The sequence below is a fragment of the Leiobunum rupestre genome, chromosome 1, assembly GCF_980474605.1.
Source record: "Leiobunum rupestre chromosome 1, qqLeiRupe1.1.hap1, whole genome shotgun sequence".
NCBI classification, from domain to species: Eukaryota; Metazoa; Arthropoda; class Arachnida; order Opiliones; family Sclerosomatidae; genus Leiobunum; species Leiobunum rupestre.
The window spans coordinates 47471242-47543330 of NC_143384.1; the positions used below are offsets into that span (position 1 = coordinate 47471242).

General features: G+C 38.4%; 2 protein-coding genes across 2 annotated transcripts; one reads left to right on the forward strand and one right to left on the reverse strand.

Moving 5' to 3' along the window:
- The first annotated feature begins 3117 nt into the window (after nucleotides 1-3117).
- LOC149963109 (uncharacterized) lies at nucleotides 3118-22540 on the forward strand. The gene is made up of 12 exons (XM_090164536.1): nucleotides 3118-3543; nucleotides 4500-4638; nucleotides 4692-4935; nucleotides 5069-5169; nucleotides 5225-5533; nucleotides 5587-5796; nucleotides 5849-5959; nucleotides 6063-6167; nucleotides 6536-6641; nucleotides 6703-6983; nucleotides 7044-7216; nucleotides 22430-22540. Exons 1-12 carry the CDS (start codon nucleotides 3118-3120, stop codon nucleotides 22538-22540), a joined length of 2316 nt encoding a protein of 771 aa, XP_090020662.1.
- Nucleotides 22541-22885: 345 nt separating this feature from the next.
- On the reverse strand, nucleotides 22886-31218 carry LOC149963110 (uncharacterized). Its single transcript, XM_090164540.1, has 7 exons — nucleotides 31135-31218; nucleotides 30635-30741; nucleotides 30052-30160; nucleotides 29180-29489; nucleotides 28624-28841; nucleotides 23702-23982; nucleotides 22886-23159 (listed from the first exon to the last, which is right to left on the reverse strand). Exons 1-7 carry the CDS (start codon nucleotides 31216-31218, stop codon nucleotides 22913-22915), a joined length of 1356 nt encoding a protein of 451 aa, XP_090020666.1. The 3' UTR covers nucleotides 22886-22912.
- Between the last annotated feature and the right edge of the window lie 40871 nt (nucleotides 31219-72089).

A 72089-nucleotide genomic window follows, 5' to 3' on the forward strand; every position in this document is an offset into this window, starting at 1 on the left:
AGTTTTTTGTAATTTATTTAGTTTTTTCAGTCTTTTTTTGTTTTCAAGGGTAATAGTTCATTTATGAAGAAAATATCGAGTTGTTTACATAGTGGTCTGGGTTTTTAACTGGGTCGTAACTACTTCGTAATTTATTTTAAACGTTTTTGCGACCGATTAAGATGTTTAATGCAGTTCATCAATTGGGTTCGATTGCTTTATTTATAAAGAACCCTAACTATTTGGTCTACGGGCATTTATTATTTAGTCAAGGGGCTTTCTTTGCTTTGCGAATGGTAAGTTTTTCGCTTCTTGTTAATTCATTTTTTATTGGTGTGGATATTTGAACATCTACGATGCAGTCATTGATTTCCTGGGTGTGCGAGTCATTATATGATATTGGAAATTGGACGTTATTGGTCTTTTCATGCGGCATGTGTTAATATAATTTATAAATATTTTATTAAATATAAGATTAATATAATTTATAAATATTTTATTAAATATAAGATTAATATAATTTATAAATATTTTATTAAATATAAGATTAATATAATTTATAAATATTTTATTAAATATAAGATTAATATAATTTATAAATATTTCATTAAATATAAGATTAATATAATTTATAAATATTTAAATAAATATAAGATTAATATAATTTATAAATATTTTATTAAATATAAGATTAATATAATTTATAAATATTTCATTAAATATAAGATTAATATAATTTATAAATATTTAAATAAATATAAGATTAATATAATTTATAAATATTTAATTAAATATAAGATTAATATAATTTATAAATATTTTATTAAATATAAGATTAATATAATTTTCAAATATTTAAAATGATGTAGAATAAATTATAGTACCTAACGTTATAACTTTGTAAAGGACATTCACCAAAGCTGTTTTTTAGAAAAACACCGTAACTTAACAAGCGTTGGTGGCTGAGTGGTTAGAGTAAATCCGGGTTCGATTCCCGGCCGGCGCCAATAAATCGCAAGTTGATACTAAGACGAATACCGTGTACAATTGGTGGAAACCCTAACATTGGACGTTGAGGGGTTGCATAACACTCAGCACTCAGCACTTGGTCCGTCCCAAAGTCATTAAGAAGAAGTTGGAGAGAAAACGCCCGTACAAAGACAACAGACTCAACATCCACAACCATCATCACACGAAATCAACATCCTCAACCATCGTAACACAAGCACAACAAACTCAACACCCACAACCGTCATAACACGTACTCAACATTCACAACCTACACATAAACATTACAATAACGAAATATCCAATCAAACTGAATTAAAACTGTCGCGACGGTGAACGTTGACGAACAAAATACCAACCAAACCAAACCCAACCGTAAATCAATCCGTTAACTTTCACCGTCACACGATGGTTTTGCCAACCTTTAAACTGCTCAAACGGTTATTCGACTGCGTACGCAGTTATTACCTTTTGCCCCGAAAATGCGAACGCGTTCGCAGGCCTGACAGACAGACAGACCCACAGACAGACAGACAGACACGGTGGTTGTATAACCCCTCCTAGGGTACAAAGTCCCCTCGGAGAGGTAATGAGTGTTAAATATGCGGCAACTATGTCGTAAGCGATAAAATTACAAATACCCTCTGTAGATATGTCTTTCATTAAAATTATATTTAAATGATAAACTTGTTCTGTAAATAGGGTTAAATTCAATTGTGCATGGTTATAGTACGTCCAACTCGCTGAACATTGTAACTACTTAATTTATATTATTCTGAATAAATTAACTCGGTTGTTTCGTCTCAATTATTTTAATTAAAATTAAACTTTTATACCGGGCGGGATTGAACTGGGATTACGTTTTTACTAAATAACTCTGAATTGCGGAGATTTCTTTAAGGGTTATCTCGAGAAATTATTACCACTAGGGACAATTCTTCCGAGGAGAGGTATATTTTGGCTTGCCAACTTTTTTGATATTACCAAACCATTGTCAGACATAATCCATAAGAGTCACAGTAAAGACGAACGGGTTGAAGCAGAAAATATTAAAACAAATGTTCAATTTCGAATTTAAGTTACCCTGCGAATTCATGCACCGTGTTCAAAAATGTGAAATCGATTTGGACGAGGCATGTAGAGCTTTAGAAGACGCTCGAAATAAATTGAAAAGTAACAGAATTGACTTCGAATCATTTAAATGCAAGGCCACTAAAACTTCAGCAAAATTTTATATTTAACCCCAATTTCAAGTAAAACGGCAGATAAAATTTAAAAATATTTTGACGAATTAGCTTTTGACCAATGATTCGAAAAAAGGGAAGATATTTTTAAAGTGACCATAGTAGAAGGAAAGTAAGGGCGAGGCTCCGAACCCGGGTTCGGGTTTGGGTTCGGGATCGAGATCCGGGATTTATGGGATGAAATGGGGGTAAAATAGTCAAAAAGTCAATGTATTTATGATATTTCTCGCGACGATTTGTTTTTTCGTATATCAACATATTGTGTCCAGGCCAGCTTGTTCATTTATCAACGCTTATCTCGAAAGATACTTGAACGTATATCTTATCGCGTTTTATCGTACGGAATAAGTTAAAATGATGTAAAAATTGATAACCTAGGCGGCGCGTGCGCGGATTCCCCGGGAGGCGCGGTTAATTTGAATTTAAGAGTGTTTTGACGTCATGGAATATTCGTTGTTAAAGTAGAATGGAAATATTTTAAACTTCATTTTAATAGCATTAACGCGTAAGTAGTACTTAAATATGATTGACACTTGAACCTATCTCACGAGTATTTCAAACGAATATTTCAAGTTTAAGTATGAGAAACGTATCGTTCTCAAATGATACTTGAATATACTATAAAAGGGGTTGTATAGGGTTGTCGGAGATCATTCCACGGTTAACTGCGATAGCTAAATTCAAGATGTCTAAAGCTCAACATATTTGCCCTACGTGCGCGAAAAGTTTCGCTACCAAGTCCTCCTTAAATCGGCATGTTAGAGAAGTACACGGTGATAGACATACGTTTGTCTGTGAAGTATGTGGTAAAAATGTTGCTAGATTGGAACATTTCAAGAGTCATCAACGAACTCATGACTTGAATGTACCCGGTCCTTCTGAACCCATGGACCTGTCTCGCACACCGTCACCAATACAACTTTCATCAGCATCTTCCCGTACACCATCGCCATACCGTCCACCTTCACCTAGTCTGCTTCAAGACATTCAACTAGAATCCCTCCGTACACAACCATCTGCAACGGATTTACCCGACAACCCAACACCATCACCTGCTCCCGCCTCATCAATACTTGATGAAACACCACCAGCATCCCCAAGTATGGTCCTGGCCTTGAATGATACGCTAGCGTCTATTCGTTATAATGCCGAAGACTATGATATTGATGCAGGGATGTTTATTGGACGTTACCGAGCTGCTTTCCGTAAATTTCTAATGGAAAGACTTGCCAGTAAACGCGGAATAAAATGGTTCTTACTCGTAAGATCTGTTTATATGAGACCTTTAGGAGGGGTGGAACAAAGAGCGGAAGTACGACCCTATTTCCGGAGCACTATGCAAACAACATTAACGCTCGACGTCATTGAAAGCCAGCTGAATGACTGCATTGAAACAATACAGTCAGCAGCGGAAAACTTTGAAGCGACAGGTATGTACTAAAATTTATAAGTTATATTTTGAACTAAAACATTATATTTTTGATAGGATCGGGTTGGGTAATTGATCGTATTCTGCATGTAGAATTAAATGTAGCATCTTACCAACCGTTGCGGGGGTCATCGTATATGGAACTACCTGAAAAACTATCTCGACGTCACGCGATTCTTAATATTAGAAACGAAAATGATGAGAAATGTTTTCTCTGGTCAATTCTAGCTAAACTTCACCCAGTTTCTAAGCTTCATCACCCTAACAGTGTTTCCAAATATAGACCTTATGAAAATGAACTTGATACCAGTGATATATCTTTTCCTTTCAAATTAAACGCTACAGAACTTAAAAAATTTGAATTAATGAATAATTTATCAATATCTGTGTTCGGCTTCTCGGGAGATATATTCCCTCTTTACGTAAGCGCTAACAAGTGTGGTAAGGAAAGGGAGGTTGATTTGCTATACATCACCGATGAAACTCAAGATATTGACGATGGGAATAGACATTACTGTCTTATACGAGACCTAGGAAAACTGTTACAGCATCTAACAAAAAACAGAAGCACAAGTTATTACTGCAGGTAATTTAGTTTCCAATATATTAGTTTGCAATCTACTAATTATTTTCTGTAATAGAATGTGTCTTCACCGATTCAGTGGAAACAACGCGGAACAGCGACGTGATGCACATATCGAAGAATGCGCCACCCACGGCGTCCAAAAAACAGTTTTCCCTACCAAGAAGAAGACGCTTTATTTTGATAAATATGAGTGGACGGAAAAATTAAAAATAAAAATTATTTAATTTAACTCTTAATGAAATGATATTATTAGGTGCAGTATGTATTTTACGCCGATTTTGAAGCAATCCTACCGAGAGTTCAAGGATGTGATCTAGATCCCGATTTAAATACCAGCAAAGTAAACATGCACATCAGCTGCGCGTATTCGTGGGTGCTTGTTGGGCCTAACGGTAAGTTATTTGACAAAATTCCCTTTAGATATATTACAATAGGATACTTATAGGTGTACCTGTTCGAACCGATTGCTATCGAGGACAAGATGCAACTCGAAGATTTCTGGAGTCTATTCTGGAATTAGAGAAGGAGTTGATGGAACTCATTGAGACAAATGTACCAATGATTATTACCCCGGAGGAGGAGGAACAGTTTCAAGCTGCTACGCATTGCTACATTTGTCAGAAACAGCTAAATCAGGGAAATATGCCCGCTGTTCGAGATCATTGTCATTTCAGCGGAAAATATAGGGGGCCAGCGCATAACGTCTGTAATCTTCAAAAGAAAGTTCCAGAATTTATCCCTATTTTCCTTCATAACCTTAGCAGGTGAATTTATTAAGTTAATTAACCAGGAAATATACCTAATAATAATAAATCTTCATAGGTACGATTTACATCTTATATGTCAGGAGATTGGTCATTTTAAGGAACAGACACTTGACTGTATTCCTTCCACTAGCGAAAATTATATTTCGCTGAAACTAGGTAAAATATATTTAATTATGAATTTAACCTTAACATTAATTTTATTGTTTTTTAGGGAGATTTCGGTTTTTAGACTCTTATCGATTTCTAAGTGATAGCCTCGATGCTCTAGTATCTAATCTCGTTTTGGAAGGAGCCAGTAAATTCCAGATTGTTAAGAAATATTTTGAAAGTGAGAAAGTTCAACTGCTTTTGCGGAAGGGGGTCTACCCGTACGAGTATATGGACGATGAAAAGAAATTTGACGAGACGATGCTGCCACCTAGAGAAGCGTTTTTCAGTTCATTGAAAAATCAAAATATTTTAGAATCTGATTATTTACACGCCCAAAATGTTTGGACAGCGTTTAATATTCAAACATTAGGTAAAATTACAATAGTAAAAATATTTCAAATCTCTTAAACTCGGTTTTCGTAGGAGAATACACCGACCTCTATGTGAAAAGCGATGCGTTGCTCTTAGCCGACGTTTTTGAAAATTTTAGAACATTATCTATAACTCATTATAAACTAGATCCCGCTCACGCTTACACCGCACCAGGTTTAGCCTGGCAAGCAGCTTTGAAGATGACCGATGTTCGCCTCGATCTCATACTTGATATAGATCAACACTTATTTATTGAAAAGGGTAACGCTTTTGTGATATTTTAAATATTATTGTATTTACATTGAATTTTTAGGGATTCGAGGCGGTGTTTCAATGATCTCAACTCGTTATTCTGAAGCGAATAACAAATATATGGCCGACACATATGATTCGTCTAAAGAGAGCAGTTATATATGCTATTTAGGTAATTTACATTTAAAAAAAAAATATATTTTTTTTTATTTTTTTTTTATTTTAATTATTTTAATTTTAATTATATTAATTAACTTAATTTAACTTAATTGAAGATGCTAATAATTTGTACGGTGCTGTTATGTGTGAACCACTACCGCTAGGCGACTTCCAGTGGGTTCAGGAGGATGATTTGCAAACACTCTGTGAAAATATTCTAAGTATTCCCAATAACGTTGAAAACGGATACATTTTAGAGGTAAATAACAAGTGTTATAATTATTGAATTATATTTTTAAAGAATTGTTTCCTTTGCAGGTGGATCTTGAATATCCTCCAGAGTTGCATGACTTACATAACGATCTCCCAGTAGCGGCGGAATCTAAAGTTATTACACATGATATGCTATCTCCATACTCCAAAGATCTCTTAGGAAAATTAAATATTAAGGAGAATCAAAGTCTACCAAAACTTCTTCCTAATTTAAATAATAAAGAGAAATACATAGTACATTACCGCAATTTAAAATATTATGTAGAATTAGGTTTGAAAATAACCAAGGTTCATCGAGCTCTAACCTTCACTCAAGGAAAATGGTTAGAAAAATATGTTAGATTCAACACTGAACAGAGGAAATTATCCAAGAGTTCATTTGAAAAGAATTTCTGGAAACTAATGGTTAACTCTGTTTTCGGGTAAATCAATTTAAATAATTTATTGCTGTTTTTTTTTCCCTTACTTCATTTAATTCTTTAGAAAAACAATGGAAAATTTACGGAAGCATATAAATTTCGAGTTGATTCATAAACCAGAAAGAATGTTAAAAGTTACAAGTTCCCCGCAGTTTGAACACTTTACCATCTTTAATGAAGAGTTAGCCGGCGCTCATAAGAAGAGAGCTAAAATTGTTCTTAACCGGCCTATATTTACCGGATTCACCATTCTAGATTTATCCAAGGAGCTCATGTATCGGTTCCATTATGGATTCATAAAAAATACGTACGGGGACAAAGCATCACTATTATTTACAGACACTGGTAATTTAATTTAATATGCATTTTTTATTTAAATAGTACTAATATATAAAATATTTACAGACAGTCTAACGTACAACATTAAGACGGATGATGTTTATAAAGACTTTGAAGTTCATAAAAACCGCTTTGACTTCTCTGATTATCCACCTTCGCATTTCCTTCATTCTAATCAGAATAAAAAAGCTCTCGGTTATTTTAAAGACGAGACAAATTCGCAGTTAATTCAAAGCTTTGTAGGACTTCGTCCAAAGCTTTATTCTATTAAATTGTACGGGGAGTCTAAGACCGCTGAAGAGATAGAAAAGGAGTTGCGATTGGGGAAATCTTTAGAGTCAATTTTAAACCATAAAAAGGTTTGTAAGGGCGTTGCCATGAACGTTATTAGAAACGTCATCCGCCACGAAGACTATGAACGTTGTCTTTTTAATCAAGAAACCATGTCAGCCGAGATGATGCGTATAGCTAGTTTCAAGCATGAACTATTTACTTTAAATACTAGAAAACTTTGTTTATCACCAAATGATGATAAGAGATACATTCTACCCTGCGGGGTTCGTACATTAGCGCACGGTCATAAAGATATTGAAAAATTATAATGAATGCTTGTATTTATGTATATATAAAAAAAAACTGCTATTGCTATAAATTGTAAAAAAAATTATTTTATTGGATACATTTTACACATAAACTCTTTAATCATTTTATCGTTTACATATTTATCTTTCTTAAACCTAGACACAATGTTATACATTTCTATTCCTTTACACCTGTTTATAGCAAAATAGATACAGAATGCTCCACACGTATTACTAGAATTACTCTGTAATTGATTAGAATTAAAAGTTACAGTTTTACTGTTTCGTTCAATAAAGTCATTAAATTTAAAATAATCTGGCGGGTTTCCAAAGGAATCCATGAATTCACAATTTTTATGTTTAGAAAAATATATTAGAACCCAGTGTTCTCCAGGTTCAGCACTCGTATCGGTATTTACAATAAATAGAGAAGGGAATATTTTTACGTATTTAGGTAGCTTGTCAGCCGCGAACACGCCTTGAAATATACTTTTAGTACTTAAATCTTTTTCAAGAATTTTAGTTATCTGTAGCGAATCCATTAATTACTGTAATCGAAAATCACGGTTCGATTTTTATCAATTTCAATCAAATTTTGAAACTCGGCGTAAATTAGAATGGAAATCGTCTCCGGTAACGGTTTTGCAAATTTTAATTCTAATCTCAGGTTACTGTTTTTTACAAGATGCAAGTGATTAGCGTTGTTATTAAGATCCGAGGTTAAATTGTACGCGAATAAACAATTTCCGTTAGGGTAATCTTCCCGACTTATCTGATTCCCTTCATCTACGTTCCACTGATTAGTTTGAATGAAAAGATTGCAATACGCTTGAATATATAGATTTTCCTCAAAGTTTAGAGATAACGCCTTATGAGGGACGCTGCTACCGTCAATGTACAATCCAATGCTTGATAAATCGAAATGTTGAAAGTTGTACGGGGATTTTTTCAAATCTCCTAGAAACGCTTTTTGTTCCACAAACCCGATAACAACTTTCTTGGGTGCTTGTCCGGTAAATAAATGATCTTGCACACTAGCCATAAGACCAGCAGGTATAGAAAATGAGGTGCACTCCGAACGAGTTACAGGATATTTAGCGGTTCCATATTGTAGCGCCTTGGCTTGAGCGAGCGATAGTTCCGGTATCACTTTAACTTTCCTCAGATAAAGGGAAGCTGATAAAATCTCCACTTTACATTTTACGTCGGAATGAACGCAAAAAGCTGCTCTATTTTTATCGAATTTAAATTTCAAATCAACCATATTTAATAAAAAGCGTGGTTGTTGACATAAATCAGTATGGACTACGCCTAACAAGTCAATCGCCCCTTTTTGCGCTAAACTCGCTCGTTTAGAGAAACCATCGTTATCGAAAAATGAATCGAACTTTCCAGGCGTATCCCGATAGAAAAGTGAACTCGTTAAATAACTTTTTTTCGCAGAATCTCCGAACGTTAATAAAGTTTGTATCATACTTTTATAAGCGTAATTTTGACTGGAAGGTGTTACTGATCTTTCATTAAGAAATACGTGGACGTCGCTAAAAAGCGAATGAAGAAACAAATTCTCGGGGGCGATATTGTCGGCTGGAGTTCCGGCGGCCCCACCCGCAACACCTGGAACCGCGGGTTGCGGTAGTTGACCATTATCTTTAGTTACCTTAACTCGAACGTGCAGCAAAGTTTGTGAAAGGTCTATATACGTTTCAGAGTTACCGTTGATAGAAAATGTAATTGATGCGTTATCAACTATATTTGATATTGGATTATACTCAACCCATTCTCCACCAATAATCGAAGATTGTGTCATAGGTACTTGAAACAAATCTAGCTCGGAATTTATACACTCAACTGAGTGTGGGTGTAAAAGGGACATTATGAGAATATATCGGAACGTTTAGGGAACCGTCCTTTCGCTATCCTGCCTGCTGTTGAAATGGCGCTTTTCGACTGAGTTCGTTTCCTTTTATTTCCGGAACCCGTCATTCTTTTAATATGATCCGTAGCTGAAGATGTTAGTCTCATGGCTTCATCAGCTGCTGAAGCTAAAGTTTCCCTTCCAGCGTTAATAGAATTCGATTTAAGCGCTGTTTTAATTGGGACTCCGCTAACAACATCGGTCGCTACTTTCGCTCCGGTACTTAAAAGTTTTTTCCCCAAGTAAGAAGCGCCTTTCTTCAGTAAAGGTACCGCGAATCTAAACGCTGAAGATAATATATTTCCTAGTCCATGTCCTCTTTGCACGGCTAAACCTCTATATACAGGTATTCCACCGAAACCAACCTGGTTTAAATAGTAACTTTCATAATCAGTTCTTGAAGGTGAATATTCAGACCTCATGATGTTAACTGTTCGCTCTCTTAAGCTAGAATGAGGGTGTGTCCTGAATGATTAAAGGTTTATAGTGAAGTCCACATTTTACGGGGTTTAAAATGTAATACAACGTGAGCTTTTCCACTATGAAACTGTATTGGCTCACCTAAATCATCTGTTATATTAATCTCTATAGTCTTAATATTATTACACACGACTGGTAGGTAATGAGGTTGTGAAAATATTTTTGTAGTTGTTTTCCCATTAGACTCGGCTTTCTCTTCGACGCTTATGATTCTTAATAGAGGTGCTAAACTATCCCCAACAACGCTATTTTCAACCAGATCAGAATAAACGAATAAGGAATGTAACCCAGCGTTCATATCAACTGGGTAGGGGGTTATCATTGAATTTAAAATGGTGAAATCATTATCTCTTCTATCCTTAAAACCTAGTAAAATCGATAGATCGGGGCCAATTACAGCTCTGATTTTCGGTTGCAATTTAACTTTAATTCGATTAGAATAATTTAAATAAGCGAATGTAACTTGTTCTTCTTGGTTGTGGACGTTCATAACATGTAATAGTTCTTCCGGAGTTTTATAAAAACCCGCGGGAACTTCAATTATTTTATCATATTCGAGAGGGTCTTTAACTAGAGGGTTATCAGTCATTTTATCATATTCGAGAGGGTCTTTAATAACCAATAGATTAGGTTTTCGAACGTTATGCCATGTCCGAGGATAGCTTATTTCCGCTAACCCAACTTCGTACTGTTCCTCAAATCTTAACGGTTCAGCTAAATACGTTCGAAATTTACCAACGCTATTATCTTGGTAATATAATGACGAGGAATCTGAAGGTAGCGTTACGTAAAAACTCATTTTAAATCCACTTCTTGTATCCAAGAATTAAATGTAGGGTCGTAATCTTGCCACTTGACATACAGTTCTACGCGGCCGTCCGATTTTTTCCTCTTTTTTATTACTTTTTCGATTATGAAGTAACAGTCTTTTAAATCTCGACCAACAATCTGAACCTCCTCTCGATAGAATACTCCTAAAATTTTGGTTAGAATTTAAAACCATCAGCTTATATACAGGTGGGTCACGTGGTAGTCTCTCAGCTATTTTAAACAATTCTGTAGTAAAATTCGGGTTATATTTCTTATCGAAAATTGATAAATTTCTACTTATTCTACAAATATCTCCAATTTCAAACGCGTATGTTAACGGAGGAGAAAAATTTACCGAACCGTAAAGATTTTTCCATATTTTAGCAGAGTTATCTAGAGTAACTTCTGCGGGTTTACATTTAATTGATCTGTGATAACTATTGTTATAAGCGTTTATAATATCATCTAAAACGTCGATATATTTAAGGGTGTTATTCTGCGTGAAATAGCGATATAAACGAGATTTAAAACTTCTAATGAATCTTTCAATAATGGACGCTTTCATTTCCGATCGGGTAGCGAAAAATTTAATGTTCCTTCGTTGTAATTCACTCTGCACTTCTTGACAGACAAATTCGTTTCCATGATCACTTTGAATTCTTTTCGGTTGACGGCCTTTTTCAAAAACGTTACGTAACGCTTCTAAAATTGTTACACCTTTCTTATTTTTAACCGCTACAGTCATAGCGTATTTGCTAAATATGTCGATAATACATAATACGTAGCGAGATCCTGAATTATATTTAGACAGCTTCTGAAAATCTGCCAAGTCCGCTTGCCACTGTTCGTCAATTCCATAAACAATAGTTCGATTTCGTTTGAATCGTCTTCTAGCAGGTTTATGCAGCGTATATGTATCCTGCTTTATTAGAAATTGTTTTACTTTTTCCAATGAAACCTTTAAACCTTTAAGTCGAGCTGAATTATAGAGCGCTCGAACTCCAGCGAATGACCCTGGGTCTGCGGGGTTAGTATAGATCTGCTCAAGTTCTTTCTCCATATTGGGTAATATTTTGATGTAATGGTATGTAACGCCAAAAAAGGAAATTAAATAATTCTAATATTATAATAACTATGATAATTAATACAGCTGTGATAATTTTCGGTGATTTTGAAAATGATTGTGATAAATAGGCTAAAAGTCCTAAAGAGACCGTTTCTGTACAACCTTCCATTGTAGGCTTATACTATGAAATGAGAACAAAATTATCAGGTTAATATATTTTATTTAGTATGTATCCAAGGTCTTAGAGGACTAGGTGAAGATGATGATAACATTGAACTACTTGGTGGTGTATGAAATACAGCGAATGTTTTTAACAGTGTCAATCTTACAGGATTTTTAATTAAACGTTTTGAAATATTTGACTTATGAATACCCTCGTAAAACTCAGTAACTCCTATAGGATCAATCGCTGTTCCAGGCGTTTTTCTCACAGCGTCATACAAAAGATCGATTATATTAGATCCTCCAATCATTTGTCCTCGAATAGAAAGCTCTCCTGAGTTAGTCCATCTAATATATCTCGGATCTTCCGTAGTCGCTCGGTATAATGAAATCGCATCACTAACATAAGTTGCAGGTAGAGAATAAGATATTTGCGCGAACCAAGTTTTAGGTCGTTCAGAGTTTTCAATAACGGGAGAGATTTGCTCTTTACGTACGTAAGTTAACCGTCGTTGGAGAGTTTGATTGTATAATGCTAATTTCTCTGATTCGTTTAAATCTGGATTATCTAGAATAGATTTCATTTCATCATCGAGTGTCTTCTCTTTTTGAAGTTCAGGTGTTTCTTCTGTTTTGGAAGGTGTATTGTTTTTTAATCTCTCCATTACATCTTCAGGTACTAGAAGCATTTTTCGAGCCATCATCGGTTTATAGCTCGGCTTATTGCACTTCCGGCGACTGAGCTAACGATAGATAGCAGTGGCGCTAATAAAAATGGAAGAAAACCACCTTTTTGTACCAGTATCTTTCGTCGTTTTGATATCGGGTTCTTCTTCGACACGTTTCGTATAACCGCGCTATGTTTCTTTAACCGCTTACGATGACGTTCTGACAGTTCAATTGTTCCGTGCAATACATTTATACAACATTCAACGAGAGCCAATATAGCTTCCTTGCTAGCGTATTTAATAGCTGTCTTTCTTTGATTTAGATTACAGGATGTTAGGAAACGTAGAAAGTCTAGGTTTTCCTTTACTCGTTTTGAGACATCCATTTAGAGATTTTCTTGGCCTTTCTTAAAGCGCAATGAACAGTTTCGGAATGAAAAGGGCAGTTTAATTCAACGTCTTCTAGTTCTGATAATTTAGGACAGCCGATATCTTCGATGTTAGTTACTGGAACACCGAGGAGTGTCGATAATACTGCAGCTTTTTCTAAACCTTTAGTGAAAAACGAAGTAGCTTTTTCCGCTATCTGATTGCAAATGTCACGTCTCGTTCTGTAAGGACGTTCGCCGTCATTCCATCGAAGATGACAAATGTTATGAGATATCCATCTGCATTGTCTTTTATCTTCGTTTGAAAGCTCTTTGAAAGGGTATGGAGATTTGAAAGTAAACACTTCCGATTCTTCAGTTTCTAATACTACGTAAGCTAATTCTTTAATAATCCACTCTCGATTAACCCTAAAAAAATTCCCTTCTATAATACACTTCATTTTGGAATAAAGACAGCCGATTCTTCACCCGGTATTAAACCTGTTCGTAGTAAATACTGATCTGGGGTGTGAGGTTTCAAGTCAACTAATAAATACCCAAATTTCCGTGACGTAGCTTGTTGAAACGCATCAATAACGTATTTGCTATTGGTTGGAGATATCTGTCTCGCGAGATGATAAATTGTTGATTTATCTCGTGGTGATTTAAAAATAAATAGATAATGAGCATTTAAATTCAAAGTTCTTATTTCTTTTCCGGGGTAATAAAGGTTTTGCATTAAAATTAGTACGGAGGTGTTTCTGTGATGAGATCCACGAATAAATAAATTAGTTACATCTTTATTATTAGATATCTCGCATAACAAATCGTCTAAAATAACTAAATTCCTAATTTGCGGGTTTAATATATTAACATCGAGTAACCCTTCGTGAAACTCGACTGAAGGTGTGTGTTCTAATATTGATTGAAATAGTTTCGGCTGATACTCGGTATAACACCATATTATCCTCTCCGGAGGAGGGGATATGCATGTCTTCTTATGTTGAATCAACCGTCCCACCAGGAATGACTTTCCGCATTGGGTGGACCCGGCTACAAGCCCATTCATTGGATGTTGTAAGCTTAAATCCATAATGGTTAATGAGAATCGGAACATTAGTGCAATCAATTTTATTAGTTTTTTAACAAGTTTTTAGCATTGCATATTATTAGTGACATTATATTATTTAAAATTTCTTTCGACAATTCACAGCGAATAGTAAACATTTCAATAATATTTTCACAATCTACCGACATAATTATTTCATAAAAATGCAAATCTACGCGCTTAGAATAATCCGTCATGATACAATCATGCTGGAGTTGAGATGGATGATCAATTTGGCAGCCATTGCACGCTTTCTTCAGAGCTTCGTGTAATTGTTTAATTACAACGTTAGTCATCGCCTCCTTTATTTCCTTGATTTTCTTTAAACACTTCTGAATCGACTCGTACTGGTCGAGGAAATTCAACCAAGAAGATTGAGCGAAAGCTACCCCTTCTTTAGTCGGTAACAGTTTTCCATAGTTTACGCCATAACCATGGTACATTTGTCTAACATCTAAAACCTTTTGTTGGGCAAATCTATGAACCGAAAACCGTTTGGTTTCAGAACCTGTGAAAACCCACGAAGTTTCAGCTTCGTTATTGAAATAAGCTTCAATGGCATCTTTCTTTGTCCATAGCTCTTGCAGTTCCGCTTCTGTTAGTTTGATACCCTTTGTTAAATCTAATAGACCGCAGTAGATGGTTTCATCTGCATAAACGATTAACCCTTTGTCAGCAGACACAGGAAATGAACAATTCCTATAAAATAAATACATTAAGACAAAGTTAAGAATTATCACTGAGTATTCCTACTTACATTTTAAGGTTCCTCGGAGTCACTTCCAATACAATTCAGATGGTGAACTTTCTAAATATGGTCTTACTATTATACGGTTTTCCCTTTTTATACTCTGAAATTATTTATCTTCGATATCTTATTTTTTAAAATGGAGTTTAAAATTAATTCCATTCTACGTATACGCATTTTGAAGTGTATCGCGTTACGTATATAGGAATTTACCCGGTCCTCATACGGAATCACGTGTACAATTACAATACTTGAGAACGATACGTTTCTCATACTTAAAATATTCGTTTGAAATACTCGTGAGAAAGGTTCAAGTGTCAAGCATATTTAAGGACTACAATGATATTAAAATGAAGTTTAAAAATATTTCCATTCTACGTCATTTTAACAACGAATATTCCATGACGTCAAAACACTCAAATCCATGTTTTAAATTCAAATTAACCGCGCCCCAATCCGCGCACGTTAACCGCGTCCCATATTCCATGACGTCAAAAAACTCTTAAATTCAAATTAACCGCGCCTCCCGGGGAATCCGCGCACGCGCCGCCTAGGTTATCAATTTTTACATCATTTTAACTTATTCCGTACGATAAAACGCGATAAGATATACGTTCAAGTATCTTTCGAGATAAGCGTTGATAAATGAACAAGCTGGCCTGGACACAATATGTTGATATACGAAAAAACAAATCGTCGCGAGAAATATCATAAATACATTGACTTTTTGACTATTTTACCCCCATTTCATCCCATAAATCCCGGATCTCGATCCCGAACCCAAACCCGAACCCGGGTTCGGAGCCTCGCCCTTACTTTCCTTCTACTGACCATTTTCAATAATGTGTTAGACATTTTGATATCTCAAGTAAAGCGGCGTTAGTATGAGATAAATATGTTATATGTAACACGTTGATTTTCTAACGCCAACGGAGCAGTTTTATTACATTAATGTGATTAATTTCCGTTAAAATAATGTGATATAATATACGACCAAATTTTTCGCTATGGGAAAGGGCTTTCGGCCCATTTTTATGAAATTTGGATTTGTTGTCCTCTGGATCATGCTGAACAAAAGTGTCAATAGGCCCAAAGTCGCCAAATCAATATCGCAGCCGCTACTAACCCTCAAAGATCGAAATAACCAAAGTAATTATCTATTGTTTTTCTTATTAACTTTTTGTCAAAAGTGTATGAGTTGAAGTATGTAAGCTCATATAGTAACAACGATATTGATGTTATTGTACGATCTACGCAAGGTGCTGGTAATAGAGCCCTTCCAAATAACAATGAACAACAAATACAAAACTAAATACTAACACGGTTGCGAAGAGAATATCAATTAGGCGACTGGCAACGGATTCCACGAACGGTAGGGCCAGTCGTATTTCGACTGTAGAACCCTACCCGCATGAAACACGCGAATGGCAACTTATACCTGATTTCTAGTAAAGAAGAGGTGACGGGCAGCTAATGAATCTGGCTAGCAATCAGAGTACAATAACATCAATATCGTTGTTACTTTATGAGCCTACATACTTCAAATCATACATTTCTGACTAAAAGTTAATTAGAACAAGTTGGCAAACCAAAATATACCTCTCCTCGGAAGAATGGTCCCTAGTGGTATTAATTTCTCGACACGACCCCCAAAGATAACGTATTCTCGGTTCAAACCCTGCCCGGTATAAAATTTTAATTTTAAAAATTGAGACGAAACAATCGAGTTTAATTTATTCAGAATATTATAAATTAAGTAGTTACAACAGCGAGTTAGACTTACTAAAACAATGCACAATTGAATTTAACCCTTTTTACAGTACATGTTTATCAGTTGAATATAATACTAAGCAAATTTTAATGAAAGAAATATCTACAGATGGTATTTGTATTTTTCTCGCTTACGAAATACTTGCCGTATCTTTAACGCTCATTTTATTTCAACGCTCGTAGACTTCCAGTTGACGTTGTGACACATACCGCATGAAAAAAACCAATGCCGTCCAACTTCCAATATCATATAATGACTCGCACACCCAGGAAATCATTGACTGCGTTAGAAATCGTAGATATCCAAATATCAACACCAAATATATTTACAAGAAGCAAAAACCTTACCATCAACAAAGCACAGAGAGCCACTTGACTAACCGCCAGCTCTTAAAGCAATTAACGTTAAATTATCTCCTTTGAATTAACACAACTATATATAGGTCGTTAAAAATACCCGTAAATAAATAACAAAAAAACTAACAAAGTGGACCACCCACAGGGTCTACCCTTTAACCCTCTTATCTCGGCTGACTGCGCTAAAACAAGATTTAACCTTTAAAAAAACCAGATTAGGCCTTCATAAATTCATTAATAAAAAAGACTATATTACCTATTATGCTTACGATGCGTGTCTTAATTTCAGTGAACCTAAGGAGCTATCGGTGGTTCTGTGGTAGAGCGCTCGACTGCCAAGTCGAATGGTCTGGGTTCGAAACCTGGGTGGCGCATTTGTTTTTAATCAATAGAGAAACGCTAAATTAGAATTTCTTCGATGCAATAATTTCAATTTCAATTCTATTTCAATTAAACCAAAATTTCGTACTCTATTAAATACGCTTCCGATAAAGCTGAAGGTCTAATTTTCAATAAAGCGTAACAAGTGTCGGTGGTTCTGTGGTAGAACGTCCGCTTGTCAAGCAGGAGGTCTCGGGTTCAAATCCCGCCCGATGCGATCGCAAATTGATACTAAGACGAATACCGTGTACAACTGGTGGAAACCCTGCCATTGGACGTTGAGAGGTAGCATTACACTCAGCACTCGGTCCGTCCCAAAGTCATTAAGAAGAAGTTGGAGATAAAACGCCCATATAAACACAACAGACTCAACATGCACAACCATAAGAACACAAACACAACAAATTCAACACTCACAACCTACGCATAAACACTACAAAAACGTAAAACACCAAACCGTCACGACGGTGAGCGAAAAAACACCATCCAAACCAAACCGCAAACGAATCCGCTAACACTCACCGTCACACGGTGGTTTTGCCAACCCTTCGAGAAACTGCGAACGCAGTGATTACACTTTGCACCGAAAATGCGAACGCGTTCGCAGGCCTGACAGACCCACAGACTCACAGACAGACACGATGATTGTATAACCCCTCCTAGGGGACTTTGTCCCCTCGGAGGTAAAAACAATAGAGAAGCACTTTGGTTATTTCGATCTTTGAGGGTCAGTAGCGGCCACGATATTGATTTGGCGACTTTGGGCCTATTGACACTTTTGTTCAGCATGATCAGGAGGACAACATATCCAAATTTCATAAAAATTGGCCGAAAGGCATTTTCCCGTAGACGGTGTGGGGTCCTTTCGGTCGGCATCGTGACTAAGAAAAGTCGGAAAAACTTACATTTTTACCTCTCCGAGGAGACAAAGTCCCCTAGGAGGGGTTATACAACGACCGTGTCTGTCTGTGGGTCTGTGGGTGGGTCTGTCTGTCTGTCAGGCCTGCGAACGCGTTCGCATTTTCGGTGCAAAGTGTAATCATTGCGTACGCAGTTTCTCAAAGGGTTGGCAAAACCACCGTGTGACGGTGAGCGTTAACGGATGCATTTGCGGTTTGGTTTGGATGGTGTTTTTTCGCTCACCGTCGTGACGGTTTGGTGTATTACGTTTTTGTAATGTTATTGCGTAGGTTGTGAGTGTTGAATTTGTTGTGTTTGTGTTCTGATGGTTGTGCACGTTGAGTCTGTTGTGTTTATATGGGCGTTTTCTCTCCAACTTCTTCTTAATGACTTTGGGACGGACCGAGTGCTGAGTGTAATGCTACCTCTCAACGTCCAATGGCAGGGTTTCTACCAGTTGTACACGGTATTCGTCTTAGTATCAATTTGCGATCGCATCGGGCGGGATTTGAACCCGAGACCTCCTGATTGACAGGCGGACGTTCTACCACAGAACCACCGACACTTGTTACGCCTTATTGAAAATTAGACCTTCAGCTTTATCGGAAGCGTATTTAATAGAGTACGAAATTTTGGTTTAATTGAAATAGAATTGAAATTGAAATTATTGCATCGAAGAAATTCTAATTTAGCGTTTCTCTATTGATTAAAAGCAAATGCGCCACCCAGGTTTCGAACCCAGACCATTCGGCTTGGCAGTCGAGCGCTCTACCACAGAACCACCGATAGCTGCTTAGATTCACTGAAATTAAGACAGCCATCGTAAGCATAATAGGTAATAAAGTCTTTTTTTATTAATTAATTTATGAAGGCCTAATCTGGTATTTTTTAAAGGTTAAATCTTGTTTTAGCGCAGTCAGCCGAGATTAGAGGGTTAAAGGGTAGACCCTGTGGGTGGTCCACTTTCTTAACGACCTATATATAGTTCTGTTAATTCAAAGGAGATAATTTAACGTTAATTGCTTTAAGAGCTGGCGGTTAGTCAAGTGGCTCTCTGTGCTTTGTTGATGGTAAGGTTTTTGCTTCTTGTAAATACATTTGGTGTGGATATTTGGATATCTACGATTTCTAACGCAGTCAATGATTTCTTGGGTGTGCGAGTCATTATATGATATTGGAAATTGGACGGCATTGGTCTTTTTCATGTGGTATGTGTCACAACGTCAACAGGAAGTGAACGAGTCGTCCACTACCAGATATCTACGGTATCTTCATCAAGGGCGAGTGTTGAAATAAAATGAGCGTTAAAGATGCGGCAAGTATTTCGTAAGCGAGTAATTCCAAAAAGCCTCTGTAGATATTTCTTTCATTAAAATTTGCTTCGTATTATATTTAACTGATAAATTTGTTCTGTAAAAGGGTTTAATTCAATTGTGCATTGTTATAGTACGTCTAACTTACTGTTGTAACTACTTAACTTATGATATTCTGAATAAATTAAAATTGGTCGTTTCGTCTCAATTATTTTAATTATAATTAAAATTTTATACCGGGCGGGATAGAAATGGGTTAATATTTTTAACAAATAACTCTAAATTGCGGAGATATATCTTTTAGGGTTATCTCGAGAAATTAATACCACTAGGGACAATTCTTCCGAGGAGAGGTATATTTTGGCTTGCCAACTTGTTTTTTGTTAAGATTAATACTTTTGGGGTCGGATTTGGTCATGAACCCAAAACGACTTTTCGACCAAAGACCGACCCGTAACCGACTCCCGGATGTTACAGGGGTATATATATATATGTTATAATTAAAATTAAAATTTAAAATTGTAACGCCCGCTCAAACAAAATGTAAATTCTAAAATACCCCGTTGCTGAGCAATAAAAATAAATATGACTAAATGTTATATTCCGAAAAAACTTTTGACATTCTATTGTAAAGAGAAAACACTGGCGACGAGCAGTCGGGAAAAGGGATCGTTTGTTGGACGCATCATCCCCACGCCCAGGGCTGGATTACCCATTAAACGAGATAAGCAATTGCTTATGGAAACAAGAGAATGGGGGGCAACTAAAACGTTTCTATTAGACACAATTCCCAAATTTACATAGCCAAACTTAAAGAAAATAGAGAAAATTTATACTCTCAAACATTGGCAACACTGTCTTCGAGGTTGAAGATCAAGCAGTGGAGAGTAATCACCGTATCCCGTCGCTCGTTTTCGCTGGTAGTCCCGGGCTCACGATTGGACCCATAGTCACCATAGAGCCGGCGTCAGTGTGTATCGCGTGCCGCAACGGCAGTATCTATCATTTTTAGCCTCTTCCTCTTGTATAGTGGAAATAGGCTGTTATTTTCGCTCTTGATGTATGCGGTGGCGGTAAATAATACAGTGGAAGCTATAGGTCCGTGTAGTCTATAGCTCCGTATAGGTTCCCGGAATCGACGGATTATCTTCAACGGCACTTGATATAAATTTAATTCAGGCGTCATTATATTGGTAATAGTTCTCTCTATCTACCTATGCCAATGCTGAGCCATGGTTTTCAATCAAAGAGGGATATTTCGCCTCCCGATTGGAAGTTACGTCGTATAGGTCCCGGGAATCAACGAATTATCTTCAACGACACTCGATATAAGTTTAATTCAGGCGTCATTCTTTTGGAACTAGTTTTCTCTATCTACCTATGCCAGTGCTGAGTCGCGGTTTTTAATCAAAGGCGTAAAATCAAGAGTGCTAGGATGAAACGGTAATGGGCCAATTGCGCAGTTCCCATTAGAGCAGTTCCCATTTCCGCAAATGCAATTTCGCGGTTTTCCATTTGCGCAGTTTTCATTTGCGCAGTATCCCAATTCCGCAGTTTTCCATTAGCGCGTTTTTCATTTGCGCTTTTTCCGTAAGCGCAGTTTTCCACTTGCGCAGATATTTTCCATTTTCGCGGTTTATCATTTGCGCGGTTTTTCATTTGCGCAGGTTTGTCATATAGAGGTAGTTATATCAAGGCTAGCGCGCGAAGCGCGCAACGGTTAGGTTAGCCGGGCGCGCCGCAGGCGCGTAGGCACCGTTTTCATATAGGTGTTCTACTACAGAGGACGTATATTGTCCTACGACAGAAGCCATTTTAAAACCGGACATTAAACAAACACTAGCAGCGCAGCTGGATGGTAAACAAGGTAATGTTAAAATTTACCTGCCAGAAATAACCCTTTTTCTAGGAAAAAGGATTAATAGTGAATATTTAAGTCATAAAAATCCCCGCAAATGGGAAAACCGTTCAAATAACAAATCTGCGCAACAGGAAAATCGCGCAAACGGGAAACTGCGCAAACGGGGAAACCGCGCAAACGGGAAACTGCGCAAACGAGAAAACCGCGCAAGCGGGAAACTGCGCAATCGGGAAAAAGCGCGCAAATGGTAAATTGCGCAAATGACAAACTGCGCAAATGGGGAGCTGCGCAAGTAGCAATTCCGCAAATGGGAAACGCGCAATTGGGAACGTGTGCAAACGAAAACTGCGGAAGTGGGAAGTCCGCAAATGGAAACTGCGCAAGTGGACCCAAACCGGATGAAACAGCTACTATTGTGGCTTTGACATCTTGTTTCTTCTATTTATGGTGGTTTCAGCGGAGTTGGGATCTCACTCAGAATACATTTCCTTTGTTCAGATAGTACTGAATATGTATTGTATACCCTGTTTCTTTTGATCGTTATTTTGGCTAAAACATACTTTGGTAATTTGTAAGTAACTTTTCTTTCCTTTGTTTAAATATTTTATGATTTAGTTATCAACTTTAGCGAGTGACTGACAATAATTCAATATAGGGACCGTGAGGGACTAATTTAGTAATTTTATCAATTTCCTAATATTTGACGCACCGCTATAGCAGAAGTCATAAGGTTTTTTTGGTTAGACAATACTTAAGTAATGGATTTTTTTTATATTATTTTTGATAATGAATCAGGTTCGGGGTACATCAAATGCAGATTTGAAATTAGTTGAACTAGAAGTCTGTTATGACCGGTTATGACAAATGTCTGCATGTATTTTGTTTTCCCCGAGTGTTATCTAGTTATTTTCAAAAATAAAATACAATTGAACTGTTTATTATTGTTTTCATTATTCCATAGGGGCCCAGGGGCATTAAAATGTTAAAAGTGCTTAGGGCAGCCAAATGGGTTAATCCGCCCCAGCCCATACCGGACCGTCCATTGCTAGCGTTTGCTCTGGAAATTTTGTAAAAATGTAAAATTTGGCAACGAGGGCAGTGATTGGTCATTCTTTTCACTACCTTGTGAAATTTGTATTTTGAAGAGGGGCCATTGTGGTTTTTCTCTTCAGTTGATTTTATGGCTCCGCAGACAAACGTTCCCAGGAACGACTCATAAAATAAAAGAAGTTTTCCGAGCAAATAGTCTCACCTTTTCAGTCGGTGCTGTAGATAAAAATAAGGTCGCTCCCTAAGAGCGCGATTCTTAAAACATAAAATTAAAATAAATTAAAAAGTAAATTAAATTGAAAATAAATTAAAAAGAAAAAGAAATGTAGGCGGGTTTCTTCACGAAACCACAAATTGGGCTTTTGCACGACACGTATCATCAAGACGTTTCGTGTTAATATTTCTTGTGTCCCTTTATGTGACAATCAAAAATGTAACAGATGGCCTCCTGAAGGGCAACTAACAGCGAAAGCGACAGTCCGAATATCCAAGATTTAAAGACCGGAAGCAAAAAGGTCAAGTACATGATATCTGCCTCCTGTTTAATGGTATCTTCGTGCGTGTCCAGCACTCCTTTCAGCGTCCAGGCGTCCAAACGTTTTCTGTTTCTAATCTGCTCTGTTTCAACAAATCTCAACAACCTTTCGTGAAAAAGTAAAGTATACGTAAGTTTGTCTTCAACCCAAGAAAGACCTAAGACATAAAATACTCGAAATCACTGTTACCTTTCAGCATGACCAAAGGATGGGATTTTTCGATTTGCGTCGGAAATATAGTCCGCTTAAGAATGTATTTTACTAAGGCGGAATGACTAGTGTATATTTGGACAATTCGCGAGTATCACTTTTAAATTTCCACGAGATGAAGGATAAAAAAAACGTTACCAGCGGGTGCTTCCATGGCGTCGGAAGAAGTTATGTTAGGTAACCGATGAGATACCGAGCTGATTTGGTTTTGTTAGGGAAAGGAACTTTTATTCCAGGTGAGATATGAGGGGAATTGGGAACAACGCTAAAATTATTATCAACATTGTCATGGTCCCGAAGTATAAAAATATGTTTCACGATGGAAGATGACTAAACCCATGAAAATATGGCGATGTTCATTAAATTTTAATACCGACCACTCGAGAAGCCTCAGGTAACACTGATGTCGAATACAGAAGTCTTCTTGTTACACTTACTGGTAATTGACGCTGTTAATTACTTCGGCGGGCATGTGTTTGTTCAGATACAGATGCGTCGTTTCCCATTCGTATTTGTCTTTGCCAACGTATATGGTCCTCTGGGAGCTTTGGAGATCCTTGGCGTAGAGCGCAAATGTCTGCTGAAGCACTTCCGTGTCGGTGAAAATAGCAATGTCTCCTCTCAAGAACCGGTCCTTGCACTCTTGGACGCTGTCCACGAACTCCCCCGTGTCGTCCATTCTGGCCGCTAGAGCCCTGTAACGATTCCCTGTAGCCTGCTGGAATTTAGAAAAGTCACCATGTTACTAATTTCTAAATAAAGGTTGTGCCACGTCGTTCTAGCTCGTATTTTGTTATTCTTGCTTACTCATAGATACATTAGTAGGAAGGTGTACTTTTCGAGCGGAATCTGACATTAGACAAATTAAGCGTAAATTTCCAAAGCTCCATATTTCGAAGGCCAGGATTAGCATTTCCCAGGTCAAGATCGACGGGTACACAGCAGTTGTTTTTTATTATAATAATTTATCGATCTAAAGATGGTCTACAGCAGTATCAAAGAGCTGCCAGGTGGATGTCGTCCTCAGTGGAGGCCACTAATTTTGCCTAAGCTGTCTCAATCGCGCGGAGATGACTAACGAGGAGACGACCCGAGGTGGTTCTCACCGATTTGGTTCAAAGTTGGGGGATTGTTAGACCTAGATGTAACATGAAACCCGTTAAAGGGAAAAGTTACGCTGGGCTTCCGTTTTGCCATGGCAACCAAAAATGTTTTTGACAACATAATATAAGAAAAAGTCTATGTAAAATAACATGCGAAAATGACAAATTCTAAGGGTCCCCCCTGTGGAAAACTTCAATAAATCAAAAATAAAATTATTTAAAAAAAATATATTTTTTTTAGTAAATTTAACATTTTTGGATTACTTTGGACAAATAGGGGGGAATAAAAACCATTTGGGGTGAACTCGAGCTAATTCGAATAAATAGGTCGAAATTTTAGGTATAATACAAAATATTTGTAAAACTTATGCCGTGATAACTGTCATATATTTTTGCCAATAAATCTTAAAATTTCTACATTACATTATCTGAACGATGTAAACAGATTTTTTGATTTCGATAGAAAAACGACCCCATTTTATAAAATGGCGGATACAAATATAAATCATGGTGCAATAAGTTAGGTAATTTGTATCCGATTAACCTAACATTTTCTACGTTACATTATCTGCGCGAATGAATTCGTACTATAGATTTTTATAGAAATTCGACACCATTTTGGAAAATGGCGGATATCAATAAAACTCATGGTGCGATAAGTTCCGTAAATATTCGTCGATTAATCAGAAATTTTCTACGTTTCATTATCTGCCCGAGTTAATTAGACCTATGGGTTTTCCAATAATAATCCGACGCCATTTTGAAATATGGTGGATATAAATATAACTTATGATGCGATAACTGCCGAAATTATTGGTCGATTTACGTGAAATTTTCTACATTACATTATCTGACCGAATAAATAAGCCCCTTACACTGCGATAGAAATATGACGCCATTTTACAAAATGGCAGATATCAATATCTCATAATGCGATAACTGCCGAAATTATTTGTCCATTAATTTGAAATATGCCGTATGCGAAATAGCGCATAACAATATATCTCTTGATTGTTATTAGAAAAATTATCGATTATCAATAATTTCCCGAGTTATCAATAACTTCCCAAGTTATCAATAATTTCCCGAGTTATCAATAATTTCCCGAGTTATCAATAATTTCCCGAGTTATCAATAATTTCCCGAGTTATCAATAATTTCCCGAGTTATCAATAATTTCCCGAGTTATCAATAATTTCCCGAGTTACCAATAATTTCCCGAGTTACCAATAATTTCCCGAGTTACCAATAATTTCCCGAGTTACCAATAATTTCCCGAGTTACCAATAATTTCCCGAGTTACCAATAATTTCCCGAGTTACCAATAATTTCCCGAGTAACCAATAATTGCAATAATTACCATTAGTATCAAGAATTACCATTAGTTTCAAGAATAATAAATTATTTCCCAAATTACCAATTATTTCCCAAATTACTAATAATTTTCCAAATTACCAAAATTTTCTGAATTACCAATAATTTCCCGAATTACCAATAATTCTACAATGCCAATTGAACTAATTTAATAATATTTCAATTTCCTAAATTATGCTTAAATGATAAATTTAACCATAATTATTTTCTATTAATCCAATGATATAAGAACTTACCCAATATTATTGGATTTTGTCGAAATGTATTAAAATTTATCCATTTTATATGAATTTTCCTATAATTTTTTTTTAATAATAACAATACAGAATTTATCCCACCAAGGGATACATTGATGTGCGTTATTTTAAAAAACGGCGTATTTCTCTCAAAAGAAATAGGACTAATTTACTCGGTCAGAAATAGCCAATTTCAGAATAGTTGACGAATAATTACGGAACTTCTCAGACATGCGCCTTTTTGCAAAATTGCTTCGGAATTCTTTCAAAATAGAAAGGACTTATTTATTCGATCATTTAATGAAACAGAAAAATTCAGATTTATCGTCGAATAATTATGGAACTTATATGACATCCGCCATTTTCCAAAATGGCCTTGAATCTCATTAAAATTAATAGGATTTATTATCTTTAATAGGTAATGTAAAGTAGAGAATTTCAAGTAATTGGACAAATAATTTCGGCAGTTATCGCATTATGAGATATTGATATCTGCCATTTTGTAAAATGGCGTCATATTTCTATCACAGTGTAACGGGCTTATTTATTCGGTCAGATAATGTAATGTAGAAAATTTCACGTAAATCGACATATAATTTCGGCAGTTATCGCATCATAAGTTATATTTATATCCACCATATTTCAAAATGGCGTCGGATTATTATGGGAAAACCCATAGGTCTAATTAACTCGGGCAGATAATGAAACGTAGAAAATTTCTGATTAATCGACGAATATTTACGGAACTTATCGCACGATGAGTTTTATTGATATCCGCCATTTTCCAAAATGGTGTCGAATTTCTATAAAAATCTATAGTACGAATTCATTCGCGCAGATAATGTAACGTAGAAAATGTTAGGTTAATCGGATACAAATTACCTAACTTATTGCACCATGATTTATATTTGTATCCGCCATTTTATAAAATGGCGTCGTTTTTCTATCGAAATCTAAAAATCTGTTGACATCGTTCAGATAATGTAATGTAGAAATTTTAAGATTTATCGGCGAAAATATATGGCAGTTATCACGGCATAAGTTTTACAAATATTTTGTATTGTACCTAAAATTTCGACCTATTTATTCAAATTAGCTCGAGTTCACCCCAAATGGTTTTATTCCCCCCTATTTGTCCAAAGTAATCCAAAAATGTTAAATTTACAAAAAAAAATTAAATAATTTTATTTTTGATTTATTGAAGTTTTCCAATTGTCATTTTCGCATGTTATTTTACATAGACTTTTTCTTATATTATGTTGTCAAAAACATTTTTGGTTGCCATGGCAAAACGGAAGCCCAGCGTAACTTTTCCCTTTAACGGGTTTCATGTTACATCTAGGTCTAACAATCCCCCAACTTTGAACCAAATCGGTGAGAACCACCTCGGGTCGTCTCCTCGTAAGTGGAGTAAGTGCCTTTTAAGAGGTCCTCTGGCGGGCAGGGGCATCAGCTACCAGATAGCCACTAAGCAATTTCTAACTTATCAAAGTTTAAACATATCTCGCCAAGCTAACCATAAAAATTGGACGTGTCTATTCTTTGAACTTAAGACACCGCGTTTATTCTTTTAAATGGGTGGATCCAGAAGGGACATATATTTAAAAAGTCAAGCTAAACTTCTATAAAATCCGAAAAATCAAATTTGAACATTAATATTCATAAAAAAAAACCCCAAAAATCATATTCTTTGCCTTTAACCAAGAACTAATTAATGTAATAAGAACATTGAGGGAGACGAATTCTCTAACCATCATCGCATACTTGAAATTGAAACATCGTCTGCTTATTGGTCGTAGTCGTGTGACTTACAATATGGTCTCGCCATCTAACGGCTTTTATACTACTTTTATTTTTGTGAGGTTAAATATGGAGGCCGTCAAAATGGGTCTGATAAGAAAAAGAATATTGATTAAGAAAAAATTTAAAGCATTGTGATTTTTCTTCAAGAAATTACCAACGAAGATTTCTTAAGTCAGTTAATATTTTTAGTTAATTAAAACCACCTATGGCATAAAATGTAGTTTAAATACTCGAAAATGTAGAAATTTCAATAATAAAAAGTGGGCAAACTTTAACTTTAACTTATGATCAATTTTATTATCCACCAATATCCCCCTGTTCGGCTTTCCGTTGCTACGCAAGGCGTTTTAAAATTTTAAATGTTTAGGCTAAGTTTCTGTTTTCGGTTTAGTCGCAAGCCAGATTTCCTGCGCGGTTCTGATGAGCTCCAATAAGGGCAAAACCGGTCTACCGCTGGAAATTCAAGCTATTTTAATTCATTTTAATTTATCAGTGTCTTCAAGTTAAGTCATTACTTTATTATTTTCAGGGTTTAGCTTTTTTAATATGGGCGTTTCTATCTTTTCGCGTATTAAAAATATATTTCTGTGAGGATGGCAGCCATGTCTTCACAGAAAGTTTCCTCATTTTCTGCCACCAACTTCAAAAACACACCCGAGGCCGGGAAACCGTTGGCAATTATTTGATTATAACGAATATGAACTGCCGTAGTTAGAATTGATTAACGAATTTTCATCATTTACAAACAGGTCTAACAGAAACTGGTGGTGATTGACCCTAGTATGGTTTAAATCAAGTAGTCGCGCGAGTAAGATCTAGTTACTATTTCCTAAAAGTACTCACTCCAATCTTAGCGAAGAAGGATGTCGGTATGAGGATGACCGGGACAATGTTTGGAGTGTCCAGGAGGTCTTCAATGCTGTCGATCAATTTATTTTTCGTCACCATTAGTTCGCTCTTCATGTGTCCGCAGTAGGATTTGCTCAATATTAAGCAAGCCAACGTCGAGCAAGACAGTACGATCCTCACGTCGTTCCGGTTCTTCACCCGCTTTGTCGTGGCTGAAAAACAACATGAAGAAGAACAATAGTAACTTAATAACCGTAAGTGTGACAGTTGTATCCTTGTCCGTTGCCAACAATACGACTAACAACACAACATAATTTGAGGGAAGTGGGAGTTAACCAACGAAGCTCTTAGGCTCACCTTAAAATTGTCATATATTATATTTATGAACTACATAAAGTTAACCCCTTTTCTGAAAAAATTGTTCGTTACCTCTGAAAACATTTCATAATTTGAGAACAACTGCTGCAGAATATTAAAAACCTCCCATTTAGTATAGATTATATTAAATTTTATAGAAAAATTATGAAACAATTTTCTAAGGACCACTTACGATTTTGGAGAATTTCGGCCACAAAGAACCAAATGACTTCTGCAAAAGCGGAAATGCGTCGTTTCCGTCCGTGGTACAATCCTTTGAAGACGACCAGGAACAGAGACAGCAGGAGAATGGAACAGGCGATGACGAGCCAGACGACACTGTCTAGCACCGTCATCCCGAGAGTCTGCCCTTCCACGATGACGCTTTTCCGTTTGGCGGGAAAGGTCACTATCACGGTGGACGCGGAACCAACGCTCGAGGACAGAGTGGTTGACGCCCTGTGCCCGGCTGTTCCCATCAGAACCAAAATCGAATCGATAAACTGAAATGGGACACTAGGATTGAGTTCGATCTATAATTCTAGTATTCGGCCGTGAGAGTATTTCTAGATTTAAATTTAAAAGTGGGCGTGTCGAGGTATGTTAAACATCTGATGCGAAAAGATACTACACTTTGATCTTAGACAAACGACGAAAAATATTACTATTAAATTTATTTTTATTACTTTAAGTTCGCTGCCAGTTTTGGTTGCCTCCAATTATTGGAAAACATGACAATTATGGTAGTTTTAAGGTCAGCACTATTTTTATACGCCTAGTAACATCATTAAAACCTCCATGAAATTTAATGTTTTTTGTAAGGTCGATTTTAGTACATAGTTAGGGTACCCTTCTTTAAAATACTTTTTAAACCAATGTCATAAATGGAGTACACAATTGTTAAGATTAATATTCGCCAGGTCTTCCGCGTTAAAACAAAAATGTGCCGTCCGCCCAATCAGTAAGTCTTAAACATTCAGCCCATGAACGCTGTGAAATCCTTCCAAATTTGGGTAGAATGAGAATGTAATCTAGTTTATCTATCTCGCAGAAAAAAAAACCCACCTGATGTTCTAGAGCATTGACGAAACTCCACAATTCGTTGCTACTGACATCGGATAAACTATGTTTCAACAATAGGGAACTAACATCTGACGACTTCAGAATTTCTAACCTAACGGAAAGCGATTTTATTATTCAAGCCTGCTTATGCGGTATACGCAAAGAAGTACACGAAATATCTCTTATTTGCTAAAGTAAGTCTCACGAACACATGGCCATTAAAAATAGGGATTAAGGTCAAATTAAGAAGAAAACTTCTACAGCATCTCAAAAATGAATTTGGATATTTCTGAAAATGGCGAGTTTCAGGGTACTCGGTGTCCAACGTGAAAGGCCCATAATCTTAAATTATTTATTGTTTTTTTTAAATTTGCGATGCTCAAGATCACCATTTTGAGATCACCCTGTTTTGTAGAAGTTATGTTTATTATTACAAAATGTTTATTATTGTGCAAAATTAGCTAAATTTCTAAAGATGGCCTTTATTGTAAATCATAATATTAGCGTAAGCTGATAAGCTTAAAATACTTCGAGACGGTAAATCGTTTGTCAGGTTTGTTTTATATGGAGTAACTGCATTAATTACTTTGTGTTGTTAATTTTGCTGAAAACAAACTGTCCAATTTGGTAAGTCATGTATTGATACGGAAGGTAAATTCCCTCGAATAAGAATGGCTTGATTTTGAAGAATTCCTTAAAAATAATAACAGTAAATCAAAAATGTGATTATTTACACAAAGGGAACATAATTATTCTAAGACGATACGCGATCATCATGGTCAACGTTTCATAGTGAGTTTTCAACTGTCACGGGGGCAGGGGTGAACGTTACGAAAGGGGTAAGAGAAAACGTAACCAGTGACTGCTTCAGTCGCGTCGCAAGATTACCGTTTTAGGGCCTACTGTGTGGCTTGGGAAAGAAGTATTGAAAGGTTTAATAAAATGTAATTTAGTAGCCATAGTCGTAGGTCCCATTAAGATAATGGGTAACTTACTCAAGAATTCGCAGTAATACTTAGTGGGGCTATTATCGCAATAATTAAACATCCATCAACAATAATCGTTAAGCCTTTAGGCACCCATAACAGCAGATTCCTCTATACAGTCTAATTTTGACTCTTGACCACCAGACCAGTCAGCCCCACAACACAGTAATGCTCTAATGGCCATAGTGTAAAGCCAATATAGGTCACTTAGGGGCTAAGACCCCAGGATCTTCTAACTGAATTCCTAGTCACCCAAAGTAACATATTAGCCTTCTTGAAAATAAAGTCAAGATGAGGTTTCCAGTAACAATGATGGCGATATCGAAGCAGTGGCACCCATCCCTGCGTAGCTTACACCACCGGGCACCACAGCAGATATGAAAGGACACCACCGAGTGAACAGCCACGGCTGTTTGCGAACATAAGGCATTGACCAAGCAGTGTCATTTTCCATAAGTAGAAATGAATATATCTTGGTGATATGTATCATAAAAATTATGTTTAAAAATAAACAAATGGCCCTAATCGATTGATGTTAATGATAGAGCCATTTCGAAGAGGGAAGTTTATAAACAGGAAATTTGATCTTCTTTCCTGCCAACAAAACGAATGCAGTGTTTAAAATAGACAATTTTTGGTTCTGATTGAATACTTAACTATTATAATTTCTAAGTAAGATTTATATTTAATTTTCAAAGCAGTTCATTTTCCAATAAGTAAGACACGTTACTGACTTTGGTCCGGGAAGACGAAAAGCTTTCAATTACCTTATTTTAATAAAATTGACAATTTTATAAATATTTTCTTTTATGACCATGGTGGACTAAATTAATAATTATTAAAAACAAAAGATCTGCTTCTTCGTGGTTTTGACAATTTTGTTTAATTAGTATTGTTAAAGAACCATTTTCAGGATTTGCTAAGGCCCCAAATTCTGTTAACCTGGCTCTGAAATATCAGCCCGCAATACATGATCGTATTACTTGAGAGTTCTAAAAACTAAAAATAGCTCGCTGAGAGTTGCCAGTTGCGATTTCTATAGTCATTGGCGGAAAAAACTGTCAATAAAATAACGCGTTGGAAAATTATGAAGTGGCATAATTATGCCTTTTTGTAACTTATGCTACCGACTAAATTATCAAGGCCCGTGCGCGCTCTATCCGAAGGGGGGTACTTTGACTGAAGGATTACGCGTATTTTCCCGGTAGATGGCGATCTTAAGTCTAATTCTTTAGGGGTTATTCGTAAAATCGCAAAGTAAGGGGCAGTTCGCTATGATAATATTCAAATTGCTTTCAAATGGGCTTTCTTTCAATTTTCAAGACGATATTGCTCGAAGAAAGTATATTTCCTTGTAAAGTGACCATAACATTCCATAATAAGCGAAAACAACAATTTACAAAAAATTAATCATCTAAAGTTTAGGATCTTATTTTTATTGAAACTGATCAATCACAGTTCCCATAGTAATACTTTCTTGTCAAAGAAAGCTATATTCTTACGAAATATCACAATTTCGTTTTGGTAAAGAATATTTTTTACACTTTATCACCTAAGCTTTTTTAAAACATCACAGCAATATTACTTAATATGAGTAGAGCTATAAAAAGTGAGGTAGACTTGTATCTCATTAATATTTCTACATTTTTAAAACATCACAGCAATATTACTTAATATGAGTAGAGCTATAAAAAGTGAGGTAGACTTGTATCTCATTAATATTTCTACATTTTTAAAACATCACAGCAATATTACTTAATTTAAAAAATGAGTTGAACTATAAAAAGTGAGGTAGACTTGTATCTCATTATTATTTAGACTTTACAATATACTTTTTTCTGGTGCAAGAAAAAACCTTTTATCACCTTATTAGTTTTAATTAAATTTACCTAGTTACTTTAGTTTTTAGGCCAAAAAAAATTCGATTTAATAAATTTTACTTACAAATAAGAAGTAGTACATCCACATGTACTTGTAAGAGCGGCAGTGCCTGAACGATTTTACGTACTTGTATCGTCGCGAAGCAGACGACGCTTCACAAACACGGCCAATACATTCGTGAAAGCTGGCCGCAGTTTTCGACGAATAAGCGCCTCTTGCGGCTATTGGTAGCGAACTACAATTGCCAAAAACAAAATTCGGTTTCGATGGGCGCACGGGCCTTGATAATTTAGTCGGTAGTGGGCATACATGTACGTATGCCACGAATCGGAGTACAGGCTTTTGGGTCTGACTGTACCAAAATGATGACTAACTGATTACAGATTTAGCATTACTAAAGGCTTTACCCACAAAATCAGTTTCCTGGTGAACAGATTTCCTCTGTGGGTCAGTTTACTATCTTTCGGGAATTTTAAAATAATCATGGTATCGGTGAACAGATTTTCAGATTTATTATTAAGGTGCGGTGGCACTGGTTGAAAATTTTGAATAATTTCTGCGCGGAGTTTGCAAGTTCTCTCTCCGATGATTATAGGGGTTTCCCTAGAGTTTATCCTTTCCGTATAAATTAATTAGGGTTAACGATGGTACGGAGCGGTGGTCAGCGTGGAATTAAAGGCTTGCAATCACCCTCAACGTAATGTGACCTGGCCAACTGATTTAAGGAATTAAAAGTTGCTAATTGGCTTGGCTGTATTAGTGCTGCGGATAAGGTAGTGCCAACGGTCAAAGAATATTTTGGGCCATGGCCAGTTAATTTACTTGAATCTGGGTATTTACCTTTAATTTGTTAATAAAAGAAGTAGTTGAAAATAGAATACATAGTAAATATTGTCAATATATAAAAGCCACACATTGCGTGGCCTTCGCTTATGCCAAGCACCTTTAATTTGGCAAATTGCCAAATTTACTCGTTCTGCTTTGTAAAACACACTTTCTTTTGCAAAACAATTGCTGAAGACCAGTTTCTTTTAAGAAGAAGGGACTGATAATATTGACCAGAAGAAGCGCGTGTCTAAGATTGTTGCCGTGGCGTAGAACCCGCGCGTGATCATTCGTTTCTAAAGTACCACAGAATCATTTGAAAATTAGGATTAAGGCTTAAAAGATGCCAGAATTTGATTGATCGTATTCGCTATCACGTTAACGGATGGAATAGAGATACCAGAAATCCCGGTTTAAATGTTCCAAATGATTATGTGGCCATTTAAGAGGCGTTCATTCTCGCTACAGCCGCATATCTCTTTGAGAATCATCCCACTTTTACGTCACTCAACACAACTTACACACTTGAAATATTATTATATATCTATCTAAATATTAGTTTATTTATCATTCCATATCTTAATATTATTTGAATGTCTATAAATTAAAATATTGCGTTATTATATCAATTCTATACCCATGGCACAGCAAGTTTGAAGATGTATTCACCCATGATTTTCTTTTAAAGTCTGTAAAATAACATAAAATATAATAAATTAAGCCCGAAGCAACAAAATGGCTAGAACAGATGTGACATCTTAAATTCCAAAAAACAATCTTTTAATTTGAAAACTTTGGCACTACCGGCTATCAAATATGATACAGCTAAATGGAAGTGTTAACGAAACAGCTAAACTTATGCCTAAGGCATCACAATAAGCCCGAAACACCACAATAAGCTTGGGGCATCACAATAGGCCCGAGACACCACAATAAGCTTGGGGCCCCACAATAAGCCCGAGACACCACAATAAGCCTGGGGCATCACAATAGGCCCGAGACACCACAATAAGCTTGGGGCCCCACAATAAGCCCGAGACACCACAATAAGCCTGGGGCATCACAATAGGCCCGAGGCACCACAATAAGCTTGGGGCCCCACAATAAGCCCGAGACACCACAATAAGCCTGGGGCATCACAATAGGCCCGAGGCACCATTATACGTTCCCGATATTATTATTTTTATTATTTCTTAGCCCAATTATTTTTCATTCGAATGAATTTGGAATATTATTCGCTGAAATATTATTAACGAAAGTGCAATTTTGGGGGAGGTACCCCGGACTAGTTACTGGCAGAGTGCAATGTACCCCTATTTCCTCCTATCTCGTCCAGTCTAGCGCCATGTTACTATTGACGTATCTAGCTCCAGTTAGCACAAGTTTATGTTAAACCTGATGGAAAATTGTGAAATTAAGTGACCCTCTGTAAATAAGGAACCTTTATATTCACTTTAAAGCCACTGTTTTTGAAACTCAGGGACATACCTTTTCTGTCGTTAGAGCCCTGAGAAATTGACTTGTCCGGTACAACGAAATTTTTTTATTTTAGAAATTAACGATGCCACGTAAAAAATTAAAGTAAAATTGTTTTTCTCATAATCTGATAAAAAAAAGGTTAAGTCACCCTCTTGAGAACGTGAACGGGGAACTTGCAGGAGATGAGATTGCATATAATAAAGATCCGTCTACACTTCCACAAGTTTCTTTTACACGTTTTCAAGGTTTCACTTAATCTTTCTAATAATAATAAATCTTTCACTGAACAAATAAAATTTAGCGGATAAAGTCTGGACGACTTTGTTACCAAAAGCCAATTTGCAAAACAAAATTTAAAAAGATAATTACAAAATTCATAAATAAAAAAGATTTGAATTTGAATTTAAAATATTTGATTAAAAACAAATAGATTATAACATTTAATTTTAAAATATTTAAATAAAACCAAAAAATTGCTAATTAAACTGATACAAAACTTTATTAAAAACAATCAAAATATAATGAAATAAGAACTAACGCACTAAAAGAATATTTAAATCAATTATTGTAAAAGATTAAAAACAATTCCAGAATTTACCTTCGCCGGTAAAAATGGCCGAATCTCGAACGTGAAATTGTTAGTCTCAATAAATGCAGCCGACGGCTTCTTTTGGCAAGAGCCTCGTTCAGTAGATCAATTTCTAGATCGAAATTATTTCGCTCCGTTTCTAGAAAGAGGAATCCATTCATTTCATTTTAGCGCGTGAACAAACATTCAAGCGTTAGAAGCGTTATAGAAATATCGGAACAATGTTTCATTTTATTTACGCCAAGAATGCATTTATTTACACTGCTGGAGATTGTTTCTTTGAATCGATTTTAGCGTTGCTGGCAAGCTCCTCTCGTCTTAAAAAAATCAAATCAGCTCGGTGACTCATTAGTTTCCTAAAACTGAAACTTAGATGTAGTTTGGCTTAAAAAGTACTGAAACATGCCAAAAAAATATGAAAAACAATACCAGGATGTAACGAATTTTTCTACGGTTGCGAAAGGGGCAGACAGTGTACAGTCTGTTACAAAAGTCTTCGACAAAGGGAGTTTTTGCATTTATCTTAAATTTTCTCGAAACGTGTAAACGATAGAAAAATGAAACCCGAAGCAATTTTTAATATTTTATTATTTACTTTCACATGGAGTTGTCGGTTTTTTCAAAGCGACAATAGTTTCGGCGGTAACGCCAGATGTCGATTTTGACAACATTTTTAATAATGGAGTTACGCCCCTGAAACCGGCATTTTCGGATTCAGGGTGGTTGATTCATATTTCGAAAGTGTCACTGTCATCGCTCTACGCCCAACGGTTGAGGAGCTATAGTCGGTTGTACTTTTGGTTTTGATTTGCGAAAATCTAAAAGACGTAAAATGTCCCTTTTTGGCATTCCTTCCTAATATTGAGGGAGTTTCAACAACAATTAATATTGTATAGGAATGTCTTAGAAAAATAGGCTTGACGAGAATGGAAAGAATAAAAATAAAAAATTGGTGTAGAAAACTATGATCACTTGTTGCCACCATTTAACCCCCTCAGCCGATTCCGCCAAAGTTTGTTTTTACTACAATTAACATAATACCATAAGTATGACACTTCCCATTGTTACAATGTTAAAACTATTAGTTACTGTGTCTGAAAAACGAGATTCACTCGAGGCAAGGTTGCTTCCACGCGTTCGAGGACTTTTGCCAATAGTCGAGAGACTAGTGGTATTTTAAGAATTTTCTAAGGAAATAAAGATTTTTATAGATTCTTGAAAAACATTTGTAACACTTTCCGCGGTCTCTGCGTTGAAAAGCTTCGCGATCGTTAACTCAAACACAACATTTTACTTCTAAACACATACTGAATAAACGTTGTCATGAAGTGTCATACTTATAGCTACCAAAGTTACTTTCGTGAATTTAATTTACAAGCGTGGTTTTTCTTGAACGCGTCGAAGCAACCTTTCCTCGAGTGAATCTCGTTTTTACACTATGTTGATAGACACAGTAACTAATAGTTTTAACATTGTAACAATGGGAAGTGTCATACTTATGGTATTATGTTAATTGTAGTAAAAACAAACTTTGGTGGAATCGGTTGAGTTAAATCGTGGCAACAAGTGATCATAGTTTTCTACACCAATTTTTTACTTTTATTGTTTCCATTCTCGTCAAGCCTATTTTTCTAAGACATTCCTATACAATATTAATTGTTGTTGAAACTCCCTCAATATTAGGAAGGAATGCCAAAAAGGGACATTTTACGTCTTTTAGATTTTCGCAAATCAAAACCAAAATTGCAACCGACTATAGCTCGTCAACCGTTGGGCGTAGAGCGATGACAGTGACACTTTCGAAATATGAATCAACCACCCTGAATCCGAAAATGCCGGTTTCAGGGGCATCCATTATTCAAAAAAATGTCAAAAACGACATCTAGCGTTACCGCCGAAACTATTGACGCTTTGAAAAAACCGACAACTCCACGTGAAAGGAAATGAAAAAATATTAAAAATTGCTTGCGGTTTCATTTTTCTATCGTTTACACGTTTCGATGAAATTTAAGAAAAATGCAAAACTCCCTTTGTCGAAGACTTTTGTAACAGACTGTACTCTTTAATCAAGAATGTATTTATTTATACTCAGGGAGAATGAATATGTCGAGACTATCGACGGACACCTTGAGCCCCTAACCCCGTCACGCTAAGGGGGGGGGGAGGAAAAAAGGAGGCGGTCTTATTTTTTGCGTCCTCGCAGCAGCGTTAATCACGTCGAAAAACAAAATTTTTAAGAGCCAATGAAATTGCAGTATTATTTGATTTTATAAAGCGGAGGAGCATACCGGGGGGCCCAACGGGTGGAATTGGAGAAACGCTAAAAATAATCTCGACATATTCATTCTCCCTGAGTATAAATAAATACATTATTGCTTTAATATAAATAATATAATTTAATAAGCCACAAAATAAAATAACATTTTAATAAACTAACATTATACAGGTTATCCCAGCCAGTTCAATACCTTTATCGAACTAACCCAATTTAGAAGTAATACCATCGACCGCTAGTAGGCCTTGTTTGTACTGCGCCGCCGAAGTGCCGGGGAATGAAGTTTGAAGTTTCATGTATTATTGGAATTGGAAAATTACCGTCTAAGGGTTTATTATGAACTTCTGGTCGTAACGTCTGTTAGAAAACGATTTTAAAGTTTAGTTTCTACTTCCTTTTCTAACAATAACCTTTCCTTGAAGTTCTCAAATGAAGTGGTAAACGTTTTTCTCCCTCGAACCACAATTATTAATAGCGACACCATTGTCTCAAAGTAGCTTGAAGATTCACAAATTAACTTTTAGTCAGTCGATTATTGGAACCTTTAATAAATAATCACTAGAAATAAAAACGTGTTTATTTAATCATATGGAGTTGGTGGAAACAATTTGAAATATTTCCGGTAGAATAAACCAAGAAGAGGAACTGGTTTTGATGAATAAATCTAAATTAATATCGTAGATGGCAGCACCTCGTCAGTTGCGATTTAGCGGAAGAAGTTTTCTCACGTTTCAACAGAAAGAGCCGCCGAGGGCCTCGCCCTTGTCAGAAGTAAAAGTTAAACTTAAAACATTTTTCTCTGTCTCTCGGAAGGGGATTTCAGCAAACGGGGCTGTTGCGAAGTTTCGAACTGAGTTAGTATAAACAAGTCGGCCCAGGCCGTAATATTAGTTCCACATCAGTGTATTCGAATGGGCAAAGCCATACACCCTTAGTAGACACAGGTAGGCAAACTAATACAAAGCTTTTGAGGCTTTGTGATTTCTTATCGTTGGATATATAAATTGCCACCCTAAGTGAAAGGGTGGATGCCGCCCACCATCAGGAGACCCGGGTGGGCAAACTAATATAAAAACTGCTGAGCCCATGTGATTTCCTATAGTTAGATATACTATTTACCATCCTATGTTAAAGAGAGGCCACCGCCCACCCTCAGGATACATGGGTGGGCAAAACAATTCATAAGCTGTTGAGGTCATTTATTGACTTAACTTGCAAGGTAATTTGACAAAATGCTATATTTTAAATTTCGATCTATTTGTGGTAGAGCTATAAACGGGTAGTCTTTACGTGAACTTGTAAGTTAATATACCTAAGTTTTGCGAATGGTATACGGCAAAGATTATCGTAATAAAAATTTACCTTTATAGATATAAAACTACATATGCCCGAATGCCCCTAGTTTTTGGATGAGTATGGGAGTCCAATAATTAATAATGGTGGTACGTAAGTGTGTGAAGGGAAATAGAGTCTTCAAGTACATATGGGCATTTAAAATTTTCGAGCTCGTTTATTCGAGTACTCACTTTCGAGCGAGGCATCTTAAGCGAGCGTGCCCACCTACCACTGCTCACCACCCGAACATTTAAAATTTCCAAGCTCGTTTATTCGAGGACTCACTTTCGAGCGAGGCATCTTAAGCAAGTGTGCCCACCTACCACTGCTCACCACCCGAAAATTAAAAATTTTCGAGCTTGTTTATTCGAGTACTCACTTTCGAGCGAGGCATCTTAAGCGAGTATGCCCACCTACCACTGCTCACCACCCGAACATTTAAAATTTTTGAGCTCGTTTATTCGAGTACTCACTTTCGAGCGAGGCATCTTAAGCGAGCGTGCCCACCTACCACTGCTCACCACCCGAACATTTAAAATTTCCAAGCTCGTTTATTCGAGGACTCACTTTCGAGCGAGGCATCTTAAGCAAGTGTGCCCACCTACCACTGCTCACCACCCGAAAATTAAAAATTTTCGAGCTTGTTTATTCGAGTACTCACTTTCGAGCGAGGCATCTTAAGCGAGTATGCCCACCTACCACTGCTCACCACCCGAACATTTAAAATTTTTGAGCTCGTTTATTCGAGTACTCACTTTCGAGCGAGGCATCTTAAGCGAGTGTGCCCACCTACCACTGCTCACCACCCGAACATTTAAACTTTTCGAGCTCGTTTATTCGAGCACTCACTTTCAAGCGAGGCATCTTAAGCGAGTGTGCCCACCTACCACTGCTCACCACCCACCACCCGACGCGAAGTTTGAGGTTCACTTGACCTTAAATTTCGGAAAATATACGTAAAATAAGGCGTAAAAACGGACAAGAATTTCGACAACTTAACTAGCCAACTCCCCCCGCGCCGCTAAAACTGACGAGAATACAGTAGAAGTTCCGAACAAATTTTGGTAAGCTTCCAGTGGCCGAGAGCGTAAGGGCATCAATGTTTGGAGTTTTTGACTGTGAGTTCGAATCCCAGTTTCGCCAAAACTGCAAATTATTTTCGCAGCGCCATCTGCCGTGTCGTTGCTTTCCACACCAAACAAACAAACAAACAAACACACAACACTTAACGACAATCCGTCCATAGCAATAGTCCCACTTCGATATATATATATATCTCGATGTGGAACTAAAAAGGATCCACCACGGAGTACAAAAGTTAGTAAAATAGAAGAAAAAGTTGTTATCAGGCCAAAACTATTCGCTCGCTTTGGGACGAAAAGAGTACACCTTTTACCCCAAACTACCAACTTCTTCCATACAATAACAGCCAAACTGTATTTTGAAGTTGCTCGCTGTTTCCTAAAAATTACTCCAAAACTAGCGAATAGTTTTCACCTATTATTCCGTGTGTTAGATTAAACTCGTCAAGAGTATGTTTGGTGTTTGTTATATATAAATATACAAAAGGAAGAACGAACGACAATTTCTTTAATGAACGATATTGTAAGATCCTAATTATTTAAGTATTTTGTTCTAAACAAAATCATGATTCATATTCCTCCACTTACGATAACCTAATAAATCGAGGCCTAGGGTGTTTCGAATAAGCGAGCTAAAGGTATAATTTTTTTGCAAGTACACCTTGCGTCCGGTATAACCTTTATGGATAATTTTATTTTTTTATTTTAACTCGTAGAAGAAGTTTTGGTCAAGAGCTCCTATGAAAGTGATTTACTGAAAAAATATAACCTTGACATTTAAAATTATTTCTAGAGCTTAAAAAGTGTTTTGGTAGGTTAATTTTTAACCTTCATAAGGGCCAGCCTCTTTTGTGGCAAAGTCATTTTTAACTTATTCTTAGTCACAATTCTCATTTTATAGAAAATAATTATTTAATAAATGGTAAAATTATTGCACCCCAATAAGGGCGTATCCAAGATTTTATTTCAGGGGGGTTTTTAGGGAAAATTTAAAGGGAGCGGGGGGTGCTGACGGAAGTTTCACTGATTTTTATTAGGCACCCCCCCAGTCATCAAAACCCCCCCTTAAATACGCCCTTGCACCTCAAGGAAGAAATAAAATTAGTATAAAAGTATAAAATAATTATTTGGTGTATATAATGCATTCAAAATAGGTACAAAATTAGTCAATAATTTAAAAATGTTCATTTACTAGAGGTCGGTGACGGTTATCCATGATTAAATTGATTTTGTTCGGGGGAAAAATGTAAACAAAGAAATTTACCGGTTAATATTTCGGAAAATTATTAAAAAACATGTATTATTCGTAAAATTAGAGCTTTTTATCGAAAAAAACGTCGTTTTTCCGATTAATTTTACAAATTTATCAAAAAATTAATCGTATAATACAGAAATATAAATTACTTGATCAAAAAGTTTTACGAATAATTTTGATAGGTTTATCTATTGAATAAAAGTTATCCATCCCCGACCTCTATCATTTACATTAGTTAAAACGTCACGGTCTTATTCATATCATATGTAACATTATAAGCAACAAATATTTTTTTGGGAAATTTAATGCATTCAAAAGGAGGATCCATATTAGTCGCACAGCTAGTAACGTTCACTAACTCGGTGTAAATTCTAACTAGTAAATATTCATCATAAGTAACTTAACAACAAACAGTATGACCATAAGTCTATTATTATTTACTGTGGGGAAAGCATTTAAAGGGAGAAAGAAAATTAGTCAATCAGCTAAAAATGTCTACAACCTTTAGCTATAATGTAACGGTATTATCGTTATCATAAGTGACAAAGTAAGCAATAGTATAACCAAAGGTCTATTATCATCTCTGCGTGGTTGTAGAGCTCCTCAACAACCAAAAAAAAAAAGAAACGAGGGATTAAAGATGTAATAAATATCAAATCATGGTACTAGTTATTTTTTATACGATATCAAGCAAGAAAAGTAGAAACAAATGCTAACTATTAATTGAAAATTGATTGATGATCACCCACAATAAAGTAAAAGGCTAAAACAACAGAATGTTATTTCTGTTCCGTGGTACTCTATTGAAAAAAGTTTTTAATGAAAAAAGAGGTGCTTAATAAATCAGAAAAGTTAATAGTCTTAGTCGATAATTCAAAATAACGGTCAAAAACGCCGCCGTGCAGTTTAGTAAAATATTTTCGGCGGCGTAATCGTCGGCCATTTTCGGTATGGAGATAAAGGCCGGAAGGCAGGCAAGGCTGCCAGATTTCGATAGACCGAAAACAGCCAACTCTCTCAAATGTTTTCGTTTTCAAAACTAAAATTTTGCGGCGTAGCTATCGACTAAGACTATAGAAAATTTCCCATTATGACTTGGCGTAAACTATTTTCTTTATTAAAGATTCTTAACTCTTTCCCGCATGATTAACACCAGTGATCCAAAACTAGCCTAATTCCAATTAACACTCGTTCATTGCATTATGAAACAGCGTAATTTAGCTTTAGGTGGCGTTTTTGGTGAGTGATTCAAAGACACCTGGGTTCAGATAAAAGGGTAGAATGGAAAAACAATTAATTGAAGAGTGCCATCTTAAGGCTAGTTTAAGTACTTCCAAACTCTCCTTCTATAAGTCACACCGGGCATTCTAAGCCACAATGAAAATACATTAAATTTTAAGTTGGCCGTGCCCTTACACGGGGGTGATTTCACTTGAGGGGAGATATATTGTTGGCAAAAAGGAGTTTTAGAAATACAAAATTGTTGCATCTCTAATCAAGTTAACCTATATATAACTAAGTAACAAGACAATTATACTATAAAATACATGCATGCTAGTAACAAATTAATATTGAATAGTTTCTCTAAATTAGAGACTTTAGACGTACACACGTTCTCCTTTACAAAATGGTGGATGGCAATAATCATATACAGAAGGGTAAATAATTTTGTTTAGTTTATAATACTTAAGTTTTAATTATAATTCATAACAAACATAACAGATGAAATGTAGAAGTAAAAAAACCGTTTATCTAATATTATGCCACATCTAACCATAAACAGTAAATTAAGAGGACAGGTTTTCGATAGCCTTCCACAGTGCATTTTATTTCTCCCCGCGTATCAATCAGCTCGAGAGACTCCGAGGGAGTCTTGCAAGGTCGTTTGTACCACGTGATCTTAAAATTTCAAAATGGCAATCTAATGCGGTTGATATTGTTACGTCATTTTTGCGCTTTATATTTAAGTAATTTTTAATTTTGGTTTATTAATTCAATAAAAACTATCAACTGATATTTAGTATATCATATTTAATCTATAAAAATGTGAAAAAATACCTTTTGGCATAAAAATGTACTTCGTGTTTATTTTTTTTATTTTTTCGAACAGTATCGATACTTGTTTTTTTCAAATATCCTTGGACGACTCCCTTAGTGTGAATAAGCGAATAAGTAAAATAGTCCATTATGAAAAGGGATAATAAAGATAAACCCTAAACAAATTTTAAGAAATTTAAAAACTTACTAATAGCTCGTACCGATAGGTCTTCGAGCAAACAAAAAGACGCGAAACTCGGACCAAATAGATCTTCGAGAGAAAAACTAAATGAAATGAAATTAAATAAAATATCCAGAAATTCCAACGGTAGACCGGTTTCGTCCTATTTGGGACTCGTCAGTACCGTGCAGGAAATCTGGCTTGCGACTATAACATCGAATAGAGAAACTAAGCCTAAATATTCAGAATTTCAGAACGAGTTGCATAGTAACGGAAAGCTGAATAGGATGAAAGTGGTGGAGATTAATATATACGCAATGTTAACTTAAAAGGAACCACCTATGGACTGCATTGTAAAGGATGATAAAATTAGCGAATAAGTAGATTAGTCCATTATGAAAAGGGATAATAAAGCTAAACCCTAAACATATTTGAAGAAATTTAAAAACTTACTAATAGCTCGTACCGACGAAATTTTTAATTAAATTTTTATATTTAACTTAAAAACTGACAATTGTCTTCGTAAAAAGTCTATTTTATTTACTCCCTATGCTCGTACCTCTCTAAAGCTAAACTCCGTCTTCTGTAGAGGTAACAAACCTTTTAATATTTGAAATGTATACGGAAATATAAATCTTGGAAAATTTAAAACTTTAGCTAAATAATTTATTAAAATGTATGAATAATTTCTTAAACTATTGATTTTATTTTAGGCGACTTTTCTTTTTACGGTTTTTGCTTTACTTTACTTTTTGTTTTTTATTGTTTCACAATTTCATTTTATTTTCATGTATTTAATTTCTAAAATGTTAACTTATTTTTGTCTTGTATGTGGCTTAAAAGTCAATAATTGATTTGGGTCGTAATTCTATTCTGTTGTTCAATTTTTTTGTGGGTATGAATAAATTAATTAATAAAAATTTAATAGGACTTGGTCTATATCTCCCTATATAAGAATCTCTTATAAGATTAAATAATAACTAAGCAGTTGTTATGAGAAAATACAGTTCCTAAAAGGGTTTTCCTAAATTTATTGTAATCTTAATGAATTTCATTACAATTATTGACCATCGCAATATGGAAGGTAAGGGCTAATTTGCATAAAAACGCATTTTGCCTTTTTGCTACCTGGGCACTCCATATTCGCGCATTTATAATAAGTTATTTTAAAGTTTGTTTTTCGTATACCGTGTTTATACCCACTGCAAAGACAATAGCACTTTTGTCTTCCAATTAGACAGTCTTTCGAAAAGCAGAAAGTTTCGCTACCACCCAATTTTTCGCAAGGAGATCGACTGCAGTGTGTCAGCATTTAATAATAATCAGCTAGGCTAATACCCAAGGCACCACCTTAGGCCTAAGTCATCATGCGACTTTTAAAGCCCTTAAATCAGGTGGCCGGGTTACAATGCGTAGGAGGGTGGTGGCAAGCCCTGCATGCCACGAGATCGAGCCAACAGCTCCCTACACTAAATATTACCGTTAACCTAGACAAGTTTTTATAGAAGGGGAAACCGAAGAACTCGGGGGAAAACCCCTTAAACCTAGTAACAGAGACCATACCACCGGAGGCCTAACATCGTAGTGCCCTACGCCAGCGTCCTTCTAGCCTGGACAGGTGACAAATCCAGCATGGGTATACCTACTACTGATGGTCGCACCTTTGATGCAAGCCACTCAACCCAGCAGAAGGTGCAGCAATGGGTGAACAATCCCCACTTCGCACACAGCAGTGTGATTAAGAATGGATGCTGTAGAAACTCCAGCCGACACCCTACCTACACAGGTAAGGAGTCAAACCCTTTGGAGAGAGCTCCTAAAGGGGAACGACGAGCACACAGCAGTCCAAGTAACCCGGCACAGCTGGCACCGGAGATCCCGGTGGTGTTCCATAAGGCCGGGAAACAGGACCGCCGTGCCCGCATATGGAGGCCCGCCGCACCACAGCCGGCTACCCAATCCGCCGAGGCGACCAGTTTGTACGGACCCTCTCCGTTAGCCTGAGCCGAAGCTCAGTATCCAGCCCAAACCTGACCGAAGTCGGAGGTGGAGATAGGACCAGTTGATCGAAGCTAACATCTCCCAGTGCTCCACCGCCCTTATGGGTTACAAGAGCCGGACCCCGACTCCCCGTTTAAGCCAACAGTTATTGCACTCTCCGACCCATTTAGGGCCAGGAGATCGACTGCAGTTCGAAATCCCACTGTCCTTTTCACAATCTGTGTAAATCAAAGAAATTTTTATTAGGATAATGTCTCATCATGTTAATGGGTACGCCAAATTGACTGGCACTAATTTTGTTATAAATATAAAAATCTTTAAATTAATAAGAAACATAAGTAAATTAATAAAAAAGCCCATGATTTGTCAAATTAAAACATTTTAAACAAATCAAGTGTTAAATTATTAGGTTAACAAAGGCCTTAGAATGCTCTCTACCCGTTACATCAACTTAACGACCCATATTTAACTTACCCTAAGTATAAATGACAATTTTAAATATATTAATGTAGAATACGGTATAATTACTTGAAGTCACAAAAATATCCGTCATTGCTAAAATAATATTCAGAGATAACATAATTATGGTCAAGACCGACACCATAAGCGGACGGTTTCTGCCAACATCCATTGCTGAAATGGTCCTTTTCTCCAAATTAATGTCTGAATTCGCATATTTCTTTAAATATTTAAGTTTTACGGGATATAAGCAGAAGTAAATGAACCAAAGTTATTGATATATCGCTCAGAATCGGCGGGCGTTTTCCTTATGAAATTGTTGAGAAAATCGAGTCAAATAACAGCTAATTTCCATCCCCGTCTTTTGACGTGATAAATTACATTTGGGAATTGTGGGTATAGCTATTTTTATGTATAAAAATGGTTTCAGAAAAACAAAAGCATTTTTTTTTCAGGCTAGGAGCGCGCAAAATTTTAAATTCGAGGTCAAAATGTAACTTCGTAAGGAAAACGCCTCGAACACGGGGAGTATAGCAGTCTGATAACTTCGGTTCATTTACTTTTGATATAAGTAGATAGGATATGCTAATGGCGTTTTATAGACAGTATGAACTTTAAAATTGATGGTACATCAAAGAATCTCACCTTTCCGCCACCAGGTTTAAAGAAAATAATAGTGATTTTATAGTTACTGTTAAAAAAAAACAGAAGCGTGTGCCCTTACCAAAATGTGAGTCTTACTTTAGTCGCTAATTAGTCTCAATGAAGGATCAAGGATTTTTAAGTATTATGTAAGCATAAAAAACTGAGACCCGAATTTTGGGTCCTAAATAAAATCTATTTTAGTCTCACTAAAAGAGTTTTATTAATATATATTTAGATGAAACTCATTATAGTCTCATTTTGGAAGACCCAATTCTGGAGACTTGAGAGAAGCTTAATTGAGAGTTGATTGTGGGTTACAATATTAGATTAGAATAAGAGTTATTTAAGACTTCACTTTAGTCTCATATGGGGAGACCCATTTTTAAGGACTTGAAAGAGACTTAATTGAGAGTTGCTTAGAGGTTACAATATTAGATTAGAATAAGGGTTATTTAAGACTTCGTTTAGTCTCATATTGGGAGACTAAATTTTGGGGACTTGAAAAAGGCTTAAATGAGAGTAGATAATGGGTTACAATATTAGATTAGAATAAGGGTTATTTAAGATTACACTTTAGTCTCATATGGGGAGATTCATTTCTGGGGACTTGAAAGAGACTTAATTGAGAGTTGATTAAGGGTTACAATATTAGATTAGAATAAGGGTTATTTAAAACTTCACTTTAGTCTCATATTGGGATACTCAATTTTGAGGACTTGAAAAAGGCTTAAATGAGAGTTGATTATGGGTTACAATTTTAGATTAAAATAAGAGTCATTTAAGACTTCACTTTAGTCTCATATGGGGAGATTCATTTCTGGGGACTTGAAAGTTGCTTAGAGGTTACAATTTGAAGTTAAAATAAAAGTAATCGTAAATATAATGGCCACTTAAGTTTGATATTAAACAGGTTATTAAAAGCTTATTGTTCAACTGCCATGATGGATTGCAACTTGAATCTTGGTTACAAAATAGTCATAAGGGATGGGCTGGCTAATTTTGGTTAAGCTCAACTCACTTGAAACCCTAAAATTTTTGAAATAAAATAACCGTTTAAAATATTTAAGTATGCTAAATAATATAAATATATATAAATTTTTAAACTAGGATATTTCCTTTCAAGTAAAATTTATTCCGTATGAGTGTGTAAATAAACTGAGCTGAGTTAAAAGTAGCCAGCATCTAGAGCCAGCCATGAAGTCTGGAGATTTTAGAACTTGCAATCCAGCATGGCAGCTGAGCATAGTAGTCATTTTTGATTCAGTGTTTAATAATTATTTTAAAGTTGGATTTGAACGGACGCACGACCGTGAAAGTGGTCTGCTGTATAGCGACCGCCATGCAATAACTGGTGAAGAATTTAACTATAAATCACAGTGGACTGCTCACATATAGGGCACCCTGGTTGTACTCATATCGGCAGATTTGCCAGTATATCCAGAGTTTAGATCGAGTCTCCTAAAAATCGCATTAAAAGAGTCTTAGTAGAGTCTCCTACAAATAGTAAAACGCAGGTATAAATAGAGTCTCCTACAAATAGTAAAACGCAGGTATAAATAGAGTCTCCTACAAATAGTAAAACGCAGGTATAAATAGAGTCTCCTACAAATAGTAAAACGCAGGTATAAATAGAGTCTTCTACAAATAGTAAAATACAGGTCTTAATTGAGGCTCCTACAGAAAGCGAATTTTAATGCAGTGTCTTTCAAATCGCAAAAATCATGTCTAAATTGAGTTTCCTAAAAATTAAAAAATATGGGTTTAAACCGAATCTCCTAGAAATCACGGAAATAGTGTTTAAGTCAAGTCTCAAACAAATCGCAAAAAACAAGTTTAAATTAAGTCTCCCACAAATAGTAAAACGCGGGACTAAATTGGGTCCCTACAAATAAAAAATCTGGGTTTAAATCAAATCTCCGAGAAATCACAAAAAAAGGGGTTTAAATCAAGTCTCAAACAAATCGCAAAAAACAAATCTTAAGACCTTTTCACACGAGCCAACTTTTCAAATCAAAATGCTGAGTCAGCAAAAATGGATCAGTGATCCATTTTTTTCTCGCGTACTTTTTTGGTGGATCAACTCATCGAACTTTTATTCACACGAACCAACTATTTGACTCAACTCAAGTTGACTCATCGAGTTGTATCAAAAAGTTGGCTCGTGTGAAAAGGCCTTAAATTAGGTCTCATTGCAAGATCTTAAATAGAGCTAAAAACGAGTCTTCTTTAAGGCCAGCTTAAAGAAACGTAAATAAAACTTGATTGTATCTAGATTTAAGTATATTTTTAGTCTGAGTTTTGGACTGTGGGAGACTTATTCATGATTTATTATGGGCTTTGAATAAGTCTTTTTTAAGGTTTTATTTTCGAAACATAATTTTGGTAAGGGTGTTAGCCGCGGAATTTTCGATTTTATTGAGGAATGAAACGAATTTTGCTAATTTTCGATGACTTTGAATTTATAATTTATATACTTTAGTGGTTGTTTAATACGTTTTATTGCAATGTTAAAGAATTGTTAATTTATTAACTTTTAGAAAGTACCATTTAGTTTTCGTAATTGTTTATATTTAATTAATTTAATTTCAAAAAAAGGAAGGTTAGTGATATTTTTGGGATAAGGTGACTTAATATTAGCTATTTTTATTGCTGTGTAAGAGATTAGAGAAATAAGGTTAAACATGAATTTTCTTGTAAAAGCCGCTAAGAAGACATTTGAATTTATTTTCGTTGGCCAGGTAACAATGGGATATTGAGTCAATATTGAAAGAGATCTTGTCTTCGTTTACCCTTTTGACGTAGGAAAAGTGTTAGTTAATCATTGAAGAACTGTCAAATGCCGTAGAGGCGGTATCATTCCAAGTGGGCCATGTCGTGTGAGATGTGATGGTATGGATCTCAGTCGTTTACCCTTTTGACGTAGGAAAAGTGTTAGTTAATCATTGAAGAACTGTCAAATGCCGTAGAGGCGGTATCATTCCAAGCGGGCCATGTCGTGTGAGATGTGATGGTATGGATCTCAGTCGTTTACCCTTTTGACGTAGGAAAAGTGTTAGTTAATCATTGAAGAACTGTCAAATGCCGTAGAGGCGGTATCATTCCAAGCGGGCCATGTCGTGTGAGATGTGATGGTATGGATCTCAGTCATTTACCCTTTTGACGTAGGAAAAGTGTTAGTTAATCATTGAAGAACTGTCAAATGCCGTAGAGGCGGTATCATTCCAAGCGGGCCATGTCGTGTGAGATGTGATGGTATGGATCTCAGTCGTTTAAACTTTTGACGTAGGAAAAGTGTTAGTTAATCATTGAAGAACTGTCAAATGCCGTAGAGGCGGTATCATTCCAAGTGGGCCATGTCGTGTGAGATGTGATGGTATGGATCTCAGTCGTTTACCCTTTTGACGTAGGAAAAGTGTTAGTTAATCATTGAAGAACTGTCAAATGCCGTAGAGGCGGTATCATTCCAAGCGAGCCATGTCGTGTGAGATGTGATGGTATGGATCTCAGTCGTTTACCCTTTTGACGTAGGAAAAGTGTTAGTTAATCATTGAAGAACTGTCAAATGCCGTAGAGGCGGTATCATTCCAAGCGGGCCATGTCGTGTGAGATGTGATGGTATGGATCTCAGTCATTTACCCTTTTGACGTAGGAAAAGTGTTAGTTAATCATTGAAGAACTGTCAAATGCCGAAGAGGCGGTATCATTCCAAGCGGGCCATGTCGTGTGAGATGTGATGGTATGGATCTAAGTCGTTTACCCTTTTGACGTAGGAAAAGTGTTAGTTAATCATTGAAGAACTGTCAAATGCCGTAGAGGCGGTATCATTCCAAGCGGGCCATGTCGTGTGAGATGTGATGGTATGGATCTCAAGCGTTTACCCTTTTGACGTAGGAAAAGTGTTAGTTAATCATTGAAGAACTGTCAAATGCCGTAGAGGCGGTATCATTCCAAGCAGGCCATGTCGTGTGGGATGTGATGGTATGGATCTCAGTCGTTTACCCTTTTGACGTAGGAAAAGTGTTAGTTAATCATTGAAGAACTGTCAAATGCCGTAGAGGCGGTATCATTCCAAGCGGGCCATGTCGTGTGAGATGTGATGGTATGGATCTCAGTCATTTACCCTTTTGACGTAGGAAAAGTGTTAGTTAATCATTGAAGAACTGTCAAATGCCGTAGAGGCGGTATCATTCCAAGCGGGCCATGTCGTGTGAGATGTGATGGTATGGATCTCAGTCGTTTACCCTTTTGACGTAGGAAAAGTGTTAGTTAATCATTGAAGAACTTTCAAATGCCGTAGAGGCGGTATCATTCCCAGCGGGCCATGTCGTGTGACATGTGATGGTATGGATCTCAGTCGTTTACCCTTTTGACGTGGAAAAGTGTTAGTTAATCATTGAAGAACTGTCAAATGCCGTAGAGGCATGAAACGAATTTTGCTAATTTTCGATGACTTTGAATTTATAATTTATATACTTTAGTGGTTGTTTAATACGTTTTATTGCAATGTTAAAGAATTGTTAATTTATTAACTTTTAGAAAGTACCATTTAGTTTTCGTAATTGTTTATATTTAATTAATTTAATTTCAAAAAAAGGAAGGTTAGTGATATTTTTGGGATAAGGTGACTTAATATTAGCTATTTTTATTGCTGTGTAAGAGATTAGAGAAATAAGGTTAAACATGAATTTTCTTGTAAAAGCCGCTAAGAAGACATTTGAATTTATTTTCGTTGGCCAGGTAACAATGGGATATTGAGTCAATATTGAAAGAGATCTTGTCTTCGTTTACCCTTTTGACGTAGGAAAAGTGTTAGTTAATCATTGAAGAACTGTCAAATGCCGTAGAGGCGGTATCATTCCAAGTGGGCCATGTCGTGTGAGATGTGATGGTATGGATCTCAGTCGTTTACCCTTTTGACGTAGGAAAAGTGTTAGTTAATCATTGAAGAACTGTCAAATGCCGTAGAGGCGGTATCATTCCAAGCGGGCCATGTCGTGTGAGATGGGATGGTATGGATCTCAGTCGTTTACCCTTTTGACGTAGGAAAAGTGTTAGTTAATCATTGAAGAACTGTCAAATGCCGTAGAGGCGGTATCATTCCAAGCGGGCCATGTCGTGTGAGATGTGATGGTATGGATCTCAGTCATTTACCCTTTTGACGTAGGAAAAGTGTTAGTTAATCATTGAAGAACTGTCAAATGCCGTAGAGGCGGTATCATTCCAAGCGGGCCATGTCGTGTGAGATGTGATGGTATGGATCTCAGTCGTTTAAACTTTTGACGTAGGAAAAGTGTTAGTTAATCATTGAAGAACTGTCAAATGCCGTAGAGGCGGTATCATTCCAAGTGGGCCATGTCGTGTGAGATGTGATGGTATGGATCTCAGTCGTTTACCCTTTTGACGTAGGAAAAGTGTTAGTTAATCATTGAAGAACTGTCAAATGCCGTAGAGGCGGTATCATTCCAAGCGAGCCATGTCGTGTGAGATGTGATGGTATGGATCTCAGTCGTTTACCCTTTTGACGTAGGAAAAGTGTTAGTTAATCATTGAAGAACTGTCAAATGCCGTAGAGGCGGTATCATTCCAAGCGGGCCATGTCGTGTGAGATGTGATGGTATGGATCTCAGTCATTTACCCTTTTGACGTAGGAAAAGTGTTAGTTAATCATTGAAGAACTGTCAAATGCCGAAGAGGCGGTATCATTCCAAGCGGGCCATGTCGTGTGAGATGTGATGGTATGGATCTAAGTCGTTTACCCTTTTGACGTAGGAAAAGTGTTAGTTAATCATTGAAGAACTGTCAAATGCCGTAGAGGCGGTATCATTCCAAGCGGGCCATGTCGTGTGAGATGTGATGGTATGGATCTCAAGCGTTTACCCTTTTGACGTAGGAAAAGTGTTAGTTAATCATTGAAGAACTGTCAAATGCCGTAGAGGCGGTATCATTCCAAGCAGGCCATGTCGTGTGGGATGTGATGGTATGGATCTCAGTCGTTTACCCTTTTGACGTAGGAAAAGTGTTAGTTAATCATTGAAGAACTGTCAAATGCCGTAGAGGCGGTATCATTCCAAGCGGGCCATGTCGTGTGAGATGTGATGGTATGGATCTCAGTCATTTACCCTTTTGACGTAGGAAAAGTGTTAGTTAATCATTGAAGAACTGTCAAATGCCGTAGAGGCGGTATCATTCCAAGCGGGCCATGTCGTGTGAGATGTGATGGTATGGATCTCAGTCGTTTACCCTTTTGACGTAGGAAAAGTGTTAGTTAATCATTGAAGAACTTTCAAATGCCGTAGAGGCGGTATCATTCCCAGCGGGCCATGTCGTGTGACATGTGATGGTATGGATCTCAGTCGTTTACCCTTTTGACGTGGAAAAGTGTTAGTTAATCATTGAAGAACTGTCAAATGCCGTAGAGGCGGTATCATTCCAAGCGGGCCATGTCGTGTGAGATGTGATGGTATGGATCTCAGTCGTTTACCCTTTTGACGTAGGAAAAGTGTTAGTTAATCATTGAAGAACTGTCAAATGCCGTAGAGGCGGTATCATTCCAAGCGGGCCATGTCGTGTGAGATGTGATGGTAAGGATCTCAGTCGTTTACCCTTTTGACGTAGGAAAAGTGTTAGTTAATCATTGAAGAACTGTCAAATGCCGTAGAGGCGGTATCATTCCAAGCGGGCCATGTCGTGTGAGATGTGATGGTTTGGATCTCAGTCGTTTACCCTTTTGACGTAGGAAAAGTGTTAGTTAATCATTGAAGAACTGTCAAATGCCGTAGAGGCGGTATCATTCCAAGCGGGCCATGTCGTGTGAGATGTGATGGTATGGATCTCAGTCGTTTACCCTTTTGACGTAGGAAAAGTGTTAGTTAATCATTGAAGTACTGTCAAATGCCGTAGAGGCGGTATCATCCCAAGCGGGCCATGTCGTGTGAGATGTGATGGTATGGATCTCAGTCGTTTACCCTTTTGACGTAGGAAAAGTGTTAGTTAATCATTGAAGAACTGTCAAATGCCGTAGAGGCGGTATCATTCCAAGCGGGCCATGTCGTGTGAGATGTGATGGTATGGATCTCAGTCATTTACCCTTTTGACGTAGGAAAAGTGTTAGTTAATCATTGAAGAACTGTCAAATGCCGTAGAGGCGGTATCATTCCAAGCGGGCCATGTCGTGTGAGATGTGATGGTATGGATCTCAGTCGTTTAAACTTTTGACGTAGGAAAAGTGTTAGTTAATCATTGAAGAACTGTCAAATGCCGTAGAGGCGGTATCATTCCAAGTGGGCCATGTCGTGTGAGATGTGATGGTATGGATCTCAGTCGTTTACCCTTTTGACGTAGGAAAAGTGTTAGTTAATCATTGAAGAACTGTCAAATGCCGTAGAGGCGGTATCATTCCAAGCGAGCCATGTCGTGTGAGATGTGATGGTATGGATCTCAGTCGTTTACCCTTTTGACGTAGGAAAAGTGTTAGTTAATCATTGAAGAACTGTCAAATGCCGTAGAGGCGGTATCATTCCAAGCGGGCCATGTCGTGTGAGATGTGATGGTATGGATCTCAGTCATTTACCCTTTTGACGTAGGAAAAGTGTTAGTTAATCATTGAAGAACTGTCAAATGCCGTAGAGGCGGTATCATTCCAAGCGGGCCATGTCGTGTGAGATGTGATGGTATGGATCTAAGTCGTTTACCCTTTTGACGTAGGAAAAGTGTTAGTTAATCATTGAAGAACTGTCAAATGCCGTAGAGGCGGTATCATTCCAAGCGGGCCATGTCGTGTGAGATGTGATGGTATGGATCTCAAGCGTTTACACTTTTGACGTAGGAAAAGTGTTAGTTAATCATTGAAGAACTGTCAAATGCCGTAGAGGCGGTATCATTCCAAGCGGGCCATGTCGTGTGAGATGTGATGGTAAGGATCTCAGTCGTTTACCCTTTTGACGTAGGAAAAGTGTTAGTTAATCATTGAAGAACTGTCAAATGCCGTAGAGGCGGTATCATTCCAAGCGGGCCATGTCGTGTGAGATGTGATGGTTTGGATCTCAGTCGTTTACCCTTTTGACGTAGGAAAAGTGTTAGTTAATCATTGAAGAACTGTCAAATGCCGTAGAGGCGGTATCATTCCAAGCGGGCCATGTCGTGTGAGATGTGATGGTATGGATATCAGTCGTTTACCCTTTTGACGTAGGAAAAGTGTTAGTTAATCATTGAAGAACTGTCAAATGCCGTAGAGGCGGTATCATTCCAAGCGGGCCATGTCGTGTGAGATGTGATGGTATGGATCTCAGTCGTTTACCCTTTTGACGTAGGAAAAGTGTTAGTTAATCATTGAAGAACTGTCAAATGCCGTAGAGACGGTATCATTCCAAGCGGGCCATGTCGTGTGAGATGTGATGGTATGGATCTCAGTCGTTTACCCTTTTGACGTAGGAAAAGTGTTAGTTAATCATTGAAGAACTGTGAAATGCCGTAGAGGCGGTATCATTCCAAGCGGGCCATGTCGTGTGAGATGTGATGGTATGGATCTCAGTCGCTTACCCTTTTGACGTAGGAAAAGTGTTAGTTAATCATTGAAGAACTGTCAAATGCCGTAGAGGCGGTATCATTCCAAGCTGGCCATGTCGTGTGAGATGTGATGGTATGGACCTCAGTCGTTTACCCTTTTGACGTGGAAAAGTGTTAGTTAATCATTGAAGAACTGTCAAATGCCGTCGAGGCGGTATCATTCCAAGCGGGCCATGTCGTGTGAGATGTGATGGTATGGATCTCAGTCGTTTACCCTTTTGACGTAGGAAAAGTGTTAGTTAATTATTGAAGAACTGTCAAATGCCGTAGAGGCGGTATCATCCAAGCGGGCCACGTCGTGTGAGATGTGATGGTATGGATCTCAGTCGTTTACCCTTTTGACGTAGGAAAAGTGTTAGTTAATCATTGAAGAACTGTCAAATGCCGTAGAGGCGGTATCATTCCAAGCGGGCCATGTCGTGTGAGATGTGATGGTATGGATCTCAGTCGTTTACCCTTTTGACGTAGGAAAAGTGTTAGTTAATCATTGAAGAACTGTCAAATGCCGTAGAGGCGGTATCAATCCAAGCGGGCCATGTCGTGTAAGATGTGATGGTATGGATCTCAGTCGTTTACCCTTTTGACGTAGGAAAAGTGATAGTTAATCATTGAAGAACTGCCAAATGCCGTAGAGGCGGTATCATTCCAAGCGGGCCATGTCGTGTGAGATGTGATGGTATGGATCTCAGTCGTTTACCCTTTTGACGTGGAAAAGTGTTAGTTAATCATTGAAGAACTGTCAAATGCCGTAGAGGCGGTATCATTCCAAGCGGGCCATGTCGTGTGAGATGTGATGGTATGGATCTCAGTCGTTTACCCTTTTGACGTAGGAAAAGTGTTAGTTAATCATTGAAGAACTGTCAAATGCCGTAGAGGCGGTATCATTCCAAGTGGGCCATGTCGTGTGAGATGTGATGGTATGGATCTCAGTCGTTTACCCTTTTGACGTAGGAAAAGTGTTAGTTAATCATTAAAGAACTGTCAAATGCCGTAGAGGCGGTATCATTTCAAGCGGGCCATGTCGTGTGAGATGTGATGGTATGGATCTCAGTCGTTTACCCTTTTGACGTAGGAAAAGTGTAAGTTAATCATTGAAGAACTGTCAAATGCCGTAGAGGCGGTATCATTCCAAGCGGGCCATGTCGTGTGAGATGTGATGGTAGGGATCTCAGTCGTTTACCCTTTTGACGTAGGAAAAGTGTTAGTTAATCATTGAAGAACTGTCAAATGCCGTAGAGGCGGTATCATTCCAAGCGGGCCATGTCGTGTGAGATGTGATGGTATGGATCTCAGTCGTTTACCCTTTTGACGTAGGAAAAGTGTTAGTTAATCATTGAAGAACTGTCAAATGCCGTAGAGGCGGTATCATTCCAAGCGGGCCATGTCGTGTGCGATGTGATGGTATGGATCTCAGTCGTTTACCCTTTTGACGTAGGAAAAGTGTTAGTTAATCATTGAAGAACTGTCAAATGCCGTAGAGGCGGTATCATTCCAAGCGGGCCATGTCGTGTGAGATGTGATGGTATGGATCTCAGTCGTTTACCCTTTTGACGTAGGAAAAGTGTTAGTTAATCATTGAAGAACTGTCAAATGCCGTAGAGGCGGTATCATTCCAAGCGGGCCATGTCGTGTGAGATGTGATGGTATGGATCTCAGTCGTTTACCCTTTTGACGTAGGAAAAGTGTTAGTTAATCATTGAAGAACTGTCAAATGCCGTAGAGGCGGTATAATTCCAAGCGGGCCATGTCGTGTGAGATGTGATGGTATGGATCTCAGTCGTTTACCCTTTTGACGTAGGAAAAGTGATAGTTAATCATTGAAGAACTGCCAAATGCCGTAGAGGCGGTATCATTCCAAGCGGGCCATGTCGTGTGAGATGTGATGGTATGGATCTCAGTCGTTTACCCTTTTGACGTGGAAAAGTGTTAGTTAATCATTGAAGAACTGTCAAATGCCGTAGAGGCGGTATCATTCCAAGCGGGCCATGTCGTGTGAGATGTGATGGTATGGATCTCAGTCGTTTACCCTTTTGACGTAGGAAAAGTGTTAGTTAATCATTGAAGAACTGTCAAATGCCGTAGAGGTGGTATAATTCCAAGCGGGCCATGTCGTGTGAGATGTGATGGTATGGATCTCAGTCGTTTACCCTTTTGACGTAGGAAAAGTGTTAGTTAATCATTGAAGAACTGTCAAATGCCGTAGAGGCGGTATCATTCCAAGCGGGCCATGTCGTGTGAGATGTGATGGTATGGATCTCAGTCGTTTACCCTTTTGACGTAGGAAAAGTGTTAGTTAATCATTGAAGAACTGTCAAATGCCGTAGAGGCGGTATAATTCCAAGCGGGCCATGTCGTGTGAGATGTGATGGTATGGATCTCAGTCGTTTACCCTTTTGACGTAGGAAAAGTGATAGTTAATCATTGAAGAACTGCCAAATGCCGTAGAGGCGGTATCATTCCAAGCGGGCCATGTCGTGTGAGATGTGAAGGTATGGATCTCAGTCGTTTACCCTTTTGACGTGGAAAAGTGTAAGTTAATCATTGAAGAACTGTCAAATGCCGTAGAGGCGGTATCATTCCAAGCGGGCCATGTCGTGTGAGATGTGATGGTATGGATCTCAGTCGTTTACCCTTTTGACGTAGGAAAAGTGTTAGTTAATCATTGAAGAACTGTCAAATGCCGTAGAGGCGGTATCATTCCAAGTGGGCCATGTCGTGTGAGATGTGATGGTATGGATCTCAGTCGTTTACCCTTTTGACGTAGGAAAAGTGTTAGTTAATCATTGAAGAACTGTCAAATGCCGTAGAGGCGGTATCATTTCAAGCGGGCCATGTCGTGTGAGATGTGATGGTATGGATCTCAGTCGTTTACCCTTTTGACGTAGGAAAAGTGTTAGTTAATCATTGAAGAACTGTCAAATGCCGTAGAGGTGGTATAATTCCAAGCGGGCCATGTCGTGTGAGATGTGATGGTATGGATCTCAGTCGTTTACCCTTTTGACGTAGGAAAAGTGTTAGTTAATCATTGAAGAACTGTCAAATGGCGTAGAGGCGGTATCATTCCAAGCGGGCCATGTCGTGTGATATGTGATGGTATGGATCTCAGTCGTTTACCCTTTTGACGTGGAAAAGTGTTAGTTAATCATTGAAGAACTGTCAAATGCCGTAGAGGCGGTATCATTCCAAGCGGGCCATGTCGTGTGAGATGTGATGGTATGGATCTCAGTCGTTTACCCTTTTGACGTAGGAAAAGTGTAAGTTAATCATTGAAGAACTGTCAAATGCCGTAGAGGCGGTATCATTCCAAGCGGGCAATATCGTGTGAGATGTGATGGTAGGGATCTCAGTCGTTTACCCTTTTGACGTAGGAAAAGTGTTAGTTAATCATTGAAGAACTGTGAAATGCCGTAGAGGCGGTATCAATCCAAGCGGGCCATGTCGTGTAAGATGTGATGGTATGGATCTCAGTCGTTTACCCTTTTGACGTAGGAAAAGTGATAGTTAATCATTGAAGAACTGCCAAATGCCGTAGAGGCGGTATCATTCCAAGCGGGCCATGTCGTGTGAGATGTGATGGTATGGATCTCAGTCGTTTACCCTTTTGACGTGGAAAAGTGTTAGTTAATCATTGAAGAACTGTCAAATGCCGTAGAGGCGGTATCATTCCAAGCGGGCCATGTCGTGTGAGATGTGATGGTATGGATCTCAGTCGTTTACCCTTTTGACGTAGGAAAAGTGTTAGTTAATCATTGAAGAACTGTCAAATGCCGTAGAGGCGGTATCATTCCAAGCGGGCCATGTCGTGTGAGATGTGATGGTATGGATCTCAGTCGTTTATCCTTTTGACGTAGGAAAAGTGTTAGTTAATCATTGAAGAACTGTCAAATGCCGTAGAGGCGGTATCATTTCAAGCGGGCCATGTCGTGTGAGATGTGATGGTATGGATCTCAGTCGTTTACCCTTTTGACGTAGGAAAAGTGTAAGTTAATCATTGAAGAACTGTCAAATGCCGTAGAGGCGGTATCATTCCAAGCGGGCCATGTCGTGTGAGATGTGATGGTAGGGATCTCAGTCGTTTACCCTTTTGACGTAGGAAAAGTGTTAGTTAATCATTGAAGAACTGTCAAATGCCGTAGAGGCGGTATCATTCCAAGCGGGCCATGTCGTGTGAGATGTGATGGTATGGATCTCAGTCGTTTACCCTTTTGACGTAGGAAAAGTGTTAGTTAATCATTGAAGAACTGTCAAATGCCGTAGAGGCGGTATCATTCCAAGCGGGCCATGTCGTGTGCGATGTGATGGTATGGATCTCAGTCGTTTACCCTTTTGACGTAGGAAAAGTGTTAGTTAATCATTGAAGAACTGTCAAATGCCGTAGAGGCGGTATCATTCCAAGCGGGCCATGTCGTGTGAGATGTGATGGTATGGATCTCAGTCGTTTACCCTTTTGACGTAGGAAAAGTGTTAGTTAATCATTGAAGAACTGTCAAATGCCGTAGAGGCGGTATCATTCCAAGCGGGCCATGTCGTGTGAGATGTGATGGTATGGATCTCAGTCGTTTACCCTTTTGACGTAGGAAAAGTGTTAGTTAATCATTGAAGAACTGTCAAATGCCGTAGAGGCGGTATAATTCCAAGCGGGCCATGTCGTGTGAGATGTGATGGTATGGATCTCAGTCGTTTACCCTTTTGACGTAGGAAAAGTGATAGTTAATCATTGAAGAACTGCCAAATGCCGTAGAGGCGGTATCATTCCAAGCGGGCCATGTCGTGTGAGATGTGATGGTATGGATCTCAGTCGTTTACCCTTTTGACGTAGGAAAAGTGTTAGTTAATCATTGAAGAACTGTCAAATGCCGTAGAGGCGGTATCATTCCAAGTGGGCCATGTCGTGTGAGATGTGATGGTATGGATCTCAGTCGTTTACCCTTTTGACGTAGGAAAAGTGTTAGTTAATCATTGAAGAACTGTCAAATGCCGTAGAGGCGGTATCATTTCAAGCGGGCCATGTCGTGTGAGATGTGATGGTATGGATCTCAGTCGTTTACCCTTTTGACGTAGGAAAAGTGTTAGTTAATCATTGAAGAACTGTCAAATGCCGTAGAGGTGGTATAATTCCAAGCGGGCCATGTCGTGTGAGATGTGATGGTATGGATCTCAGTCGTTTACCCTTTTGACGTAGGAAAAGTGTTAGTTAATCATTGAAGAACTGTCAAATGGCGTAGAGGCGGTATCATTCCAAGCGGGCCATGTCGTGTGATATGTGATGGTATGGATCTCAGTCGTTTACCCTTTTGACGTGGAAAAGTGTTAGTTAATCATTGAAGAACTGTCAAATGCCGTAGAGGCGGTATCATTCCAAGCGGGCCATGTCGTGTGAGATGTGATGGTATGGATCTCAGTCGTTTACCCTTTTGACGTAGGAAAAGTGTAAGTTAATCATTGAAGAACTGTCAAATGCCGTAGAGGCGGTATCATTCCAAGCGGGCAATATCGTGTGAGATGTGATGGTAGGGATCTCAGTCGTTTACCCTTTTGACGTAGGAAAAGTGTTAGTTAATCATTGAAGAACTGTGAAATGCCGTAGAGGCGGTATCAATCCAAGCGGGCCATGTCGTGTAAGATGTGATGGTATGGATCTCAGTCGTTTACCCTTTTGACGTAGGAAAAGTGATAGTTAATCATTGAAGAACTGCCAAATGCCGTAGAGGCGGTATCATTCCAAGCGGGCCATGTCGTGTGAGATGTGATGGTATGGATCTCAGTCGTTTACCCTTTTGACGTGGAAAAGTGTTAGTTAATCATTGAAGAACTGTCAAATGCCGTAGAGGCGGTATCATTCCAAGCGGGCCATGTCGTGTGAGATGTGATGGTATGGATCTCAGTCGTTTACCCTTTTGACGTAGGAAAAGTGTTAGTTAATCATTGAAGAACTGTCAAATGCCGTAGAGGCGGTATCATTCCAAGTGGGCCATGTCGTGTGAGATGTGATGGTATGGATCTCAGTCGTTTATCCTTTTGACGTAGGAAAAGTGTTAGTTAATCATTGAAGAACTGTCAAATGCCGTAGAGGCGGTATCATTTCAAGCGGGCCATGTCGTGTGAGATGTGATGGTATGGATCTCAGTCGTTTACCCTTTTGACGTAGGAAAAGTGTAAGTTAATCATTGAAGAACTGTCAAATGCCGTAGAGGCGGTATCATTCCAAGCGGGCCATGTCGTGTGAGATGTGATGGTAGGGATCTCAGTCGTTTACCCTTTTGACGTAGGAAAAGTGTTAGTTAATCATTGAAGAACTGTCAAATGCCGTAGAGGCGGTATCATTCCAAGCGGGCCATGTCGTGTGAGATGTGATGGTATGGATCTCAGTCGTTTACCCTTTTGACGTAGGAAAAGTGTTAGTTAATCATTGAAGAACTGTCAAATGCCGTAGAGGCGGTATCATTCCAAGCGGGCCATGTCGTGTGCGATGTGATGGTATGGATCTCAGTCGTTTACCCTTTTGACGTAGGAAAAGTGTTAGTTAATCATTGAAGAACTGTCAAATGCCGTAGAGGCGGTATCATTCCAAGCGGGCCATGTCGTGTGAGATGTGATGGTATGGATCTCAGTCGTTTACCCTTTTGACGTAGGAAAAGTGTTAGTTAATCATTGAAGAACTGTCAAATGCCGTAGAGGCGGTATCATTCCAAGCGGGCCATGTCGTGTGAGATGTGATGGTATGGATCTCAGTCGTTTACCCTTTTGACGTAGGAAAAGTGTTAGTTAATCATTGAAGAACTGTCAAATGCCGTAGAGGCGGTATAATTCCAAGCGGGCCATGTCGTGTGAGATGTGATGGTATGGATCTCAGTCGTTTACCCTTTTGACGTAGGAAAAGTGATAGTTAATCATTGAAGAACTGCCAAATGCCGTAGAGGCGGTATCATTCCAAGCGGGCCATGTCGTGTGAGATGTGATGGTATGGATCTCAGTCGTTTACCCTTTTGACGTAGGAAAAGTGTTAGTTAATCATTGAAGAACTGTCAAATGCCGTAGAGGCGGTATCATTCCAAGTGGGCCATGTCGTGTGAGATGTGATGGTATGGATCTCAGTCGTTTACCCTTTTGACGTAGGAAAAGTGTTAGTTAATCATTGAAGAACTGTCAAATGCCGTAGAGGCGGTATCATTTCAAGCGGGCCATGTCGTGTGAGATGTGATGGTATGGATCTCAGTCGTTTACCCTTTTGACGTAGGAAAAGTGTTAGTTAATCATTGAAGAACTGTCAAATGCCGTAGAGGTGGTATAATTCCAAGCGGGCCATGTCGTGTGAGATGTGATGGTATGGATCTCAGTCGTTTACCCTTTTGACGTAGGAAAAGTGTTAGTTAATCATTGAAGAACTGTCAAATGGCGTAGAGGCGGTATCATTCCAAGCGGGCCATGTCGTGTGATATGTGATGGTATGGATCTCAGTCGTTTACCCTTTTGACGTGGAAAAGTGTTAGTTAATCATTGAAGAACTGTCAAATGCCGTAGAGGCGGTATCATTCCAAGCGGGCCATGTCGTGTGATATGTGATGGTATGGATCTCAGTCGTTTACCCTTTTGACGTGGAAAAGTGTTAGTTAATCATTGAAGAACTGTCAAATGCCGTAGAGGCGGTATCATTCCAAGCGGGCCATGTCGTGTGAGATGTGATGGTAGGGATCTCAGTCGTTTACCCTTTTGACGTAGGAAAAGTGTTAGTTAATCATTGAAGAACTGTCAAATGCCGTAGAGGCGGTATCATTCCAAGCGGGCCATGTCGTGTGAGATGTGATGGTATGGATCTCAGTCGTTTACCCTTTTGACGTAGGAAAAGTGTTAGTTAATCATTGAAGAACTGTCAAATGCCGTAGAGGCGGTATCATTCCAAGCGGGCCATGTCGTGTGATATGTGATGGTATGGATCTCAGTCGTTTACCCTTTTGACGTGGAAAAGTGTAAGTTAATCATTGAAGAACTGTCAAATGCCGTAGAGGCGGTATCATTCCAAGCGGGCCATGTCGTGTGAGATGTGATGGTAGGGATCTCAGTCGTTTACCCTTTTGACGTAGGAAAAGTGTTAGTTAATCATTGAAGAACTGTCAAATGCCGTAGAGGCGGTATCATTCCAAGCGGGCCATGTCGTGTGAGATGTGATGGTATGGATCTCAGTCGTTTACCCTTTTGACGTAGGAAAAGTGTTAGTTAATCATTGAAGAACTGTCAAATGCCGTAGAGGCGGTATCATTCCAAGCGGGCCATGTCGTGTGCGATGTGATGGTATGGATCTCAGTCGTTTACCCTTTTGACGTAGGAAAAGTGTTAGTTAATCATTGAAGAACTGTCAAATGCCGTAGAGGCGGTATCATTCCAAGCGGGCCATGTCGTGTGAGATGTGATGGTATGGATCTCAGTCGTTTACCCTTTTTACGTAGGAAAAGTGTTAGTTAATTATTGAAGAACTGTCAAATGCCGTAGAGGCGGTATCATTCCAAGCGGGCCATGTCGTGTGAGATGTGATGGTTTGGATCTCAGTCGTTTACCCTTTTGACGTAGGAAAAGTGTAAGTTAATCATTGAAGAACTGTCAAATGCCGTAGAGGCGGTATCATTCCAAGCGGGCCATGTCGTGTGAGATGTGATGGTATGGATCTCAGTCGTTTACCCTTTTGACGTAGGAAAAGTGTTAGTTAATCATTGAAGAACTGTGAAATGCCGTAGAGGCGGTATCATTCCAAGCGGGCCATGTCGTGTGAGATGTGATGGTATGGATCTCAGTCGTTTACCCTTTTGACGTAGGAAAAGTGTTAGTTAATCATTGAAGAACTGTCAAATGCCGTAGAGGCGGTATCATTCCAAGCGGGCCATGTCGTGTGAGATGTGATGGTATGGATCTCAGTCGTTTACCCTTTTGACGTAGGAAAAGTGTTAGTTAATCATTGAAGAACTGTCAAATGCCGTAGAGGCGGTATAATTCCAAGCGGGCCATGTCGTGTGAGATGTGATGGTATGGATCTCAGTCGTTTACCCTTTTGACGTAGGAAAAGTGTTAGTTAATCATTGAAGAACTGTCAAATGCCGTAGAGGCGGTATCATTCCAAGCGGGCCATGTCGTGTGATATGTGATGGTATGGATCTCAGTCGTTTACCCTTTTGACGTGGAAAAGTGTTAGTTAATCATTGAAGAACTGTCAAATGCCGTAGAGGCGGTATCATTCCAAGCGGGCCATGTCGTGTGAGATGTGATGGTATGGATCTCAGTCGTTTACCCTTTTGACGTAGGAAAAGTGTTAGTTAATCATTGAAGAACTGTCAAATGCCGTAGAGGCGGTATCATTCCAAGCGGGCCATGTCGTGTGAGATGTGATGGTATGGATCTCAGTCGTTTACCCTTTTGACGTAGGAAAAGTGTTAGTTAATCATTGAAGAACTGTCAAATGCCGTAGAGGCGGTATAATTCCAAGCGGGCCATGTCGTGTGAGATGTGATGGTATGGATCTCAGTCGTTTACCCTTTTGACGTAGGAAAAGTGTTAGTTAATCATTGAAGAACTGTCAAATGCCGTAGAGGCGGTATCATTCCAAGCGGGCCATGTCGTGTGATATGTGATGGTATGGATCTCAGTCGTTTACCCTTTTGACGTGGAAAAGTGTTAGTTAATCATTGAAGAACTGTCAAATGCCGTAGAGGCGGTATCATTCCAAGCGGGCCATGTCGTGTGAGATGTGATGGTATGGATCTCAGTCGTTTACCCTTTTGACGTAGGAAAAGTGTTAGTTAATCATTGAAGAACTGTCAAATGCCGTAGAGGCGGTATCATTCCAAGCGGGCCATGTCGTGTGAGATGTGATGGTATGGATCTCAGTCGTTTACCCTTTTGACGTAGGAAAAGTGTAAGTTAATCATTGAAGAACTGTCAAATGCCGTAGAGGCGGTATCATTCCAAGCGGGCCATGTCGTGTGAGATGTGATGGTTTGGATTTCAGTCGTTTACCCTTTTGACGTAGGAAAAGTGTCAGTTAATCATTGAAGAACTGTCAAATGCCGTAGAGGCGGTATCATTCCAAGCGGGCCATGTCGTGTGAGATGTGATGGTATGGATCTCAGTCGTTTACCCTTTTGACGTAGGAAAAGTGTTAGTTTATCATTGAAGAACTGTCAAATGCCGTAGAGGCGGTATCATTCCAAGCGGGCCATGTCGTGTGAGATGTGATGGTATGGATCTCAGTCGTTTACCCTTTTGACGTAGGAAAAGTGTTAGTTAATCATTGAAGAACTGTCAAATGCCGTAGAGGCGGTATCATTCCAAGCGGGCCATGTCGTGTGCGATGTGATGGTATGGATCTCAGTCGTTTACCCTTTTGACGTAGGAAAAGTGTTAGTTAATCATTGAAGAACTGTCAAATGCCGTAGAGGCGGTATCATTCCAAGCGGGCCATGTCGTGTGAGATGTGATGGTATGGATCTCAGTCGTTTACCCTTTTTACGTAGGAAAAGTGTTAGTTAATTATTGAAGAACTGTCAAATGCCGTAGAGGCGGTATCATTCCAAGCGGGCCATGTCGTGTGAGATGTGATGGTTTGGATCTCAGTCGTTTACCCTTTTGACGTAGGAAAAGTGTAAGTTTATCATTGAAGAACTGTCAAATGCCGTAGAGGCGGTATCATTCCAAGCGGGCCATGTCGTGTGAGATGTGATGGTATGGATCTCAGTCGTTTACCCTTTTGACGTAGGAAAAGTGTTAGTTAATCATTGAAGAACTGTGAAATGCCGTAGAGGCGGTATCATTCCAAGCGGGCCATGTCGTGTGAGATGTGATGGTATGGATCTCAGTCGTTTACCCTTTTGACGTAGGAAAAGTGTTAGTTAATCATTGAAGAACTGTCAAATGCCGTAGAGGCGGTATCATTCCAAGCGGGCCATGTCGTGTGATATGTGATGGTATGGATCTCAGTCGTTTACCCTTTTGACGTGGAAAAGTGTTAGTTAATCATTGAAGAACTGTCAAATGCCGTAGAGGCGGTATCATTCCAAGCGGGCCATGTCGTGTGAGATGTGATGGTATGGATCTCAGTCGTTTACCCTTTTGACGTAGGAAAAGTGTTAGTTAATCATTGAAGAACTGTCAAATGCCGTAGAGGCGGTATCATTCCAAGCGGGCCATGTCGTGTGAGATGTGATGGTATGGATCTCAGTCGTTTACCCTTTTGACGTAGGAAAAGTGTAAGTTAATCATTGAAGAACTGTCAAATGCCGTAGAGGCGGTATCATTCCAAGCGGGCCATGTCGTGTGAGATGTGATGGTTTGGATTTCAGTCGTTTACCCTTTTGACGTAGGAAAAGTGTCAGTTAATCATTGAAGAACTGTCAAATGCCGTAGAGGCGGTATCATTCCAAGCGGGCCATGTCGTGTGAGATGTGATGGTATGGATCTCAGTCGTTTACCCTTTTGACGTAGGAAAAGTGTTAGTTAATCATTGAAGAACTGTCAAATGCCGTAGAGGCGGTATCATTCCAAGCGGGCCATGTCGTGTGAGATGTGATGGTATGGATCTCAGTCGTTTACCCTTTTGACGTAGGAAAAGTGTTAGTTAATCATTGAAGATGTGTCAAATGCCGTAGAGGCGGTATCATTCCAAGCGGGCCATGTCGTGTGAGATGTGATGGTATGGATCTCAGTCGTTTACCCTTTTGACGTAGGAAAAGTGTTAGTTAATCATTGAAGAACTGTCAAATGATGTAGAGGCGGTATCATTCCAAGCGGGCCATGTCGTGTGGGATGTGATGGTATGGATCTCAGTCCTTTACCCTTTTGACGTAGGAAAAGTGTTAGTTAATCATTGAAGAACTGTCAAATGCCGTAGAGGCGGTATCATTCCAAGCGGGCCATGTCGTGTGAGATGTGATGGTATGGATCTCAGTCATTTACCCTTTTGACGTAGGAAAAGTGTTAGTTAATCATTGAAGAACTGTCAAATGCCGTAGAGGCGGTATCATTCCAAGCGGGCTATGTCGTGTGAGATGTGATGGTATGGATCTCAGTCGTTTACCCTTTTGACGTAGGAAAAGTGTTAGTTAATCATTGAAGAACTGTCAAATGCCGTAGAGGCGGTATCATTCCAAGCGGGCCATGTCGTGTGAGATGTGATGGTATGGATCTCAGTCGTTTACCCTTTTGACGTAGGAAAAGTGTAAGTTAATCATTGAAGAACTGTCAAATGCCGTAGAGGCGGTATCATTCCAAGCGGGCCATGTCGTGTGAGATGTGATGGTATGGATCTCAGTCGTTTACCCTTTTGACGTAGGAAAAGTGTAAGTTAATCATTGAAGAACTGTCAAATGCCGTAGAGGCGGTATCATTCCAAGCGGGCCATGTCGTGTGAGATGTGATGGTTTGGATTTCAGTCGTTTACCCTTTTGACGTAGGAAAAGTGTTAGTTAATCATTGAAGAACTGTCAAATGCCGTAGAGGCGGTATCATTCCAAGCGGGCCATGTCGTGTGAGATGTGATGGTATGGATCTCAGTCGTTTACCCTTTTGACGTAGGAAAAGTGTTAGTTAATCATTGAAGATGTGTCAAATGCCGTAGAGGCGGTATCATTCCAAGCGGGCCATGTCGTGTGAGATGTGATGGTATGGATCTCAGTCGTTTACCCTTTTGACGTAGGAAAAGTGTTAGTTAATCATTGAAGAACTGTCAAATGATGTAGAGGCGGTATCATTCCAAGCGGGCCATGTCGTGTGGGATGTGATGGTATGGATCTCAGTCCTTTACCCTTTTGACGTAGGAAAAGTGTTAGTTAATCATTGAAGAACTGTCAAATGCCGTAGAGGCGGTATCATTCCAAGCGGGCCATGTCGTGTGAGATGTGATGGTATGGATCTCAGTCATTTACCCTTTTGACGTAGGAAAAGTGTTAGTTAATCATTGAAGAACTGTCAAATGCCGTAGAGGCGGTATCATTCCAAGCGGGCTATGTCGTGTGAGATGTGATGGTATGGATCTCAGTCGTTTACCCTTTTGACGTAGGAAAAGTGTTAGTTAATCATTGAAGAACTGTCAAATGCCGTAGAGGCGGTATCATTCCAAGCGGGCCATGTCGTGTGAGATGTGATGGTATGGATCTCAGTCGTTTACCCTTTTGACGTAGGAAAAGTGTAAGTTAATCATTGAAGAACTGTCAAATGCCGTAGAGGCGGTATCATTCCAAGCGGGCCATGTCGTGTGAGATGTGATGGGATGGATCTCAGTCGTTTACCCTTTTGACGTAGGAAAAGTGTAAGTTAATCATTGAAGAACTGTCAAATGCCGTAGAGGCGGTATCATTCCAAGCGGGCCATGTCGTGTGAGATGTGATGGTTTGGATTTCAGTCGTTTACCCTTTTGACGTAGGAAAAGTGTCAGTTAATCATTGAAGAACTGTCAAATGCCGTAGAGGCGGTATCATTCCAAGCGGGCCATGTCGTGTGAGATGTGATGGTATGGATCTCAGTCGTTTACCCTTTTGACGTAGGAAAAGTGTTAGTTAATCATTGAAGAACTGTCAAATGCCGTAGAGGCGGTATCATTCCAAGCGGGCCATGTCGTGTGAGATGTGATGGTATGGATCTCAGTCGTTTACCCTTTTGACGTAGGAAAAGTGTTAGTTAATCATTGAAGAACTGTCAAATGCCGTAGAGGCGGTATCATTCCAAGCGGGCCATGTCGTGTGAGATGTGAAGGTATGGATCTCAGTCGTTTACCCTTTTGACGTAGGAAAAGTGTAAGTTAATCATTGAAGAACTGTCAAATGCCGTAGAGGCGGTATCATTCCAAGCGGGCCATGTCGTGTGAGATGTGATGGTTTGGATTTCAGTCGTTTACCCTTTTGACGTAGGAAAAGTGTCAGTTAATCATTGAAGAACTGTCAAATGCCGTAGAGGCGGTATCATTCCAAGCGGGCCATGTCGTGTGAGATGTGATGGTATGGATCTCAGTCGTTTACCCTTTTGACGTAGGAAAAGTGTTAGTTAATCATTGAAGAACTGTCAAATGCCGTAGAGGCGGTATCATTCCAAGCGGGCCATGTCGTGTGAGATGTGATGGTATGGATCTCAGTCGTTTACCCTTTTGACGTAGGAAAAGTGTTAGTTAATCATTGAAGAACTGTCTAATGCCGTAGAGGCGGTATCATACCAAGCGGCCCATGTCGTGTGAGATGTGATGGTATGGATCTCAGTCGTTTACCCTTTTGACGTAGGAAAAGTGTTAGTTAATCATTGAAGATGTGTCAAATGCCGTAGAGGCGGTATCATTCCAAGCGGGCCATGTCGTGTGAGATGTGATGGTATGGATCTCAGTCGTTTACCCTTTTGACGTAGGAAAAGTGTTAGTTAATCATTGAAGAACTGTCAAATGATGTAGAGGCGGTATCATTCCAAGCGGGCCATGTCGTGTGGGATGTGATGGTATGGATCTCAGTCCTTTACCCTTTTGACGTAGGAAAAGTGTTAGTTAATCATTGAAGAACTGTCAAATGCCGTAGAGGCGGTATCATTCCAAGCGGGCCATGTCGTGTGAGATGTGATGGTATGGATCTCAGTCATTTACCCTTTTGACGTAGGAAAAGTGTTAGTTAATCATTGAAGAACTGTCAAATGCCGTAGAGGCGGTATCATTCCAAGCGGGCTATGTCGTGTGAGATGTGATGGTATGGATCTCAGTCGTTTACCCTTTTGACGTAGGAAAAGTGTTAGTTAATCATTGAAGAACTGTCAAATGCCGTAGAGGCGGTATCATTCCAAGCGGGCCATGTCGTGTGAGATGTGATGGTATGGATCTCAGTCGTTTACCCTTTTGACGTAGGAAAAGTGTAAGTTAATCATTGAAGAACTGTCAAATGCCGTAGAGGCGGTATCATTCCAAGCGGGCCATGTCGTGTGAGATGTGATGGTATGGATCTCAGTCGTTTACCCTTTTGACGTAGGAAAAGTGTAAGTTAATCATTGAAGAACTGTCAAATGCCGTAGAGGCGGTATCATTCCAAGCGGGCCATGTCGTGTGAGATGTGATGGTTTGGATTTCAGTCGTTTACCCTTTTGACGTAGGAAAAGTGTCAGTTAATCATTGAAGAACTGTCAAATGCCGTAGAGGCGGTATCATTCCAAGCGGGCCATGTCGTGTGAGATGTGATGGTATGGATCTCAGTCGTTTACCCTTTTGACGTAGGAAAAGTGTTAGTTAATCATTGAAGAACTGTCAAATGCCGTAGAGGCGGTATCATTCCAAGCGGGCCATGTCGTGTGAGATGTGATGGTATGGATCTCAGTCGTTTACCCTTTTGACGTAGGAAAAGTGTTAGTTAATCATTGAAGAACTGTCAAATGCCGTAGAGGCGGTATCATTCCAAGCGGGCCATGTCGTGTGCGATGTGATGGTATGGATCTCAGTCGTTTACCCTTTTGACGTAGGAAAAGTGTTAGTTAATCATTGAAGAACTGTCAAATGCCGTAGAGGCGGTATCATTCCAAGCGGGCCATGTCGTGTGAGATGTGATGGTATGGATCTCAGTCGTTTACCCTTTTTACGTAGGAAAAGTGTTAGTTAATTATTGAAGAACTGTCAAATGCCGTAGAGGCGGTATCATTCCAAGCGGGCCATGTCGTGTGAGATGTGATGGTTTGGATCTCAGTCGTTTACCCTTTTGACGTAGGAAAAGTGTAAGTTAATCATTGAAGAACTGTCAAATGCCGTAGAGGCGGTATCATTCCAAGCGGGCCATGTCGTGTGAGATGTGATGGTATGGATCTCAGTCGTTTACCCTTTTGACGTAGGAAAAGTGTTAGTTAATCATTGAAGAACTGTGAAATGCCGTAGAGGCGGTATCATTCCAAGCGGGCCATGTCGTGTGAGATGTGATGGTATGGATCTCAGTCGTTTACCCTTTTGACGTAGGAAAAGTGTTAGTTAATCATTGAAGAACTGTCAAATGCCGTAGAGGCGGTATCATTCCAAGCGGGCCATGTCGTGTGAGATGTGATGGTATGGATCTCAGTCGTTTACCCTTTTGACGTAGGAAAAGTGTTAGTTAATCATTGAAGAACTGTCAAATGCCGTAGAGGCGGTATAATTCCAAGCGGGCCATGTCGTGTGAGATGTGATGGTATGGATCTCAGTCGTTTACCCTTTTGACGTAGGAAAAGTGTTAGTTAATCATTGAAGAACTGTCAAATGCCGTAGAGGCGGTATCATTCCAAGCGGGCCATGTCGTGTGATATGTGATGGTATGGATCTCAGTCGTTTACCCTTTTGACGTGGAAAAGTGTTAGTTAATCATTGAAGAACTGTCAAATGCCGTAGAGGCGGTATCATTCCAAGCGGGCCATGTCGTGTGAGATGTGATGGTATGGATCTCAGTCGTTTACCCTTTTGACGTAGGAAAAGTGTTAGTTAATCTT

What these genes read in the sequence shown, in the direction of transcription:
- LOC149963109 (XM_090164536.1), top strand. Translation starts at nt 3,118, where the DNA reads ATGGACCTGTCTCGCACACCGTCACCAATACAACTTTCATCAGCATCT. An exon ending in ACTCTGTGAAAATATTCTAA is followed by an intron (nt 6,168 to 6,535) that starts GTATTCCCAATA and finishes CCTTCACTCAAG; the next exon opens with GAAAATGGTTAGAAAAATAT. An exon ending in CGCAGTTAATTCAAAGCTTT is followed by an intron (nt 7,217 to 22,429) that starts GTAGGACTTCGT and finishes ATTATTCCATAG; the next exon opens with GGGCCCAGGGGCATTAAAAT.
- LOC149963110 (XM_090164540.1), bottom strand. Translation starts at nt 31,218, where the DNA reads ATGGCCATTAGAGCATTACTGTGTTGTGGGGCTGACTGGTCTGGTGGT. An exon ending in AGCAAAATTAACAACACAAA is followed by an intron (nt 30,161 to 30,634) that starts GTAATTAATGCA and finishes GCTTTCCGTTAG; the next exon opens with GTTAGAAATTCTGAAGTCGT. An exon ending in ATTAACAGCGTCAATTACCA is followed by an intron (nt 23,160 to 23,701) that starts GTAAGTGTAACA and finishes TTTTCACGAAAG; the next exon opens with GTTGTTGAGATTTGTTGAAA.